The 61,696-nt window shown below is 35.7% G+C and overlaps 1 pseudogene across 1 annotated transcript; it reads right to left on the bottom strand.

Moving 5' to 3' along the window:
- Nucleotides 1-34,567: 34,567 nt before the first annotated feature.
- On the bottom strand, nucleotides 34,568-45,241 carry LOC309855896 (small ribosomal subunit protein eS1 pseudogene; annotated as a pseudogene). Its single transcript has 3 exons — nucleotides 45,237-45,241; nucleotides 41,109-41,785; nucleotides 34,568-34,704 (listed from the first exon to the last, which is right to left on the bottom strand). The product of its transcript is annotated as a small ribosomal subunit protein eS1 pseudogene (transcript).
- Between the last annotated feature and the right edge of the window lie 16,455 nt (nucleotides 45,242-61,696).

Genomic DNA, 61,696 nt, shown 5'->3' on the forward strand with positions numbered 1-61,696 from the left:
ATGTCAAACTGAATATTTAGGACTTAATTATGAAAATAATGAGAATGTTTATAAATGGTGTCATAATTTATAACTACACTAAGAATATATCTCTGGTAATGATATATAAAATATATCCGGGAGATAGACACACAAAGAAGAAGTAATAGTCTAGAGGTGATACAAGATTAAAGCTTAAACTAGTATTGTAGCAGAGGTAATGAACATAGTCATTGTAGATGTAGAATTTGTGGATCTTGACAAGTTATTCCATGTGAGGAATGAGTGAATGAAAGATGACTCTCATTTTGTACTAGAGAAGGTGCAGGAAAGGTGGTGCTATTGTTAAGAATTAAAAAAAAAAAAAGTATGGCCTGTTTTCTTTGCATGGTTCTTATTATACCATCATGCTTGATTAGTTTCTTAATAAATAAAGAAACAATATAGGGTAGTGGTTAATAGCATGGAATCCGTAGTCAGATTGTCTAGGTTTAAATCTTGTTCCACTGTTTCCTAGTTTTGTGGTCATAGAAAAGTTGTGAAAATTCTCCAAGTTTTGGCTTCCTCAGTCTGAAAAATGAGAGTCAATAACAATAGCACCTACCTCAGAATGTTGCTGCAAGGATTAAGTTATAACCTGTAAGACTGCCTATGATATTAACTAACATTTAAATAATTATATTTAATACCACAGATACTTTGGATATACTAAAAATCAGTTCTTGCTCACGTAAGAGAGACTAGCAGACAAAAAATATGAAAAATAAATAATCTTAATAGAAATACAAAAAACAAAAGGGAGCAAGAAATGAATTTAACGAAAATCCATTAATGTTGTCCATGAAACTCTTCTAAAACTCTTTGCCCTGATACAGAATGTTATAAGTACTTACTGGCCATTTTGCATATTAAAAACTCACCAACAAATTATTTCCACCCTACCACTGAACTTCAAAAAATGTGAAGTTCAAGGGTTAAGAAATTTAAACATTTAAAGAGTCATGAAATGGACTATTTCCGCTTTCCATCTGGCTTTTATCAGTTATAAGTTGGGCTTAGAAGGACTGTTACATAATCAAAACACACAATTTCCTAGTCATATAATTCAATTTTACAAATGAATTACTTATGTGCCTATAAGCAAATACATTCCTATGCATGAGGATATTAACTGCTGTCAATGATATAATCAAATCCAGGAGAAAAGTCTATCCTTGTAAACACTTTAAATTAAGAAAGTCTCCACGTTTCTGGAATGTGATAAATTCAATCAGAAACATTTCAGTCCTTCAGAAGGCACAAGTTACAAAAAATATTTTCAGCAGAGCGTCAAAAATCAATAGATCAGATGTCAGAATGGAATCATTTATTTTGTTAGGCAATGCAAGTCAGTTATAAAAATAAAAAGGAAACTGCTATTCTGTACAACTTTGGTGTCTGGAAACATGACAAAAGAAAGTGTTTCCCAGCAGAAGACTATGAGGATTAGGTGGCTATCTCTGAAAGAGAACACAAAATAAAAGAAAGAATTTTTGAGTCTGACAAACTTGGATATTAAATTCTGGCTCTGCTACTCATCAGCTGTGTGACCTTGAGCAGTTTATTCAAGCTTCATGGTCTTTATATACATATATATGCATATGCATGTATATGTGTATATATGCATATATATGCATATGTATATATATACATATACATATATGTTGTAGTGCCTGGCACATAGGCACATGAATGGCACCCAAAGTGTAGTAACTCTTAAATTTTGTTATTCGTATTAACACAAATAATCAAACTTCTTGGCCTTTGTCTGTCCTCTGTGAAAGTGATCAAAATAACAATCTATGGGCTAGAGTAAATATTGATATAAGTATACTGATGCACATGAAGGGAATATTAGTTTGTGTATACTAACACAAAATATTGAAGTTTAAATTTATAAATTAATTTTCATTTTCCCAAGAGCTTTCACAAACATTAAATTATGTATTCTACACAACAAACCTGTGGTGTTTTCAGGGCAGATATTTTTATCCCTATTTGATAAATGAAAAAAGTATTGAATTGATTACTTCCTGTTTGCCCCAATTCATATAACTAGGACAATAATTCAGTTAATCTACTGCTCTGTTATAACAAAGTGAAACATCTTAAATGTGTGATTATTTTTTCTTCTTTTTTTTTTAGTACTCCACACAGCATTTATTTCTGGCTTTGCAAAAATTACTTTTTTTGTCCTTCCAAGTGAAGAAAGTACTTTGAGTTTACCTGGTAAAAGATTTTAAACAAAAACAAAATAGTATTGTGTTTTAAAACCTTATAAAATGTTTTATTCTACATATGAGTGGAATTATGTGATATTTGCTTTTTCAGTCTGATTTATTTCACTCAGCATAATATTGTTGCAAATGAAATAAAAATCCCATCCATATTGCTGAGAATGAAATGAAAACAGATAATAAAAGGCAGAATTTCACCTGTGAATACAGAGAATAAGCTGATGATTGGCAGAGGGAAAGGGGTGGGTGATGTGCAAAATGGGTGAAAGGGAGTGGGAGACACAGGTTTCCACTTACAGAATAACTCACAAAAATAAAAGGCACAGCATAGGGAATATAGTCAATGATATTGTAATAGCATTGTATAGTGACATATGATAGCTGTGGTGAGCATAGAATATCATATGAACTTGTTGAATCACTATGTTGTACACCTGAAACTACTGTAACATTGCATGTCAACTATACTCAGATTTTAAAAAAATGTTAAATTGCTCATTTGTAGAATTTATAGTGATATTGTTATAGTATTGTATCATAACAGATACTAGCTACATTGGTAGTGAGCATAGCATAACATATAAAGTTGAATTACTGTGTTGTACACCTGAAAAGAATGCAACATTTTATGTCAACTATACCAAATAAAAACAAATCAAAATAATTTATATTTTTAATTACAAAATTTCATTATATAAGTCCATGATACAGAGATATATTTAAAAATCGCTATGATAGCCCCAGTAAACACATACGTTACCAATTAATAATGCAGATATTTTAGTTGTTTCTGTACCTATTGTCTTTCTAAACTGAATTTGAAAAATCTTCAGCTATTTCATAGTAACCAATGACAAAATTTTACTGTAATTTTCTAAGGTAAAAGTTTTAAATAACTTTATAGAAATGAGTTATATTGCTTAATGTAAACATTTATGGTATTCTAAGAGTGAATAAGAAACAGACCCATAAATAGAGAACAAACTAATGGTTGTAGGGGAGATGGGGATGGGAAAAATGGGTAAAGAGGAATAGGAGATACAGACTTCCAGTTACATGATTAATAAGTTACAGGGATAAGAAGTACAGTATAGGGGATATAGTTAATAGTATTATAATAGTGTCATATGGTGACAGATGGTAACTACATTTGTGGTGAGAATAGCATAACATCTAGAGTTGTCAAATCACTATGTTTTACACCTAAAACTAATATAACAGTGTATGTCAATTATAATTCAATAAAAAGAGTGATTTTAATTTTCCAGAAGCAAGATTTTATAACTGTGGCTATTATTTTAAATTATCCTAGACTGAGAGTCAGAGGAGACCTAGACTCTTACCTTTGTGTTGCTTCTAACTATTTGCCTGGTTGTAAATAAATAACTCCAAAATAGTCTCAGATACCTATTTCTTCACTGGCAAAATGAGGAAGGTCACTTTCAGTTTCCAAATTATATGAGTCTATGAGACACTAATCAAACTATTTAATAAAATGTATCTATTAAGTCAATATTTTCCACATTAGCTAGACCCTCATAAGTTTGTTAAATTTCAATTCACAAATTTATCTGGAATTTTATAGAAAGATTATGTGAATTTCTGGATAACTGAGTTTTGGAACAAGAGTAGTATCTAAAAACTCTCATTTTAATTATTTTTGTGGAAAATTATCATTTTATATATATCTGAGTTGACCTCTTTTTTAATTCCAAGTATAATTTAGTAACTTTCATTGTAAATATCTACAAAAGGAAGTGTATTTTTAAAAATATTTTATTAATTTATTTATTTGACAGACAGAGATCACAAGTAGGCAGAGAGGCAGGCAGACGGAGAGGGGGAAGCAGGGTTCCCACTAAGCAGAATGCCAGATGCGGGGCTCGATCCCAAGACCTTGGGTTCATGACCTGAGCCTAAGGCGGAGGCTTTAACCCACTGAGCCACTCAGGCACCCCGGAAGTGTCTTTTAAAAGGCATATTCTACGTTATTAAGAGTATTATTGGGCCCTTTCTATGGAAGATACAAGGCAGATAATAGGCATTGTTTTATATTTAATGAATAGTCAAAAAGAGGGATGACTGGTATGTATTGGGGCAACAGTATGCAGGTACAAGCAATTAAATAGCCTTGCTGGCTTGTTTTTGGAGCCTCTTATAGAAAAAAAAAAATGTACTGGGGCTCCTGGGTGGCTCAGATAGTTAAGCATCTGCCTTCAGCTCAGGCCATAATCCTGGAGTCCTGGGATTGAGTCCCACATCAAAGGACTCTCTGCAAAATCAAAAACAAAAACAAAAACAAAAAACAAAAAAAGGACTCCCTGCTCAGTGGAGAGTCTTTTCACTCTGCCCCTCCCCTTTCTTGTGCTTTCTCTCTCTCTCTCACTCTCTTTCTCTCAAATAAATAAAATCTTTAATAAAAAAGAAAGAAAAATTGTACTATTTTAGGAAAGGTTGAAAAACACAACAAAATGGATCTCTTTATCATTCATCTATTTTACCTCATTCCTCATATTTTATATATTTAGAATGAAAATAAAAGTGAAAATAAAAGTGAAGTGTGGGGGAAAGTAGGTAAAAACTATACTTCACCTTAAAAGATCTCAAGATGGTTAAAGGAAAGGCATATGAAACACATTTGGGCTTGAATAAATTAACTTGCAGTTGGGTCTAGAATCTGAACAAGCTGTATTTGAATCTTGGCTTTGTTATTTACTGTCTATGAAACGTTGTACAGATTATCATTCTCAAACTCTGTTCTTTCATCAGTATAATGGTTATATTTATAGTACAAGACTAAATGGGAATTAAATGAGAGAGTGATGCAACATGCTTAACACAGTGCCTGGTATGTTGAACTCATGTAGGACTCAGTAAATATTAGCTATCATGGCAGAGAAATTTGCTCTTTACCAAATATCTATGTACAGTTCCACATTTCCCACTCCCATTGTAGTTAGGTGAAGCTGAAGTTGTGTTGTATTAAATGTTCTGTCCTATGAACTGTGAGTGAATGTAATATGTATAACTTCTGGATAAAAACCTAAAAAGGTAGAGATGAATTTTTCATGCTCTTCTGCTTCTCTGCCCTGTTGATCTATTGATCAGGCCATGTTTTCTAGAAAATATCATTACAATATGGTAGAACTTCCACCAGTTTGGTCAATGAATGAACCAAATAAGAAGCAAAGCTCTCTTAAGATCCATGTTAGATATGTAGCATGAGTGAGAAGTAAATATATTATGAACCACTGGGATTTGGGGGTAGTTGCTGGGCAGCATAACATAGCCTATCCTGACTGGCTTAGTTATCAGCAACAGAATTATCAATGGTCACAGCTGGCTAATAATACAGTGAAAAGTACAAAAGGATGGAAATAAACAAGGCTGGGCTCCAGACTTGTTTCTCTCATTAACTACATGGCTGGAGAAAGGTCATTAAACTTCTCTATGCTTCAATTCATACATCTGACAAATGGAGATAATATTATCAGTCTTTCTTAAAGATTGATTGTTGTGAGCATAACATATAGGTAAAGGTCCTTTGAAAAGTTGAAGTCATATTGAAATACAAAGGATTGTTATTGTTGTCTGACTTGAGAATAGTAATTTCTTATGACAGCCTTTAACAGTAGTTAAAGAGGAAAAGCTCAACAGTATTAGGAATATATATTACATTTTATCCTGTCCTGTATCAAGGTGTAAACTGCTGATCAGCAAGGAAAGCTGTGCTATATTATATTTAAATAATAAAGAAAGAATCATGGCAAATTTGGCTTATTAACTAGTATTAAGAAAATAAATGCAATCTTGTATAAGATTGAATTTACCTACTTATTTTTTAGTATCACATCATGCTATAATCAGAAATCACTTTAGATATGATCTAATTTAGTGCAATAGCTTCAATTTCATAGATAATTAAAATTTGGCCAAATTACAAATGACAAGTTTTTTAATAACTACTAGATAATACTGTTTCTGTCAAAATGTCATTATCATTTAAGTTGATCAATCTTTTTTTTAAATTTGTGATTTTTTTAAAAAGATTTTATTTATTTATTTGATAGACAGAGATGACAAGTAGGCAGAGAGGCAGGCAGAGAGAGAGGAGGAAGCAGACTCTCCACGGAGCAGAGAGCCCGATGCGGGGCTCGATCCCAGGACCCTGGGATCATGACCTGAGCCGAAGGCAGAGGCTTAACCCACTGAGCCACCCAGGCACCCCCCTAAATTTGTGATTTTTTTATATTATCATTTATCTTTTACTTAACATAAGTGGTCTATTTTTTGAAGAGGCTGAAACATACAAGTCATGTTTATGGGAATTAATCCATGATGAACAATATTGAGTATTAAAAAGAGACAAACCCAGTGAGGAGAAGTCTTGATTGATATTATCTTAATGAGTAATATTTAACTTTAATTTTTAATTGACAGATAACCTCAAGTAAAACTAGAATATATGCCTTTATGTCTAGGTAATGCATTTAGCAGCACGCTGGTAAAATAACCTCTCTTAAAATTAATAAAATGCCTCATAAGTTGTGGCCATTTTTGATGAAATTTCACATGGGTGGAGTCTGACTGAGGGTTTGAACAGATACCATGCTTTTAAAATACCAGATATATATCTCCTACAAACTAATGGGACCACTCTCTTTTTGCTGAATAACTTCCATATAATAAAACTTAAAGGCTAACAGAAATAAATTGAACAGTGTGACAAAAATATCTTAGAGCATAATATTACCACTACCTAAAATAGTTATCATGGTCTCTAAAAATGTTTGATTTTCACCAGCTTATTTTAATATTGAGTTGCTTATGTACAAAACCATGGTAAAATAGGTAGAAACAACCCCAGGGCTGTTGCTGCCTTGAGAAACAAAAGTAGTTGACATGGACTTTAACACAATGACCACCCATTGTCATCTTATTGAACAGACTCAAGAGACTGAGCTGTAATTAAGCAATTTATTGTTTTGTTATTTCACTTTGCCAGAAACTATGTTCATACATTTTTTTACCACATATTCTGCAAAACAATAAAGACTCATGTCCTATTCCAGCTTTCTATTGTGATTCAGAATGGCAATATTCATTATCTGTTTCCATTACATCTATGTAGACTTGGCTTAATATAGTATGTGACAATCTTGGGCTTATTTTTTGCCATTCCTGAGTGTCTTCATCAAGAGAAGTCAATCTTATGTAGTTCAAAGAATGCTGAGTCCAGATATTTCCCCTCTTCAGCTATCCCCAGTAGTGACTGTGTAGTCTGACCAAGTCACCAACATCTCTGGACTTTGTTTTCTTTATCTTCTCCATCTCTATACATTTTTTTTTTCTGTTTGGTTAGGTCAATGACTTTTAGAACATATGTAAGCTTAACAGATAAAAGGAATCATGAGATACTATGGACTCTGAAAAACAATCTGAGGGGTTTGAAGTGGCGGGGGGGTGGGAGGTTGGGGTACCAGGTGGTGGGTATTATAGAGGGCACGAATTGCATGGCACTGGATGTGGTGAAAAAATAATGAATACTGTTTTTCTGAAAATAAATAAATTGAAACAATTAAAAAAAAAGTAATCTGCCCCACTTCTGTTGACATTTGAATTTAGCCCATATTCTCCTCTTAGAGTGCAGTTGATCTCGGGCTGCTATTAGAAAGTTGTGACAAAGAAGAGAGAAAGCTCTCATTTTGGCAAGTGCATGAGGGACCTAGATGAAGAGAAAGGGTAGGATGTTATGTGATAGGCAGAATAGAGAATTAGTATTATATACGCTCAGCAGTCAGATTTTCCATGACTTTGATCTAAGAATATTTTTGTCCCTTTAAGTATAGGTATTTGTCTAAAATCTTTAATCTGGCATATGGTCTTCCACAATCTGCTCTTAAATTCTGTTTCTGACCATACTGCTCCTGAATTTCCCACTTAGACTCTCTCCATCCAAACTGGGTCTTCAATACACATTCTCTGCTTAATACATTTGCTTTTGCTATTCTCATAATCAAGGGCATTTTCCTATCTAAATATCACGTGTTCTTTCAACACCTAGTGGCTAAAAAACATTCAAGAGAAAACTATATCTACTTTTACATAGTTGAAATAAGGATGTGGCTCTCAGAAGTTCTAAAGTTGGACTTCTTCCCTAAATTTTTGTTTTCTGTATATAATCTCACTACAGTGAAATATGAAGATCAGAGATGTCTGATTTTCTCATACCTTCTTTGACTTCAGCAATTTTCTCTGCAAAGACAGATAGACCTTTTTTGCTTTTTTTTTGTTGTTGTTGTTCATTTTTTTAAACTCCATAGTTGCCAGAGGAAAGGGGTTGGGGGGGATAAGCAAAAAATGTGAAAGGGAGTGGAAGATGCAGGTTTCCAGTTATTGAATTAATAAGTCATAGAAATAAAAGATAGAGCTTAGGAAATACAGTCAATGATATTGTAATAGAGTTGTATGGTGACAAATGATAGGAACATGATGATGAGCGTAGCATAATACATAGAGATGTTGAATGCCTATGTTGTACACCTAAAACTAATGGAATCTTGTGTGTTCTCAAAAAATATATATAAAGACAGAACTGAATCAGTTGTGTTTTTTTTTCTTGACAAATTAGCATCATTGCATATCATGTGTGAGTAGCAGAAACAATGTCACATAATAGCTGACATATGGAATATAATAGAAAGATAGCTTGACAGTCCAGTAGAAATTGAAGCCTATTGACTGATGAATATGTAATGTAGTGTTCATACCCAGAGATAAATATTTAATACTTAAACCATGTTTTTAAAGGGGAATTAAGAAATCAGTACAAAGCTGTGATCACCAAGACAGCATGGTACTGGCATAAAAACAGACACATAGACCAGTGGAACAGAGTAGAGAACCCAGATATGAACTTTCAACTTTATCGTCAAATAATCTTCAACAAAGCAGGAAAAATATACAGTGGAAAAAAGACAGTCTCTTCGATAAATGGTGCTGGGAAAATTGGACAGCTATATGTAGAAGAATGAAACTCGACCATTCTCTTACACCATACACAAAGATAAACTCAAAATAGATAAAAGACCTCAATGTGAGACAGGAATCCATCAGAATCCTAGAGAAGAACATAGGCAGTAACGTCTTCAATATCAGCCACAGCAACTTCTCTCAAGATATGTCTCCAAAGGCAAAGGAAACAAAAGCAAAAATGAACTTTTCGGATTTCATCAAGATCAAAATCTTCTGCACAGCAATGGAAACAGTCAACCAAACAAAGAGGCAACCCACAGAATGGGAAAAGATACTTGCAAATGACAGGACAGACAAAATGTTGATATCCAGGGTCTATAAAGAACTTCTCAAACTCAACACACACAAAATAGATAATCATGTCAAAAAATGGGCAGAAGACATGAACAGACACTTCTCCAATGAAGACATACAAATGGCTATCAGACACATGAAAAAATGGTGATCATCACTAGCCATCAGGGAGATTCAGGTTAAAGCCACATTGAGATACCACCTTACCCCATTAGAATGACCAAAATTAGCAAGACAGGAAACAACGTGTGTTGGAAAGGATGTGGAGAAAGGGGAACCCTCTTACACTGTTGGTAGGAATGCAAGTTGGTGCAGCCACGTTGGAGAACAGTGTGGAGATTCCTTAAGAAATTAAAAATAAAGCTTCCCTATGACCCTGCAATTGCACTACTGGGTATTTACCCCAAAGATACAGATGTAGTGAAAAGAAGGGCCATCTGTACCCTAATGTTTATAGCAGCAATGGCTACGGTCACCAAACTGTGGAAAGAACCAAGATGCCTTTCCACAGATGAATGGCTAAGGAAGATGTGGTCCAAATACACTATGGAGTATTATGCCTCCATCAACATGGACGGGACTGGAAGAGATTATGCTGAGTGAAATAAGTCAAGCAGAGAAAGTCACTTATCATGTGGTTTCTCTTATTTGTGGAGCATAAGAAATAACATGGAGGACATGGGGAGATGGAGAGAAGGGAGTTGAAGGAAATTGGAGGGGGAGATGAACCGTGAGAGACTATGGACTCTGAAAACAATCTGAGGGTTTTAAAGGGTCGGGGGGTGGGAGGGTGGGGGAGCCTGGTGGTGCGTATTATGGAGGGCATGTATTGCATGGATCACTGGGTGTGGTGCATAAATAATGAATTATGTTACACTGAAAAGAAATTAAATTAAAAAAAAATAAGGCACAAAGTTAATAAAATAGAAATTTCTTGTAAAAAAAAAATCAGTACATCTTCGGGTGTGATCAGTGTCATAAGTGCTTTACAATTAAAGTCGTCTGAGGAAAGTTTAAAGTAACCTGGGATCTATAGACTGACAAATAATGGATTTTTAGGAACAAAATAATTGCAAACATTAAAAAAATATCAGATTAAAGAGGTAAGAGAGTAATTTTGGGTCCAAACATTAGAATCAACTGGGTGGAAGTTATCGGGAAACAAACTTAACTCAGTCCAAGAAGAACCTCAGAATAAAGATGCCATCTAATTAAATGGATTGCTTTAAGGAATGAGCTACTCACTGAGGTAATTTTTAAGTAGAGGTGTATTTAAGAAGTGGAGGGGTGTCTGGGTGGCTCAGTGGGTTAACAGTTAACAATCTGCCTTCAGCTCAGGTCATGATCCAAGGGTCCTGAGATTGAACCTTGCATCAAATCAGGCTCCCTGCTCAGCAAGGAGTTTGCTTCTCCTTCTCCCTCTGTCCCCTAAACTCATCCTCTCTCTTACACACTCTCTCTCAGATAAATAAAATCTTTGCAAAAATATAAGAAAGTGAAATCTACTTATAGTGTCACTTCCAAATCTAATCTATAAATTTAAGGTTTTGTTTTGTTTAGTTTTATCCTGGAGAGGCACAGGCTTTCTGTTACCATATGGTAGAAGAAAAACACCTCTTGAATCTTCTTAAATTTACTTTTCCAAAAGGATAGAGTTTGGTTCAAATACTTAATTGCTTCACTCACTGTACTAGCATTGTGTACACTATTAGTTGCATGTTTCAAAGTAACTTTTGAAATCTTTTCAAAATCTTTCATGACAACTGGCAATGTGAAAATACCCCGAGTCATACTGCCATTTCTTCTCCTGCATTGCCCACCAAAAATGGATTTATACAAGAATACTTCCCACTTATCAAAAAATGGAATCAATAATAACTGATATATTCAAACAGGATTACAGTGTTCATTCTCTGTATACCAAATGCTTACAATATAAATACTTAATATTTATATTTATTAAACTTAATGAGGGTGATGTAGAGCTCCCAGTTTTCAGGAAGAACATGGTAGGAAATAATACAAGTGGTATTGAAGTAGAAAAATTTCCTGTCACTCATGTCAGATGCTGAAATTAAGACTTAAAGCTAATACAGGTTTGAACCACTCCAGAATGATTTAAAATAACTTCAGACATTGAAAATGCTTACATCTTGCATTTACATTGCTCTACAAAGTGAAGACATTTCCCATCAAATTAAATTAACTTAGATCATTCCAGCATTGAGAACTGCAATAGATTAACATTTTTTGTCACATGAAAAGCAAGTTTATAATACAGGATTAAAATAATAAGACATTTGTTGATACATATATTGATTTATATAGTAAAGGTAATAAATAATAAAAAGAGAAATTGCAAGTAATCCAATCTTTGCAGATTCCTCCCTGGTCTTATGTTTGAAATTATTATGTAAAGGAAAAGAACCTACCATATTCCTAATGACAAATACATGATATTTAAGAGAACAATAACATAGTCCTCCAGGTCCTTCTTTTTTTTTTTTTTTTCCCACATGGAAAGTCTTATTGGCAATGACAGCTGACAGGCATTCTTAACAACCATTATAGTTTTGGAAAGTAATTTGCATATTTTGGCACCATATTCTAGATAGAAACTGATGTAAGTTATTGCCAACATTCCACTAAACTGTACCTTTAAAGATCTTTTTTGATGGTCCCACTATTTCAATTTAATATTCTTGGAAAACCCTGGAATAAGTACAGTAATGCATTCCCCAAAGAACAGATTCCTGTAATCAGCCCTTACAAAGTTCAGGAGGTCCTATTTTCATAGGAGAAGTGCTTTAATCAAGATTAATTTTTTCCAGGTTTCAGTAATTGGAGCTCTTCCTGAGTTTTCCTCAACCCTTCTTTAGGATGAAATTATCAAATTTCCATGGCAATTAAATTTAAAAGTTTAAGTGCATGGATCATTCTGTACAATAGTTAATCAAAGTATAAGTGAAATTAAGTAAGGGAAAACAAAGGCAGGATTTAGCATGAAGGCCATGGGCTCATAAAATGCAGGTCTATGGTTGAGCTTCTCTGATGTAAAAGAGTTTTGCTTTGTTGCCAGATGCATTTCTCTGGACCTGTTTTATCTATAGCTCCAACCAGACAAATTTGTCTGATCAAATGTTCTATAATTAAGAAAACAAGTAATGGCATAAAATTATTTTTTTCATCATACAGAAAATACATTTATGCCATATAGAAGCAATTGCTAACTGGAAGAAGTTTTTCTTTGTTTGTTTGTTTTTGTTTTGTAAAATCATTTTATAAGTTGCATATCCTACATGTATTTTTTCAAATATTATTTGAACAAATATGAAGTGACTTTATGTAAGAAGATAGTTGTGTTAATACCTATATGCCTCTTTCAGTATGTTTCTAAGACTAAAAACAACTATAGCTTTTAGGTATCATTTACTGGCATTCATTTTTTTTAATAGTTGAGTACACTTAAGAAAAATGAATGTTCTTGCCATTTAGCAAATTTAATTTCTTCCAGCTTTGGTGGCATATGATAATCACTTAAAAGATATATAGGAATACTCATTAGAAGTATAATCTAGAGAAGACATTGAATCAGAAATTGTCTATTATGTCGACATAATGGAATTCACAGAAATATGTTTACACATGGAAATTACGAAAATATTCCAGACCTTATAGCAATTGAAATTGCATAGGATGTATCTGAAGGAGCTTGTTTGGAAACTAACTAGCCCAAATAATTCCACTTCTCCACTATTTCCACTGATCTATGTGTCCTTTTAGTCCATTTAATTCTGACTGCATGCTGTTCCTCAGCTGGGAAATGTCTGAAGCTTTTTCTCATGATAAACTGAGGTTAGGATTATTTTTGGAGGAAAACCAGAGATAAAGACCCATTTGAATTACATAATTTCAAAGTACATATTATCAATGTAACTTATTACTGGTGATGTTACCTTGACCACATGGCTAAGTTTTCTTTAACATGAATTTACTTCTCTTGCTGCCTCCCACCCATCTATCCTTCTTGTTTTTCTTCTTTCCTTCCCCTTTTTTTCCACACTCTAATCTTTGTTAATAAGTCAGGAAGTGTAGCTCACACTTAAAGGCTTCAGTATTTTGCTCTAATCCCTTGAGAGAAGTATATACATAAATTATTTGGAGTTGTGTATTATTACATTTATTTTTAATATTCTTGCTCAAACGTTTCCAGCGTTGGCTGGCACTTTTTATCATGAGCTTTTCCAGTTGATTCCTTTGTCACTTTAATATACCTTTATAGTTGTGGTATTATTTTTTTAGCTTTTTCTTACTTTCTAGCTCTACAATATACTACAGGATTATATTGTGCAATCCCTACCTCTGTATATATACATGTGTATGAATGCATTCATCTGTATGTATATTAAGTTAAATATAAGTCTATATTCATTTATCTAATGATATCTCCAACTTAAAGATTTTATTTATTTATTTGACAGAGAAATCACAAGTAGATGGAGAGGCAGGCAGAGAGAGAGAGGAAAGCAGGCTCTCTGCTGAGCAGAGAGCCCGATGCGGGACTCGATCCCAGGACTCTGAGATCATGACCTGAGCCGAAGGCAGCGGCTTAACCCACTGAGCCACCCAGGCGCCCCTATCTCCAACTTTAATCCAGTGCTACATGGTTCATTCTAGCTTTTTCTCCTTATGTAGCTATAACCTCCCATTCCAAAAATGAGAAATTTATTTCATACTGCCTTCCATTCTTTTACATATCTGTTCAGTTCCAGTGAAATGTAACCATAGTTTCAGAATTATTAATTTGTATCTCTGTGAGAAATAACTTTATCAACTACTTATATGCAGTTAATTTACTTTTAAGTCTTACAAAATCTAGTCATTTTGCCAGTTATTTAAATCGGGACTTCTTTTGTCTTACCCCTTTCAGAGGTTATGCCTTACATTTGTAATGTACAGTTTTGTTACAGTCTGTATTTTATCCTGGGTACTTCTAGCCTCTGAGTCTATTTGTAAAAAGAAATAAATCACTTATGTTCAATAATTTTGTTATAAATTTCTATGTTTAATAAATGTACAGTGTAACATATCCATAATTAAGTACCATACAAATTTGTTTCACAGCCCTAAAATATTCCTTGAGTTTCACTTAGTCAACTCTCCTCCTTCCCCAATTTCTGATAAACATTAATCTTCCTCCTTCTCTAGTTTTGATGTTTACAAAATGTTTTTTAAATGTATACATATGACATGTAGCTTTAGACTAGATTTTTTCATTTATCAATTTGCATTTAAGTGTCATGAATGTTGTATTTATTAAGAACATTTATTTTTATTGCTGAATAGATGTTTTTTCCTGGTTTATCTTTTCACCTGTTTAAAAAAAAAAAAACAGCCTTTTTGGTGGGAAAGTAGGAGGAGGTGCCCTTTTAACCTGTACACTAAAGTGAGCTGATTACCTACCAAGGAATTCTGATCACCCATGAAATCAGCCTGAGATTAGAATCATACACATCTGGATCTCTACGGGGGCAGAAGACGCCAGTGGGCAGGTAAAACAGAGTGGGAACATCGGACTGATAGTGGAAGATAAACAAAAGGGGGAGGGAGCCACCAGAAGCGACCCATTGGAAAGTAATACCCCAATATGAGAGTGCCCTGTGACTAGGGACCAGCATTAACTTGGAGTCTGGTTGAAAGCACTCAAAAAGAGCAAAGGATTGTGGGGGAAAATTGTGGGAATTGGGGCGGTTAGGGACAGAGACTTAAGTCCCGGACTGAAGACAGCCACTTCTGGAACTGAGCCAGAGAGAATGCAGCGAAGAAACCAGGTCTTCATCCCTGAGCAGAGAGCACGCCTGAGTGTGCCTGGGTGGCAGCTCCCATGAGGGGCAGGGAGCTTTGCCAGCCAGCAGAATCACAGCCTTTTGCACTCTCTGAAGGCACCGTGCTACCAGAGTCTGAGTCGTGCGGGCAGGCACCAGCACGCAGAACCACTGCCTTTTTTTTTGCACTCTCTGAGGGCGGTGTGCTACCAGAGTCTCAATCTCAGCCCACACCCTCCATGATAGAGGTGCTGCCTGCTCCAACTGGCTCTCTCCGACAAAGAGTCTGAGCACTCCCAGCCCGGGCAAGCAGGAAAATCTCAGTGCTTGATCATTGCTTGGGACCTCTCTGATGGTTTGGAGTTGCCCAGAGAGCTAAGGCTATCTTGGTTTTGGATTCAAGCAGGAGTTCCTGTGACCCAGAGACCATGAATGGGAACCTGCTCTGCCATCTGCCAAGGGGGAATTTATGGGCTCTGGAGCACCCAGAGGGGAACAGACTGAGGATTCTCTCTGAGAGGGAGGTCTGGGGACAGTTTGCTTTCCTCTAAACCTCCAAGAACCATCAAAAGCTGTCAAGGCGGGGCGCCTGGGTGGCTCAGTGGGTTGGGTCGCTGCCTTCAGCTCGGGTCATGATCTTGGGGTTCTGGGATCAAGCCCCACGTCCATCTCTCTGCTCAGCGGAGAGCCTGCTTCCTCCTCTCTCTCTGCCTGCTTGTGATCTCTCTCTGTCGGATAAATAAATAAAATCTTAAAAAAAAAAAAAAGCTGTCAAGGGTAGAGAAAACAAATGAACATACAAACAAACAAACAAACAAACAAAAAATTCCAGAGAACAAAAGCCTGAAAAACCAGTTTCCTCAGAGCCCACCCCCTTGAGGGGGGCAGAAGGACTTAACTCAGGAAACACTGCCTGAAAACCCACAGCAGGCCATTCCCCCAGAAAGCCAACCAAAAAAAAAAAAAAAAAAAAAAGACAAGAGAACAACCACCACTACTTCATAGATACAATTTTTATTTTTAATCTGTTCCTGCTATTCTGGTTCATTTTTTTTTATAGATAATTCTTTAACCTATTTACCATCACAGTGAGATGTCCAGTACATCAAATTTCATAATAACCTTTTAACCTAAACTTTTTGATCTATAAACCTGAGTTTCTCTTTTGCTTTTCTATTTTTTTAATTTTTTAAATTTTAGTTTAATTTAGTTTATTCTTTTTTTATTTTTATTATTTAATATTCATATAGAGTTAAACTTCAAGGTAATCCCCTTTCCCCAATCAATGCTACCCATATAGGTAAACCAGTTTTTAATCCCCCTTTATCCTAAGAAAGCTGAGTCCTTTAACAAAGAGATCAAGATACATCCAGGAAGAATCAAAATAACTGTCCTCACCACACTGAGAATTTATAACCGCTGTCCCATCTTTTCCCTCTGCCAGTGTTTCTGTGTATTTGTTTTTGGCCTGGTAGTATATAAGTCTTATACTTAGGGGTTCTTTTAGATGAGGTTTTTTTTTTTAATTTTTGTTTTGTTTTTATATATTTATTTATTTTTCTCTTGTCATCTACTTTTATCAGTCTTTTTGTTTGTCTGTTTTTGTTTGCATACTTCATAAATCTTACCTTGGGGCCCATTTGGGCTGGACCTTCTCTTTTATTTCATCTTTCTTTTTTTTTTTTCCAGTCTCTCTCTCTCTCTCTCTCTCCTTTTTATTTTTTCTTTATTTTGAGTGGAGACTCTTGATTGCTCAGAAACATTCCAGGATGCACCTTGCCAGCCCCAAGGTCAATATATTCACCTACATCCATTCAGCCATCTCTCACCAAAATGACTAGGAGGGGGAATGCCCAACAGAAGTAAAATTCAGAGGCTGGGACCTCTGCAACAGAGCTAATGGGATGGACATAGACAATATGTCAGAAAAGGAATTCAGATGAACAATTATCCAATAGCTGTGTTGAAGAAAGCCATGGAGGACAAAATGTAATTGATTAGGGCAGAAGTGAAAGCCACCAGGGATGATGGTCAAAATGTTCTCAATGAGTTTCAGTCTAATCTAAATTCTCTAGCAGCTAGGGTAACTGGGGCAGAAGTTAGAATTAGTGATCTAGAGAACAAACTGATAGAGAAAAAAGATCAGGAGGAAGCCTGGAACAAACAGCTTAGAAGCCATGAAAACAGAATTAGGGAAATAAATGATGCCATGAAACATTCCAAAGTCAGAATTATTGGAATCCCTGAGTGGAAAGAGAAAGAAAGAAGACTAGAAGATACAGTTGAACAAATTCTCCATGAAAATATTCCCAAATTCTCAAATGGAACCATGACATGAATCAGCGTTTATGTACTACAGGCAGAATGGTCTCCCCCCAAGATTATAGAATCTAGAAAGACCTCAAAACACCTCATAATAAGAATGAGGACTCATAATTGTAGAAAGGACCTCTTGAAAGCAGCTAGGACAAAGAAGTTTCTTACATACAGAGGAAAGCCCATCAAAATAACATCAGACCTTTCCGCAGAAACCTGGCAAGCAAGAAAGGGCTGGCAAGATATATTCAGGGCACCAACTGAGAACATGAAGCCAAGAATATTTTATCCAGCAAGACTGATATTCAAAATGGATGGAGAGATAAAGAGTTTCCAAGACTGGCAAGGCTTAAAAGAGTATGCAATAACCAAGCCAACACTGCAGGAAATATTAAGGGGGGTTCTATAAAAGAGGAAAAATCCTAAGAATAGCATTGAACAGAAATATAGAGACAATCACAGAAAGAAAGACTTCAAAGGTAACACGATGTCAATAAAAACATATCTATCAATATTCAATCTCATTGTGAACGGCCTAAATATGTCCATAAAATGATACAGGGTTGCAGATTGAATAAAATGACAGGACCCATCCATATGTAGTCTACAAAAGACCCATTTCGAACCTAAGGATACACCCAGACTGAAAGTGAAGGGATGGAGAAGCATCCTTTAAGCCAATGGACCTCAAAAGAAGGCCAGGGTAGTGATTCTCATATTAGATAAATTAGATTTTAAACTAAAGACTGTAGTCAGAGATACAGAAGGACACTACATCATTCTTTTTTTTAAAAAAAGATTTTTTTCTTTATTTATCTGACAGAGATCACAAGTAGGCAGAGAGGCAGGCAGAGAGAGAGGAGGAAGCAGGCTACCTGCAGAGCAGAAAGCCCGATGTGGGGCTCGATCCCAGGACCCTGGGATCATGACCTGAGCCAAAGGCAGAGGCTTATCCCACTGAGCCACCCAGGTGCCCGGACACTACATCATTCTTAAAGGGACTATCCATAAAGATGATTTAACAAGTGTAAATATTTATGCCCCCAATATGGGAGCAGCCAATTACATAAGAAAACTATCAATCAAGATAAAGAGTCATATTGATATGAATACATTAATAGTAGGAGATCTTAACACGTCACTCTCAGTAATAGACAGATCATCCAAGCAGAAAATCAATAAAGAATCAAAAGCATTGAATGACACATTGGACCAGATGGACCTCATAGATATATACAGAACATTCCACCCTAAAACAACAGAACACTCATTCTTCTCAAGTGCACATAGACCTCAAGAATAGACCACATACCGGGGCACAAATCAGGGCTCAACCAATACCAAAGATTGAGATTATTCCCTGCATATTCTCATATCACAATGCTTTGAAACTGGAGCTCAATCACAAGGAAAAGTTCAGAAGGAACTCAAACACCTGGAAGCTAAAGACCACCTTGCTTATGAATGCTTGGATCAACCAGGAGATCAAACAAGAACTTAAAAAACTCATGGAAACCAATGAGAATAAAGAAACTTCAGCCCAAAACCTATGGGATACAGCAAAGGCTGACCAAAGGGGGAAATACATAGCCATCCAAGCCTCCCTCAAAAAAAATTGAAAAATCCAGAATACACCAGTTGTCTCTACACCTTAAATAACTAGATAAACAACAACAAATTAAGCCAACTCCACGCAATAGAAGGGAAATAATCCAAATATGAGCGAAGATCAATGAGATAGAAACTAGAGATATAATAGAACGTATCAATGAAACTAGAAGCTGGATTTTTGAAAGAAATAATAAGATCGATAAACCACTGGCCACACTAAACCAAAAGAAAGAGAGAAGGCCCAAATTCATAAAATTATGAATGAAAAGGGAGAGATCAAAACCAACACCAAGGAAAGAGAAACAATCACCCAAAGGTATGATCAACAGTTATATGCCAAAAAGTTAAGCAACCTAGATGAAATGGCTGCATTCCTGGAAAACTATAACTTCCAAAATTGAATCAGGAAGAAATTGACAATCTGAATAGACCAATATCTACTAACGAAATTGAAGCAGTGATCAAAAACCTCTCAAAAAACAAGAGCCTGGGACCTTGTAGATTCCCTGGGGAATTCTACAAAAGTATCAAAGAAGAAATAACACCTGTTCTCCTGAAGCTGTTTCAAAACATTGAAGCAGAGGGAAAACTTCCAGACTCTTTCTATGAAGCCAGCATTACCCTGATCCCCAAACGAGGCAAAGACCTTACCAAAAAGGAGAATTTCAGACCAATATCCCTGATGAATATGGATGCTAAGATTCTCAACAAGATTCTAGCAAATAGGATCCAACAGCAGATTAAAAGGATTATACACCATGACGAAGTGGGATTCATCCCTGGGTTACAAGGATGGTTCAACATTCTCAAATCAACCAATGTGATAGAACAAATCAATAAGAGAAGACAGAAGAACCACGTGGTCATATCAGTTGATGCAGAAAAAGCATTTGACAAAATACAGCATCCGTTCCTGATTAAAATGCTTCAAAGTATAGGGATAGAGGGAACATTCCCGAACTTCATAATATCTATTTATAATAAACACACAGCAAATATCATCCTCAATTGGAAGAAGCTCACAGCTTTCCCATTGAGATGAGGAACACGACAAGGATGCCCACTCTCACCACTCTTTTTCAACATAGTATTAGAAGTCATAGCAACAGCAATCAGACAACAAAGAGAAATAAAAGGTGTCCAAATTAGCAATGAAGAATTCAAACTCTCTCTTTTCACAGATGACATGATACTCTATATGGAAAACCCAAAAGACTCCACCCCCAAACTACTAGAACTCATACAGCAATACAGTAATGTGGCAGGATACAAAGTCAATGTACAGAAATCAGTGGCTTTCTTATACACTAACAAGGAAAACAGAGAAAGAGAAATTAGAGAATCGATTCCATTTACTATAGCACCAAGAACCATAAGATACCTGGGAATAAACCTAACCAAAGAGGTAAAGGATCTGTACTCGAGGAACTACAGAACACTCATGAAAGAAATTGAAGAAGACACAAAAAGATGGAAGACCAGTCCATGCTCTTGGATTGGAAGAATAAACATTGTTAAAATGTCTATACTGCCCAAAGCAATCTATACTTTTAATGCCATTCTGATAAAAAGTCCACCAGTATTTTTCAAAGAGCTGGAGCAAATAATTCTAAAATTTGTATGGAATCAGATGAGACCCCAAATTGCTAAGGAAATATTGAAAAAGAAAAACAAAACTGAGGGCATCATGTTACCTGATTTCAAGCTTTACTACAAAGCTGTGATCACCAAGAGAGCATGGTACTGGCATAAAAACAGACACATAGACCAGTGAAACAGAGTAGAGAATCCAGATATGGACTCTCAACTCTGTGGTCAAATAATCTTTGACAAAGCAGGAAAAATATACAGTGGAAAAAAGTATCTTCAATAAATGGTGCTGGGAAAATTGGACAGCTATACGTAGAAGAATCAAACTCAACCATTCTCTAACACCGTACAAAAAGTTAAACTTGAAATGGATAAAAGACCTCAATCCAAGACAAGAATCCATCAGAATCCTGGAGGAGAACATAGGCAGTAACCTCTTCGATATCAGCCACAGCAACTTCTCTCAAGATATGTCTCCAAAGGCAAAGGAAACAAAAGTTGAAATGAACTTTAGGGACTTCATCAAGATCAAAATCTTCTGCACAGCAAAAGAAACAGTCAACAAAACCAAGAGGCAATCCACGGAATGGGAGAAGATATTGTATATGCCAGTGCAGATGAAAGGTTGATATCCAGGGTCTATAAAGAACTTCTCAAACTCAACACACACAATACAGATAGTAGTGTCAAAAATGGGCAGAAGACATGAACAGATACTTCTCCAATGAAGACATACAAATGGCTATCAGACACATGAAAAAATGGTCATCATCACTAGCCATCAGGGAGATTCAGGTTAAAGCCACATTGAGATACCACCTTACACCGTTAGAATGACCAAAATTAGCAAGACAGGAAACAACGTGTGTTGGAGAGGATGTGGATAAAGGGGAACCTCTTACACTGTTGGTGAGAATGCAAGTTGGTGCAGCTACTTTGGAGAACAGTGTGGAGATTCCTTAAGAAATTAAAAATAGAGCTTCCCTATGACGCTGTAATTGCACTACTGGGTATTTACCCTAAAGATACACATGTGTGAAAAGAAGGGCCATCTGTACCCCAATGTTTATAGCAGCAATGGCCATGGTCGCCAAACTGTGGAAAGAACCATGATGCCCTTCAACGGATGAATGGCTAAGGAAGATGTGGTCCATATACACTATGGAGTATTATGCCTCCATCAGAAAGGATGAATACCCAACTTTTGTGTCAACATGGATGGGACTGGAAGAGATTATGCTGCGTGAAACAAGTCAAGCAGAGAATGTCAATTTTCATATTTCACTTATTTGTGGAGCATAAGAAATAACATGGAGCTCATGGGGAGATGGAGAGGAGAAGGGAGTTGAGGGAAATTGGAAGGGGAGATGAATCATGAGAAACTATGGACTCTGAAAAGCAATCTGAGTGTTTTAAAGGGGCGGGGGGTGGGGGGGTGGGGGAGCCTGGTGGTGGGTATTATGGAGGACACATTTTGCATGGATCACTGGATGTGGTGCATAAAGAATGAATTCTGTTACACCGAAAAGAAATTAAATAAAAAAAAAAAAATCTCTCAACCAGCAAAATTCCAGGCCCAGATTGCCTCCTGCAGGAATTCTACCAGACATTAATTTATTTTTTAATTAAATCAAATTAATTAATTAATTGTCAGAGACGGAGAGAGAAAGAATGAGCATAAACAGGGTAGCAGCAGGGTGAGGCAGCAGCAGGCTCCTGATGGGCAGGGAGTCCATTGTCGGCCTTGATCATGGAATGCTGGGTCATGACCTGAGATGAACGCAGACTGAGCCACCCAGGTGTCCCTCTACCAGATATTTATTTTTTTTTAAGATTTTATTTATTTATTTGACAGAAAGAGATCACAAGTAGGCAGAGAGGCAGGCAGAGAGAGAGGAGGGAGCAGGCTCCCTGCTGAGCAGAGAGCCTGATGTGGGACTCGATCCCAGGACCCTGAGATCATGACCTGAGCCAAAGGCAGTGGCTTAACCCACTGAGCCACCCAGGTGCCCTCTACCAGACATTTAAAGAAAAAATAATACCTATCCTCAAACTATTAAAAAAGAAAAAAAGAAAGAAAGAAAGAAAGAAAGAAAGAAAGAAAGAAAGAAAGAAATGGAAGGAAAGCATACAAACATTCCATTAGGCCACCATTATCTTGATTCCAAAATCAGACAAAGATTCCAGTAAAAAGGAAAATACAGGCCAATATTACTGATGAACATGGATTCAAAAATTCTCAAGAAGATACTAACAAATTGAATCCAACTGTACATTTAGAGAATTATTCCCCACGATCAACTGGAATTTATTCCTGGGCTGCAAGCTTGCTTCAATGTTTGCAAATCATTCAACATGATGGACCAAATTAATAAAAGAAAGTTAAGAGCCATAGGTTTTTCTTCAATTGATGCAGAAAAAGCATTTGGCAAAGTAGAGCACCCATTCTTGATAAAAACCTTTAACACAGTAAATATAGATGGAATATACCTCAACATCATAAATGCCATATATATGAAAGACCCATAGCTAATATCTTCAATGGGGGAAAAACTGAGAAATTTTCCACTATGGTTAGGAACAAGAGAGGGATGTCCACTCTCACCACTCCCATTTAACATAGTACTGGAATTCCTAGCCTCAGCAATCAGGCAATGAGAAGAAATGAAAGGGATCCAAATCAGGAAGGAAGAAGTCAAATTTTCACTATTTGCAGACAACAGGATGGTCTATGTAGACAACTCAAAAACCTCCATAAAACAAAAAGAATAAAGAAAAAAAAGTCACTAGAACTAATACATGAGTTCAGCAAAGTTGCATGATACAAAATCAAGATATGTAAATCTGTGACATTTCTCCCTCAACAATAATATAAGAGCAGAAAACACACCAAGGAATTGATCCCATTTGGAATTTCCCAAAAACCCACAAGACAACTAGGAATAATCCTAAAAAAAAGAGGTAAAATATCTGTATTTTGAAAATATGAAACACTTATGAAATAAACTGAAGAAGACAAAAAGAAATGGAAATAAAAATACAACAACATTCCATGCTCATGAATTGGAAAAACAAACATTGCTAAAATGTCTATGCTACCTGAAGCATTCTACACATTTAATACAACTCCTATGAAATAGCATCAGCATTTTTCACAGAGCTGGAACAAGCAATCCTAAAATTTTTATGGAACAACAACAGACCCTGAATAACCACAGTGATCTCCTTTTCCTTTTCTATTGTGTTATGTTAGTCACCATAAAATACAACATTAGTTTTTGATGCAGTGTTCCAAGATTCATTGTTTATGTACAACACTCAGTGCTCTGTGCAATACGTGCCCCCCTTAATACCTATCACCAAAGTGATCTTGAAAAAGAAAAGCAAAACAGGTGACATTACAATTCTAAACTTCAAGCTATATGAAAAAGCTGTAGTCATCAGGAAAGTATGGTACTGGAACAAAAACACACATAAATCAATGGAACAGAATAAAAAACCCAGAAATGGACCCACAACTGTATGGTCAATTAATCTTCGACAAAAAGAATGGACACCCAGTGGAAAAAAGACAGTGTGTTCAACAAATGGTATTGGGGAAACTGGACAACAATGTGCAGAAGATGAAACTAGACCACTTTCTAACACCATACACAAAAATAAATTAAAAATGGATGAAAGATGCCTTTCAATAGATGAATGGATAAGGAAGATGTGGTCCATATACACTATGGAGTATTATGCCTCCATCAGAAAGGACAAATACCCAACTTTTGTAGCAACATGGGCGGGACTGGAAGAGATTATGCTGAGTGAAATAAGTCAACCAGAGAGAGTCAATTATCATATGGTTTCACTTATTTGTGGAGCATAATAAAAAGCATGGAGGACATGGGGAGTTAGAGAGAAGAGGGTTGGGGTAAATTGGAAGGGGAGGTGAATCATGAAAGACTATGGACTCTGAAAAACAAACTGAGGGGTTTGAAGTGGCGGGGGGGTGGGAGGTCGGGGTACCAGGTGGTGGGTATTATAGAGGGCACGGATTGCATGGAGCACTGGGTGTGGTGAAAAAATAATGATACTGTTATGCTGAAAATAAATAAATGAAAAAAAATGGATAAAAGACCTAATTATGAGACAAGAATACATCAAAATCCCAAGAGAAGAACACAGGCAGCAACCTCTTTGACATAAGCTGTAGCAACTTCTTACTAGAGACATCACCAGAAGCAAGTGAAACACAAGCAAAAATGAACTATTAGGACCTCATCAGGATAATCTTCATCAGGATAAAATCTTCTGCATAGTGAAGGTAATAACAAGAAAACTGAAAGGCAGCCTACAGAATGGGAAAAGATATTTGAAAATCATGTATCTGATAAAGTATTAGTATGCAAAATCTATAATGAACTTACCAAACTCAACACACAAAACCCCCAAAAATCCAGTTAAGAAATGATCAGAAGACATGAATAGGCATTTTTCCAAAGAAGATAGTCAGATGGATAACAGATACATGAAAAGATGCTCAACATCACTCATCATCAGGGAAATACAAATCAAAACCATGATGAAACCTCACACCTTTGCGAATGTCTAAAATAAACAACAGAGGAAACAACAGGTGTTGGGTAGGATGCAGAGAAATGGGAGCTCTCTTACACCATTGGTGGAAATGCAAATGGGTGCAGCCATTCTGGAAAGCAGCATGATGTTTCCTTAAAAAGTTAAAAATAGAAATACCCTTCAACCCAGCAATTGCACTATGTATTTACCTAGAGGATACAAAAATATTCCTTCAAAGGATTACTTGTACCTTGATGTTCATAGCTGCATTATTAGCAATAGCTAAACTATAGAAAGAGCCCAAAGATCCACCAATTGATGAATGGATGAAGAAGAGGTGGTATATATAAATATATAATGGACTGTTACTCTTCTTGTAAAAGAATGACATCTTGCCATTGCAATGATGTGGGTGGACCTAGAGTGTATTATTCAATGCAAAAAATGTCAGTCAGATAAAGACAAATACCATATGACCTCACTCATATGTGGAAATTAAGAAACAAAACCGATGAACATGAGGGAAAAAAGAGAGACAAGCCATAAACCAGATTCTTATCTAGAGAGAACACAGGGTTGCTGGAGGGGATGTTGGGTGGTTACTGGGTTGAGTGGTTATGGGTATTAAGTATAGAACATCTTGTGATGGGCACTGGGTGTTGTATGTAAGTGATGAATCACTAAATCCTATACCTGAAATTAATATTACACTGCCTGTTTATTAACTGGAATTTAAAGAACAACCTGAAAGAAGAAACAAAAACCAACATAAAAACAAAGACAAACAAAAACTACTATATGGCAATACATTTCCGTATAGTATGCCTCTCTCATAATTGGAGAAACTGCATATCAACCTGTTATTACAGGTGTTTTTTTCAATGTAACAGTATTTCCAATAGTGTATTAAGGATATGCTTGTAATTCTATATGCTATAAAAATGTTATAATGATTAATTCACTGGTGTCTAGGCTAGACTATCATGTAGTGATTGTATCAAGTAAGCTATCATAAAGCAACCATAATCCTTTAATTGTATAAGTCATTATAAAATGAAAAATATGAATTTCTTTTTCACACCATCTTTACATTTTTTATGTCTATTGTTAGTACTACATAAAACATTTGCATTTTCTCTATTAAGTTGATATCAATGTAGGTATTGACAGATAATTTATCTTGTGGACAATGTACATTTCCAATTTTGATAAATACTATACAGTACTGTAAATATATTTTATTCCCATTATGATTTTCCTAATAACATTTTCTTATTTCTTCCTTATTTTATTGTAAGATAAAGTTCATATTATATATAACATACAAAATATATGGTATAGCTAAGACTTCTGCTCACCAGTAGGTTATTTGCACTTATGGTTTGGGGAACTTAAAAGTTACAGAAGGATTTTTGGGTTCACCAAAGGTTAGCATCCCTAATCCCCATATTGTTCAAGGGTCTAATATATTTGATAGTATTGTACTGGTAACTTTATTTTTTTTAAGATTTTATTTATTTATTTGTCAGAGAGAGAGCAAGCGAGAGAGCGAGCACAGGCAGACAGAGTGGAAGGCAGAGTCAGAGGAAGAAGCAGGCTCCCTGCGGAGCAAGGAGCCCGATGTGGGACTCGATCCCAGGACGCTGGGATCATGACCTGAGCCGAAGGCAGCTGCTTAACCAATTGAGCCACCCAGGCGTCCCTGGTAACTTTATTTTAATAAACACTCTAGAGCCTAAACAATATACTAAATTACCCTACTGGAGGTATACTCTTTCATCCATTAGGCATATTGTCTTCCATTATGAAGCAACTGGCTTGAAAGAACAGTGAAAAACTTCTAGATTCAGATATAGCACCAGTTAGGTAGCAATACCTTGCAGGGCTGGGATGGGGTTCACTAGAAAGCTATATATGCTCTGAATTAGTGTCCAATATATGGAGCTGTTTCTCCCATAGCCAGGATTCATGAATCCAGAAATCAAGCAGTGGAAATAGAAGTGGCATTACTGATTATTGCCTCCAGTAGCCCATTAGCAAAACTGTTCCTCCTGTTTCCGTAACTTTATGCTCTACTGGCCTACTACTGGTCTTAGTTTCAGAGGGGAGAATTCTTCTATAAGCAGGCAAAACAATTATTTTACTGAACTGCAGTTTAAGACTTTCACCTGGTCACTTTGGGGTCCTCATACCTCTGATATAACAAGGGGAAAAAAAGAATAGTTACTATGCTGGCTTGGATCCTAAATATCAAGGGGAAATTGGACTACTGGAATACTGTACCACCACAGAGGTAAAGAAGAGTAAGTCTGAAATGTGTAAGTTTTCTTAAGGCAGCACCTCTTAATATTACCATGCTCTGTGATAAAAGTTAATGAAAAGCTGTAACATCTCAGTTCTCTCCTTCTCTCTCTCCATGTATGTATGCATGTAGATGTATATACTTAGAAGCATGATTGCTAGATCAAAGGATACTTCTATTTTAATTCTTTTGAGCAACCTTCATACTGTTTGCCACAGAAGCTCCACCAGTTTGCATTCCCACCAACAGTTCAAGAGGCTCCTCTTCCTCTATATCCTCACCAAAACTTGCTCTTTTGTGTGCTTTTGATTTTAGCAATTCTGACAGGTGTGAGATGATATGTCATTGTAGTTTTGATGTGCACTTCCTTGATGGTAGGTAATGAATATCTTTTCATGTGTCTATTTGCCATCAGTATGTCTTCTTTGCAGAAATGTCTGTTCATGTTTTTGCCAATTTTTTTTAACATTGGACTTCCTCAACTTCTTCTTCTTATTATTATTATTATTATTTTAATTAGTTCAATTTATTTATTTTCAGAAAAACAGTATTCATTATTTTTTCACCCTACCCAGTGCTCCATGCAATCGTGCCCTGTATAATACCCACCACCTGGTACCCCAACCTCCCACACCCCTGCCACTTCAATCCCCTCAGATTGTTTTTCAGAGTCCATAGTCTCTCATGATTCACCTCCCCTTCCAATTTACCCCAACTCCCTTCTCCTCTCTAACACCCCTTGTGCTCCATGATATTTGTTATGCTTCACAAATAAGTGAAACCATATGATAATTGACTCTCTCTGCTTGACTTACTTCACCCAGCATAATCTCTTCCAGTCCCGTCCATGTTGCTACAAATTTGGGTATTCATCCTTTCTGATGGAGGCATAATGCTCCATAGTGTATATGGACCACATCTTCCTTATCCATTCATCCATTGAAGGGCATCTTGGTTCTTTCCATAGATTGGCGACCGTGGCCATTGCTGCTATAAACATTGGGGTACAGATGGCCCTTCTTTTCACGACTTCTATATCTTTGGGGTAAATACCCAGGAGTGCAATTTGTATGGAATCAGAAGAGACCCCGAATCACTAAGGAAATGTTGAAAAACAAAAATAAAGCTGAGGGCATCACGTTACCTGATTTCAAGCTTTATTACAAAGCTGTGATCACCAAGACAGCACGGTACTGGCATAAAAACAGACACATAGACCAGTGGAACAGAATAGAGAGCCCAGATATGGACCCTCAACTCTATGGTCAATCAATCTTCGACAAAACAGGAAAAAATATACAATGGAAAAAAGACAGTCTCTTCAATAAATGGTGCTGGGAAAACTGGACAACTATATGTAGAAGAATGAAACTCGACCATTCTCTTACACCATACACAAAGATAAACTCAAAATGGATAAAAGACCTCAACGTGAGACAGGAATCCATCAGAATCCTAGAGGAGAACATAGGCAGTAATCTCTTCGATATCAGACACAGCGACTTCTTTCAAGATATGTCTCCAAAGGCAAAGGAAACAAAAGCAAAAATAAACTTTTGGGACTTCATCAAAATCAAAAGCTTCTGCACAGCAAAGGAAACAGTCAAAAAAAAAAAAAAAAACCAAAGAGGCAACCCACGGAATGGGAGAAGATATTTGCAAATGACAGTACAGACAAAAGGTTGATATCCAGGATCTATAATGAACTCCTCAAACTCAACACACATGAAACAGGCAAACATATCAAAAAATGGGCAGAAGATATGAACAGACACTTCTCCAATCAAGACATACAAATGGCTATCAGACACATGAAAAAATGTTCATCATCATTTGCCAATTTTTAATTGGATTATTTGTTTTGGGGGGTTGAATTATATATGTTCTTGATATAGTTTGGATACTAACACTTTATCACATGTGTCATTTGTAAGTATCTTCTCCCATTCTGTAGGTTGCCTGTTAGTTTTATCATTTCTTTCACTGTGCAAAAGCTTTTTATTTTGATGTAGATCCAATAGCTATTTTTGCTTTTTTCCCCCTTGCCTCAGGAGACATATCCAGGGGGGAGAAAATTGCTACATCCAATGTCAAGAAAGTTGTCCCACATGTTTTTTTTCTAAGATTTTTAGCGTTTCAGGCCTATTATTTAGGTCTTTAATCCATTTTGAATTTATTTTTAGGCATGGTGTAACTAAGTGGTCCAGTTTTATTCTTTTGCATGTTGCTGTCCAGTTTTCCCAACACCATTTATTGAAGACACGTTATTTTTTTTTTATTGGGTATTGGGCATTATTTCCTGCTTTGTTGAACATTAACTGACATTATAATTGTGGGCTTATTTCTGGATTTTCTAGTCTATTCCATTGATCTATGTGTCTGTTTTCCTGCCAGTACTGCATTGGCTTGATGACTACAGCTTAGTCCTATAACTTCAAATCTGGGATTGGGATACCTACAGTTTTGCTTCTCTTCTTAAAAATTGCTTTGTCTATTAGGGATCTTTCATGGTTTAATACAAACTTTAGGATTGTTTGTTGTAGTTCAGTGAAAAATGTTGGTATTCTGATAGGGATTGCATTAAATGTACAGATTACTTTAATGGTATATACATTTCAAAAATATTTGTTCTTCCTATCCATGAGCATGAAATATGTCTTTCCAGTTTTTGGTGTTCTCTTCAATTTATTTTTTTCAGTTTTTAAAATAGTTTTCAGAGGACAATTTTTTCACTCTTTGGTTAAGTTTATTCCTGTGAAACTTACTATTTTTTCATGGAACTGTAATTGTTTCCTTAATTTCTCCTTCAGCTGCTTTATTATTGATGTATAGAGATAGAACAGTTTTATGTACATGGATTTTGCATCCTGCAACTTAACTGTATTTTTTTATCAATTCTAGCGCTTTTTTGTAGAGTCTTTCAGGTTTTCTACCATGTCATCTACAAAGAGTGAAAGTTTTATTTCTTCCTTACTAATTTGTATGGCTTTTGGTTTTATTATTTTCTGTGACTAAGATGTCCAGTACTATGTAATAACATAACTAGTTATCTACATTCAAAGGAATACAATTTAACCCTTAACTTGCATAATACTAAAAAATAATCTCATATTGGATTACAAAAAAAATTCAACCCAGAGTGAATTAAACATTCAAATATAAGACCTGACACCATAAAACTCCTAGAAGAAAACATTGCAAAAAACCTCTTTGACAGTGACCTTAGCATAGCTTTTTGGATATTACATGAAAAATCATGTAAGCAAAAATAAATAATAGAAACATAAACTTAAACTTTTGCTCTACAGCAAAAGAAATAATAAAAAATAAAAGGCAACCTGTAGTAAAGAGATCATATTTCATGGTCAACTAATCTTTGACAAAGCAGGAAAGAATATCAGATGGAAAAAAAGTCTCTTCAAATGGTTTTGGGAAAATTATATAAAATAAAAAATGAGCCATTGGGAATTCATCAGGGTAAAAAAGCTTTTGCACAGCAAAGGGAACAGTCAACAAAACTAAAAAGTTGCTTCCATATCATGGCTATTGTAAATGTTGCTGCACTGTACATAGCAGTATGTATCTCTCAATTAGAGTTCTCATTTACTTTGGGTAAATACCCAATAGGGGAATTATTGGATGATATGGTATTTGTATTTATTTTTATTTTATTTTTTTATTTTTTTTTTATTTATTTATTTTTTAATTTATTTTTTATTTTCAGCATAACAGTATTCATTATTTTTCACCACACCCAGTGCTCCATGCAATTCGTGCCCTTTATAATACCCACCACTTAGTACCCCAACCTCCCACCCCCCACCCCTTCAAAACCCTCAGATTGTTTTTCAGAGTCCATAGTCTCTCATGGTTCACCTCCCCTTCCAATTTCCCCCAACTCCCTTCTCCTCTCTAACTCCCCATGTCCTCCATGCTATTTGTTATGCTCCACAAATAAGTGAAACCATATGATAATTGACTCTCTCTGCTTGACTTATTTCACTCAGCATAATAATCTCTTCCAGTCCCGTCCATGTATTTATTTTTATTTTTGAGTAATTTCCATATGGTTTTCCACAGTAGCTATACAAATTTATATTTGCAACAACAGTCTACAAGGGTTCCTATTTTTTTCACATCTTTGCCAACATCTGCTGTTTATTTATTTTTGATTTTAGTCATTCTGACACATGTAGGGTGATATCATATTGTGGTTTTGAATATTACCCAGCCATATAAAAGGATGAAATTTTGTGATTTGTGACAACATGGATGCACCTACAGGTTATTATGTTACATGAAATAAATCACACTGAGAAAGACGAGGAACATTTGATTTCATTCAAGTGTGAAATCTAAAACAAAAAAAATGGAATAAATGAATAAACACACAAAAAGTAGACTCAGACCTATACATACAGAGGACAAACTGATGGATGCCAGAGGGAAGGATTGGGGGTTGGGCAAAATGAGTGAAAGGGAGTGGGAGATATAGGTTTCCAGTTATGGACTAAATAAGTCATAGGGGAAAAAGGTACAACATAGGGAATCTAATCAATGATATTGTAATAGCTATATATGGTGACAAATGTTAGCTACACTTGTGGTGAACATAGCATAACATTTAGAGAACTTGAATCACTATGTTGTACACCTGAATCTAATGTAACTTTGTGTATGAACTATACTCAGACTTTGAAATCATATATATAAAAATAAAATAAAAAATAAATCAACTGTCAAAGTATAGAAAACAAACAAAATGACTATTCAATCATTCAATACATGCATGTTTGCTTTGGTAATTTGAAATTTTAAAAAAATACTAAACATTACTTCCAACTTGAGCAGAGAACAACTCTGGATTCTGTGTGCTTTTGCCACCTTTTAATATCTGCATTAATGTCAGCAGATACTATCTTATTATGGTTATCATAGCTTAGAGTCAAGAGAGGGCAGTAAATAACAACTCAGGTGGGGTCCCTGTACAATTTCACTGGTGAAGAGGATACTGTATTGGCTGAAAACAGCACAGAACTAATTCAGTCAGGCTATTTAAGAATTAGATGACTACAATTTTGCTATTTTCCAGAAATCCTAGAGTATTAATAATATGTGTTAACTTTGAATATGTGAAAATTGAAGTTATGAGGAAGAAAGTAAAGGCTAAGAATTTTATGATGCTAATTAATTCACTTATGTATATTTTAAAGGCATCACAATGTATTGGTTTTTATAAAGAAAAATAACATTCTTTTAGAAGTAACCTATAGGGACGCCTGGGTGGCTCAGTTGGTTGGACGACTGCTTTCGGCTCAGGTCATGATCCTGGAGTCCCGGGATCAAGTCCCGCATCGTACTCCCAGCTTCACAGGGAGTCTGCTTCTCCCTCTGACCTTCTCCTCACTCATGCTCTCTCTCACCTCCTCTCTCTCAAATAGATAAATAAAATCTTTAAAAAAAAATAGAAGTAACCTATAAAGCAAGTCCTGGAATTTTAGAATATGCCAAACACATAAACACATTTTGTTTTAAAATGTTGAAAGAAATCATTCAAAACAATAATTGAGATCTTGATTTTTTTTAAAGATTTTATTTATTTATTTGACAGAGAGAAATCACAAGTACACTGAGAGGCAGGCAGAGAGAGAGAGAGAGAGAGAAGGAAGCAGGCTCCCTGCTGAGCAGAGAGCCCGATGCGGGACTCGATCCCAGGACCCCGAGATCATGACCTGAGCCGAAGGCAGCGGCTTAACCCACTGAGCCACCCAGGCGCCCAAGATCTTGATTTTTTTGTAAAAAAGTCTTGAATTAGTAAAGAATTTTAGTAGATGTTATAAAAAGCAATAAGACTCCATTTCCACAGGAAGTATCTTTAAAGCAAAGTGTAAAAAAGAAAGTATGTCCATAAAAGAAAAGAGACAATAAGGTTAAAAAAGCATAAGTCTATATTCAAAGACCTACATTAAGTAAATATTTACATAATAATTTAGGTTTTTTTCATATTTAAAAATCTCCAAGTATCTGACTTTAGTATGGAAAACAAGACCCTTGATTCGGTTTGTTTATGAAAACAATGAAAAGTATATAATAAAAAGATGTCATGGTTGTTTGTTTATGAGATAGTATAAAAAAGTAGTACAGAGAAATTTTTTTCTTTAAACTAAGAAGTGTGATAAAACTGGATAATTTTTTTCTTTCTTTCTTTTTTTTTAAAGATTTTATTTATTTATTTGACAGAGAGAGATCACAAGTAGGCAGAGAAGCAGGCAGAGAGAGAGAGGAGGAAGCAGGCTCCCCGCTGAGCAGAGAGCCTGATGCAGGACTCAATCCCAGGACCCTGGGATCATGACCTGAGCCGAAGGCAGAGGCTTAACCCACTGAGCCACCCAGGTGCCCAAGGATGATTTTTTTCTTATTAAAAATGTAACATAGGATACAAAGTAGTAGCAGGATAAAACTTTAATTGTTAATATGCTAATAAAATGTTCTGCACATATACAGAGTCTATCAAAAAAATCTCACATCAGAAGGAGAAGGTCAAATAAAAAAAAAAACAGGAAAACCACAAAAAGAACTGAGAACCAAAGCAGAAACTGAGAAAAGGAATAAGGAACAAAATCAAAACACTGGAAATATCAAATGCAGATGTTAAAAGAAGAGCTGGAAGAAATACTTCAACAAGAAAACAAACAAACTTGGAAGAATTAAGATGGCAGAGGAATAGTTGGACCATAAACTTGCCTCATCTCTCAAACACAGCTAAATAATTATCAAATCATCCGAACATCCAAGACTTCACCCTGAGGACCGAGAGAACAAACCCACAAGTCTACAAGTAGAGAAGTGACCACCTTCTGAAAGGTAGGAGGTGTGGAGAGTTCATTTTGGGGTATAAGAACTGTAGGTGCTGTGAAGGGAAAGGACCTTTATTTATGGAGACTACCGAAAGGTATTATAAGCAGCAAAGTGCAAAACCTGAGGTTTTAGAAGTCTGCCACCACCAAGGTGATACTTGGCTTTGAGTGGCTCAGGTGGGGAAGGGGGTGGAGACCCAGGAGTGGGCAGTGTGATCTTAGGATCTTCCAGGTCACAAGAAGAATGGCTGGCATCAAAGTGCTGCTCTGTTCCCAGACACAGAAGTGGGGATTCTGGCTGCGGGCAGCAAGCCTGGGTGCTAGCTCTCTACTCTACCTTGCCATAAACTCAGAAGCACTGTGTGGTCATGCAACTGCTTTCCTGGAACAGGCCAGCAAATGGCAAAAGCATGGTGAGACCCTCCCTCAGAGGATCAGTATGGATCTGCATTTGAAACCTAATCTCATGACTGAGATAAAACAGCTCAGAAATAGGCAGGGTGAAGAAAGGGATATGACACAAACAGAGAGCACAAGAGGGTGATTGTTTACTCTCCCGAGGGCTTCCTGAAGAGTGGCAGGTGCAAACTCAGGACTCTGGGGCTAAAGAGTGGGGTACAGCTGTTTTTACCCCACCCATCAGCCCTGAAAGTCTTCAGGGAGTAAAACAGTGCCACCTAGTGGAGGCCAGAGCCCCATACACCAAGCCTCGCCCTCTCTGTGCCCTGCAGGCACATCTCTACTAGGGCAAGTCCACCAGAGAATCAGTGCAACAGACCTCCTCCCCCAGAAAACCAGCACAAACACCTTCCATACACCAAATCCGCTGATCAGAAGGAGCTGTAAAGTTTCAGCTCTTGGAGAAATAGGATAGAGCTTTCTTTTATTTATTTTTATTTTTTATTAATTTTTATTTTTCTTATTTTTAATTCTTTTTTATCTTTTTTCATTTTTTACTTTTATAAATATCTTTTATTTTATTTTATTTTATTTTATTTTATTTTATTATTTTATTATTTATATTTTTGGATCCGGTTTCTTTTCACAAGCAGACCAAAGCACACTCAGGATCTCGTGTTTTTTGTTGTTGTCATTGTTGTTTTATTTTTGTTTTTGTTTTTTTGGATAAAATGACAAGAGAGAGGAATTTACTACAAAAATAATAGGAAGTATAACTAACAGTTAAGGATTTAATACAGTTATATGTAAGATGTCTGAATGAGAATTTAAAACAACAATTATAAGGATACTAGCTGGGTTTGATAAAAGCATAGAAAACACTAGAGACCCCCTTAATGCAAAGATAAAAGAACCAAAATCTAATCAAACCAATATTAAAAATTCTATAACTGAAATGCAAACCTGAATGGATGCCATAACATGATGATGGGTGAATCAGAAGAATGAATCAATCATAGAAATACCTTATGATCTATCAATTGCACTACTAGGTATTTACCCAAGGGGTACAAAAATACAAATTTAAAAGGGTACCTTCTCCCCAAAGTTCATTATCAACAATAGTCAAATTATGCAAAGAGCCCAATGTCCATTTACTGATGAATGGATAAAGAAATTATGGTGTAGATACATAATGGACTATTACTCATCTATCAGAAAAAATGAAATCTTGTCATTTGCAATGATGTAGATGAAGCTAGAGTGTATGATTTAAGTGAAATAAGTCAGTCAAAGAAAAATAAATACCATATGATTTCACTTGTAAGTAGAATTTAAGAAACAATACAGATGAACATATGGAAAGGGGAAAAGAAAAAAAAAGAAGAGAAGGAAACAAACCATGAAACTCAAAGATACAGAACAAACTAAGCATTGATGGAGGAAGGTGTGTGTTGGGAAGGATGAAGTAGATGGTTGATGCATATTAAGCAGCCCACTTGCTTTGAGCACCAGGTGTTTTTTTTTTTTTTTAAGATTTTATTTATTTACTTGAGAGAGAGACAGTGAGAGAGAGCATGAACGAGGAGAAGGTCAGAGAGAGAAGCAGACTCCCCATGGAGCTGGGAGTCCGATGCGGGACTCCATCCCGGGACTCCAGGATCATGACCTGGGCCGAAGGCAGTCGTCCAACCAACTGAGCCACCCAGGCGTCCCGAGCACCAGGTGTTTTATGTAAGGGATGAATCACTGAATACTACTCCTGAAACCAATAATGCAGTTTGTTAACTAATTAGACTTAAAAAAAAAAAACTGAAGAAGAAAGAAAAAAGAAAATAAACTTAGAGACCATCAGGCTTATAGAATGTTGTACCTGATGTTACAATGATGTTTTGAGCCCTTTGACTAGGGGTCAAGAACCACAAGCCCAGTCTTAAAACCCAGCCACACAGAGAAACATTGTGAGCCTGGATTGTTTCAGGTGTCTTCAAAGTCTTTTAACTTATCCAAATGCCCCACAATTATACCTCTTATCTAACACTCCTCCCTCATCCAAGGAAATATGTTGAAAATCCTTGCCATTGGGGCACCTAGGTGGCTTAGTTGGTTAAGCAACTGCCTTCAGCTCAGGTCATGATCCTGGAGTCCTGGGATTGAGTCCCACATCAGGGACTCAGCAGGGAGTCTGCTTCTCCTTCTGACCCTCCTTCTCATGTGCTCTCTCTCTCTCTCTCTGTCTCTCTCATTCTCTGTCTCTCTCTCTCTCTCAAATAAATAAATAAAATATTTTAAAAAGAGAAAAAAAATCCTTGCCATAAAGGATGGAAGCAGGCTCCTTTACTCAGAACTGCATAATTTGCCCTTAGTCCTGTAAATCCAGCTTGATACTCAGCAGGAGAAAAGGTCCTGGGTACCCACCTCCTCAAGCTTTGATACATAAATGGAGTTTATACTTCATCTAATAGAGATAATTCAGTCACCAGTTGATATTTGTTGCATGCTAAATAATGAATGATATGGGATGAATATACTTGTCTCAGTTCCAAATTTTTTTTCAGATATTATATGGTACAAGCTGGATAGCTAGTTTGTGCAATCATATCCTGAATGCCCCTGGTATTTTTAAGTGTATATTTTAATTTCCATTAGTTAACATACAGTGTTATATTAGTTTCAGGTATACAATATAGTGATGCAACAATCCCATACGTCACCTAGTGCTAATCAGGGCAAGTGCACTCCTTAATACCCACCTTCTGTTTAACCCATCCCCCCATCTACCTCCCCTCTGGTAACTATCATTTGGTTCTCTATTCTTGTTACTCTCTCTATGTTAATCTGTTTTGTTTCTTAAACTCCACATAAGAATGAAATCATATGGTATTTGTTGTTCTCTGACTCTCTTATTTTACTTAGTGTAATACCCTCTAGCTCAATTCACACCTTTGCAACTTATTTTACTTAGTATAATACCCTCTAGCTCAATCAACATCTGTGCACATGGCAAGATTTCATTCTCTTTTTGGCTGAGTAAAATTCTGTTGTTTATATATATCAAATCTTCTTTATCTATTCATCAGTTGTTGGACATTGGTTCCATAATTCGGCTATTATAAATGCTGCTATAAACATAGGGGTTCATGTGTCCTTTGAATTAGTGCTTTTGTATTCTTTGGGTAAATACCCAGTAGTGTAATAGCTGAATCATGGGGTAGTTCTTTTTTAAATTTTTTGGAGAAAGATCCATACTGTTCTCCACACTTTGCATCCCACAAACAGTGCAGGAAGTTTCCTTTTTCCCCACATCCTGGCAAACTCTAGTTACTTCGTGTGTTTATTTTAGCCATTCTGAGAGGTGTGAAGTGATACATTCTTGTAGGTTTGATTTGAATTTCCCTGATGGTAAGTGAAGAACAACTTTTCATGAGCCCATTGGCCATCTGTATGTCTTCTTTGGGAAAATGTCTGTTCATGTCTTCTGCCCAATTTTTAATTGGATGATTCATTTTTTGGGTGTTGAGTTTGATAAGTTCTTTAAATATTTTAAATAATAACCCTTATTGAATATGTCATTTTCAAATATGTTCTCCCATTCTGTATATTGCATGTTAGTTTTATTCATTTTTTTTCCTTCCATGTGCAGAAGCTTTTTATTTTGAAGTCCCAATAGTTTATGTTTGCATTTGTTTCCCTTGCCCTATGGGACCTATTTAGAAAAAAAGTTGCTATGGCCCATATTAAAGAAGTTACTGCCTGTGTTATCTTCTAGGATTGTTCTAGATTTCAGATCTCACATTTAGGTCTTTTTAATTTTTTTTATGCTGTTTTAGCCACCATGCAGTATATCATTAGTTCTTGATGTAGTATCCATGCTTCATTGTTTGTGTATAACACCCAGAGTTCCATGCAATATGTTCCCCCCCTTAATATAATCCATTCTGAATTTGTTTCTGTGTATCCTGTAAGAAAATAGTCCAGTTTGGGGGTGCCTGGGTAATTCAGTGGGTTAAGCCTTTGCCTTCAGTTCAGGTGATGGTCTCAGGGTCCTGGGATCGAGCCCCACATCAGGCTCTCTGCTCAGCGGGGAGCCTGCTTCCCTCTCTTTCTGCCTGCCTCTCTGCCTACTTGTGATCTCTGTCTGTCAAACAAACAAACAAACAAATAAATAAATCTTATTTAAAAAAAAGAAAATAGTCCAGTTTTATTGTTTTGAATATTGCTCTCCACTTCTAACACCATTTGTTGAAGAGACTGTCTTTTGCCATTGGATATTATTATCTGCTTTGCTGAAGATTAATTGATAATGTAGTTGTTGGTTCATTCCTGGGTTTTCTATTCTGTCACTTTCACTTATGTGTCTCTTTTTGTCCCAGTACCATACCATTTTGATCACTATAGCTTTGTAATATAACTTCAGTTCTGTAACTGTGAAGCCTTCAGCTTTCCTTTTTTTTTTTTTTTCTTTCCCCAAGATTGTTTTACTTGTTAGGGTCATTTGTGGTTCCATACAAATTTCAGAATTATATTTGTAGGTCTGTGAAAAAAATGTTGTTGATAATTTGATAGGGATTGCATTAAATTTGTAGATTGTTTTGATAATATAGACATTTTAACAATATTTGTTCTTCTGACTCATGAACATGAAATTTATTTTCATTTTTTGGGTCATCTTTAATTTCTTTCATCAATGTTTTATAGTTTTCAGAGTACAGATCTTTTACCTCTTTAGATTTATTCCTAGGTATCTCACTTTTTTGGGTGAAATTATAAATGAGACTCTTTTCTTAATTTCTTTTTCAGCTATTTCATTGTTAGTGTATAAAAATGCAACAGATTTCTATACATTGATTTTGTATCCTGTTATTCAACTGAGTTTGTTTATCAGTTTTGGCAGGTTGTTTTGTTGTTGCTTTTTGTTTCTTTTCTTTTTTTAGTGGAGTTGTTCAAGTTTTCTGTATATAGTATCATGTCATCTTTGTATAGTGAATGTCTTATTTCTTCCTTACCAACTTCGATTATATATATATATTAAAATATATATATATATATATATACATATATATAGTCTGCTATCTGTGTCTAGGATTTCCAGTACTATGTTGAATAAAAGTGTTTTGTTCCTGACCTTAAAGAAAAACTCTTCATTTTTCCCCGATTAAGATAATGTGGGGTTTTCATATATGGCCCTTATTATGTTTAGGTGTGTTCCCTCTAAACCTACCTTATTTGAGATTTTTATCATGAATGTATGCTGTACTTTGTCAAATATTTTTTCGCATCTATTGAAATGATTATCTTGTTCTTTTTTTTTTAAGATTTTATTTATTTATCAGAGGGGGGGGAGAGCGAGCACAGGCAGACAGAATGGCAGGCAGAGGCAGAGGGAGAAGCAGGCTCCCCGCTGAGCAAGGAGCCTGATGTGGGACCCGATCCCAGGACGCTGGGATCATGACCTGAGCTGAAGGGAGTTGCCTAACCAACTGAGCCACCCAGGCGTCCCGATTATCTTGTTCTTATCCTTTCTCTCATTGATATGATATATCATGTTGATTGATTTGCAAATTTTGAACCACCCTTGCAAAACAAGGAATAAATCCCACTTGATTATAGTGAAAGAATTTTTTAATGTATCATTAGATGTATCATTGGATTTGGTTTGCTAGTATTTTGTTGAGGTTTTTTTTGCATTTCTGTTCATCACAGACATTGGCCTGTCATTCTCTCTCTCTCTCTCTTTAAACATTACAAATAAGATTTATTTTTATTTGTTACAATTAAGTGTCTGAACTTTAGATAGATCCTTGGATTATTGGTTCATTTTATCAGCTCCTTCAACTTTAGCACTTGTCTTATCCCCAGTAGCTTTTCCAGACTACAGATTTCACCAAGAAACTCCACTTTGTTTGTTGAGAGAGAGAGAAAGTGTGTGAGCAGGGGAAAGGGCTCCCAGGTGGATATTGAGCCCAATGTGGGGCTCAGTCTCATAACCCTGAGATCATAACCTGAGCCAAAATCAAGAGCCAGAGGCTTAACTGATGGAGCCACGTAGGCACCCCACATTTTATTTTTCTAACAAAGTCATCACGGAGTGGATAAATGGGCTGACAACACTTTCTATGTCTTTTCTGATTCTATTTGGAATCAGTTTATTGACTACTTCTTTCAAGTCATTTGTCTGCACCTCTCAGGTCATGATTTCCATCATCTTTTTCCAAATTTGGCAGACCTGTTTGTACTGAGCATAAGAGGTTTTCCAAATCTAATTGTTATACTTTTTCAGTAAAACCTACAGAAACTAGACAAAATAAATAGCCACTGATAGTCTTGACATCAACATAAGCTTCAATCATGATCTGCCTTTTTTTTTTTTTTTTTTTTTTTTAGCATGAAGTACATTTTGTCACAGGTAAGATCCATGGCATGAAAATTAGTCAGGCAGTTTTTTCCCTAGACATCCTCAGTAATTAGCTTGAATTTTCTAAATGTAATTTCATCATTCTGCAGATCAGTAAGGCTCACTTCAAAAAGAATTCCCTTGAGGCCATTAGATGTGATTTTGGTTGCTTGAGTTCTTTTGACTGTTTTTTTTTTTTTCACCCAATATATCTTATATTGAATGTAGGTGGTGCTTTCACATCAAACCAATTTTTCTCAGAAAATGGATCAACCACTTTATTCTTGCCTCCCATTTTGCTGCCTTTCATAAGGTGTTTGTTTTTGTGGACTACCGTGGTACTGCTCAGGGAGCCAAAAGCCTGTAATTGTCTTTTTCTTTTTTCTTTCTTTCTTTCTTTTTCTCTTTCTTTCTTTATTTCTTCTTTCGTGTCTTTATCTTTTTTTGGTATGAGAATAATGCTGACCTCATAGAATGAATTTTGAAGTTTTCCTTCCGCTTCTGTACTTTGGAATAGTTCAAGAAGAATGGTTATTGATTCTTCTTAAATATTTGGTAGAATTAATCTGTGAAGCCATCCAGTCCTAGTCTTTTGTTTGTTGGGAGGTCTTTTGTTTTGTTTTATTTTTTTCATTTTTTTAAAAGATTTTATTTATTTATTTATTTGACAGAGAGAGAGATCACAAGTAGGCAGAGAGGCAGGCAGAGTGAGAGGAAGGGAAGCAGACTCCCTGCTGAGCAGAGAGCCTGATGTGGGACTCGATCCCAGAACCCTGAGATCATGACCTGAGTCAAAGGCAGCGGCTTAACCCACTGAGCCACCCATGTGCCCCATTTTTTGTTTTTTGCCTATTTTTGTTTTTGTTTTTTACTGATTCAATTTCTTTGCTGGTAATCGGTCTACATAAATTTTCTAATTCTTCCTGTTTCCATTTTGGTAGTTTCTATGTTTTTAGGATTTTATCAGTTTCTTCCAGGTTGTCCAGTGTGTTGGCAGATAACTCTCATAATATTCTATTATAATTGTATTTATTTGCTGTTAGTTGTTATTCTCTCTTATTTTTGATTTTATTTGACTCATTTCTCTTTTTTTTGATAAGTCCAATTAGAGGTTTATCAATTTTATTTATTTTTTCAAAGAATCACCTCCTAGTTTCATGGATTTATTCTATTGTATGTTTAGTTTCAATATAATGTATGTCTGTTCTATTCTTTGTTATTTCATTTTCAGTTGTTTCCATGTAATTCTTTATTTATTCTTTTATTTCATGGTTGATCCATTCATTGTTTAGTACTGTGTTATTTAACCTCCATGTATTTTTGGTCTTTATAGATGTTTATCTTGTTGTTGACTGCTAGTTGCATTATGTTGTGGTCAGAAAAGATGCATGGTATGACTATTCATTCATTCATTTATTCATATTTGGTGAAGGCTGTTTTGTGACCTAATATGTGATGTATTCTAGGGAATGTTCCATGTGCACTTGAGAAGCATGTGTATTCTGCTCTTTTAGGATGGAATGTTCTGAAAACATCTTCCAAATCCATCTGGCCCAGTGTATTATACAGAGCCACGCTTTCTTTGTTGCTTTTCTGTTTAGATGATATATCAATGGACATAAGTGAGGTGTTAAAGTCCAATACTATTATGGTATTATTATTTACATTTGTTAGTAATTATTTTATGTATTTTGGTTATTAATTCCTTATTAAGTATATGGTTTGCAATTTTTTTTCAATTCTGTATGTTGTCTTTTCATTTTATTGTTACTTTTGCTATCGAAAAATATTTTAGTTTAATGTAGTACCACCTATTTCTTTTAATTGTGCTTTAAGTGTCAGATCAAAAAAATTCAGTGTTAAAACCCATGTCAAGAATAATTTTCTTATGTTTTATTTTAGGAGATTTATGGTTGTACTGATGGTTTACACTTAAGCCCTTAATCCATTTCAAGTCAATTTTTGTGTGTAGTGTAAGAAATGGATCTAGTTTCATTCTTTTGCACATGAATATCTCATTTTTCCCAGCAATGTTATTAAAGAGACTGTTTTCTCCATTTAGTATTTTGGCTCATTTGTCAAATATTAATTAACAATATTTAGAATTAGTCGACAAATATATGTGGCTTTCTTTTCAAAGTCCTAGTTTTGTTCTATTGATCTGTGTATCTACTTTTATGTCAGTAAAATACTGGTTTTTTTTTAAGATTTTATTTACTTATTTGACAGAGAGAGATCACAAGTAGGCAGAGAGGCAGGCAGAGAGAGAAGGGGAAACAGGCTCCCCACTGAGCAGAAAGCCCAATGTGGGGCTCAATCCCAGGACCCTGAAATCATGACCTGAGCCAAAGGCTCAAGCCATTAAGCCATCCAGGCACCACAGTACCATACTGTTTTGATTACTATAAAGTATAGCTTAAAATCCAGAATTGTGATACGGTATTTTTTTTTCTTCTTTCCCACTTTTACTTTGGTCACTTTGGGTTTTATATGGTCCCATAAAAATTTTAGTTTTGTTTTTTTTTTCATTAAAAACTCACACTGAGGGGTGCCTGGGTGGCTCAGTGGGTTAAAGCCTCTGCCTTCAGCTCAGGTCATAATCCCAGGGTCCTGGGGTCGAGCCCTGCATGGGGCTCTCTGCTCAGCGGGAGGCCTGCTTCCCCCTCTCTCTGCCTGCCTCTCTGCCTACTTGTGATCTCTGTCTGTCAAATAAATAAATAAAATCTTTTAAAAAAAACTCACATTGAGATCTTGAGAAGTTTGTACTGAATGTGCAGATGACTTTGGATGGTACTGATATTTTAACAGCATTGGTTATCCAATTTATGAACACAGGATATCTCTCCATTTATTTGTGTCTTCTTTGATTTATTTGATCAATGACTTGTTTTCAGAGTAGAAATATTTCAACTCCTATGCTAAACTTATTCCTAAATATTTTATTATTTTTAAAGCTATTCTAAATAGGATTGTTTCCTTCATTTATTTTTCAGATAATTTGCTGTTAGTATATAAAAAACACTATAGGTATACCTCAGGGATATTGCAGGTTTAGTTCCAGACCAACACAATAAAGTAAATATCACAATAAAATGAATCAGATGAACTCACAAGTGCAGATATATTTTGCTGGGCTTTTCTTCATTGGGAAACTTTTGATTATTGATTCAATCCCCTTACTACAATTGGCTGTATTCATACTATTTTCCCAATTAGTCTTGCTTGTGTCTGATCTAAGTTTTATTACTTTATTCTACCTACTAACTCTGAACTCAGTTTGTTCTTTATTCCCAGTTCCTTAATCCATAAAGTTAGGTTGTTCATTTGGGATCTTTCTTCTTAACAGAGGTAATTATTGCTAAGAACTTAGCTCTTAGATCTGCCTTTTCTGCATCCCATAAGTACTAGCATGCTGTGTTTCCATTTTAATTTGTCTCAGTATACTTTTAACTTTGACCTTTAACTCATTAAAGGTCATTTATTCATTAAAGGTCATTCCATTAGTTGTTCATGAGAATATTGTTTAATTTCCATGTATATGTAAATTTTCTAGTTTTCCTCATTTTTGATTTCTAGTGTGATCAGAAAAGATACTTGGTTTGACTTCCATCTTCTTGAATTTGCTAAGACTTGTTTTCTGACTGAATATATTGCCTATCCTAGAAAATGTGCACTCAAGAAGAATGTTTATTCTGTTAATGTTGGAAAGAATGTTCTGTATATGTCTATTAGGTCCTTTTTGTCTATCATACTGTTAAATCCACTGTTTTAATTCTCTGTCTCAACAATCACATCATTGTTGCGAGTGGGGCAGGGTTAAAGTCCCAACTATTATTGTATTGCTGTTTATGTCTCTTTTTAGTTCTCTAAGCTGTTTTTTTTTATTATGTTTAGTTAGCCACCATATAGAACATCATTAGTTTTTGATGTAGTGTTCAGTGATTCATCAGTTGCATATAACACCTAGTACTCAACCCAACAGGTGACCTCCCTAATACACATCACCTGACTACACCATCCCACTATCCCCTCCCCTCTGAAACCCTCAGTTTGTTTCCCAAAGTCCAGAGTCTCTGATGGTTTATCTGCTTCTCTGATTTCTTCCTCTTCACTCTTCCTTTCCTTCCCGTATGATCCTTTGTGCTATTCCTTATGTCCCACATATGAATGTAACCATATAATATTTGGCTTTCTCTGCTTGACTAATTTCACTTAACAATCCCCTCCACTTCTTTCCATGTCCATACAAATGGTGGGTATAAATCTTTCTGATGGCTAACTAATAATCTATTGTATATATGTACCACATCTTCTTTATTCATTCATGTGTTTAAGGGCATCTTGGTTCCTTCCATAGTTTGGCTACTGTGAACATTGTTGCTATGAACATTAGGGGGAATGTACTCCTTTTTTCACTACATTTTTATCCTTGGGGTAAATACCTAGGTCCTAGGTTTGCTGGGTCCTAGGGTAGCTCTATTTTTAACTTTTTAAGGAACCTCCACACTGTTTTCCAAAGTGGCTGTACAAACATGCATTTCCACCAAGAGTGTAAGAGGTTTCCCCTTTTTCCACAGCCTCTACAACATTTATTGTTTCTTGCCTTGTTAATTTTAACCATTCTGAACTGGTGTAAGGTGGTATCTCTTTGTGGTTTAGATTTGTATTTCTCTGATGGCTAGTGATGTTGAATAGTTTTTCATGTGTCTGTTAGCCATTTCTTTGTCTTCTTTGGAGAAGTGTCTGTTCATGTATTCTGCCCATTTCTAAGCTGGATTATTTGCTTTTTGAGCGTTGTTTGAGAAGTTCTTTATAGATCTTGGATACCAGAGCTTCATCTGTAATGTCATTTGCAAATATATTTTCCTATTCTGTGGGTTGCCTCTTTGTTTTGTTGACTGTTTCCTTTGCTGTGCAGAAGATTTTTATCTTGATGAAGTCCAAAATGTTCATTTTTGCTTTTGTTTCCCTTGCCTTTGGAGATGTGTCTTGAAAGAAGGTACTGTGGCAGATGTTGAAGAGGTTACTGTCTATGTTCTCCTCTAGGATTTTGATGGAATCTTGTCTCACATTGAAGTCTTTCATCTATTTTGAGTTTATCTTTGTGTGTAGTGGAAGAGAATGGTCGAGTTATATCATTCTACGTGTGGCTGTCCAATTTTCCCAGCACCAGGAAATGTGCTTTAAATGTTGAAAAAGAAAAACAAAACTGGGGACATCATATTACCTGATTTCAAGCTTTATTACAAAGCTGTGATCATTAAGACATCATGATACTGGCAAAAACAAAACAAAACAATTGAACAAACAAATAACCCAGACACATAGGCCAGTGAAACAGAGTAAAGAGCCCAGATATGGACCATGAACTATATGGTCAAGTAATCTTCAACAAAGCAGGAAAAAAATATCCAATGCAAAAAAGACAGTTTCTTCAATAAATGGTGCTGGGAAAATTGGACAGTTATGTATAGAAGAATGAAACTCAACCATTTTCTTACACATTACACATTTCTTATACATTTTCTTACAAAATGTGTAATTTTTTACAAAATTTCTTACAAAATTTATTACACATTTTCTTACAAAAATAAACTCAAAATGGCTGAAAGGATTTCATCAAAATCCTAGAGGAGAACATAGGCAATAACCTCTTTAACCTTGGCCACAGAAAGTTCTTTCAAAACACATCTCCAAAGGCAAGAGAAACAAAAGTGAAAGTGAACTGTGGGGAATTCATCAAGATAAAAATCTTCTTCACAGCAAAAGAAACAATCAGCAAAACAATGGAATAGGAGAAGATATTTGTAAATGACACTACAGACTGAGGACTGATATCCAAGATCTATAAAGAACTTATCAAACTCAACACCAAACAGAACAGACAATTCTCCAATGAAGACATACAAATGGCTAGCAGACACATGAAAATTACGTTCATCATCATTAGCCATCAGGGAAATTCAAGTCAAAACCACACTGAGATTCCACCTTTCACCAGTTAGAATGGCAAAAATTAGCAAGGCAAGAAACAACAAATGTTGGAGAGGATGTGGAGAATGGGGAACACTCTTACACTGTTAATGGGAATGCAAGTTGGTGCAGCCACTTTAGAAAACAGTTTGGATGTCCCTCAAAAGATTAAAAATAGAGCTACCCTATGACCTGACAATTGCACTATTGGGTATTTACCCCAAAGATACAAATGTAGTGAAAAGTAGGGCCATATGTACCCCAATGTTCATAGCAGCAATATCCACAATAACCAATCTAAGGATAGAGCTGAGATGCCCTTCAAAAGACAAATGGACAAGGAAGATGTGGTCCATATATACAATGGAATATTACTCAACCATCATAAAGGATGAATACCCAACTTTTGTGTCAACATGGATGGGACTGGAGGAGATTATGCTGAGTGAAAAAAGTCAAGCAAAGAAAGTTAATTATCATATGGTTTCACTTACTTGTGGAACATAAGGAATAACATGAAGGACATTAGGAAAAGGTAAGGGAAAGTAAAGGGGGGCAAGCCGGATGGGGAGAGGACCCATGAGAGACTGTAGACTCCAAGAAACAAACTGAGGGTTTTAGAGGAGAGGGGATGGGTGAGCCTGATGATGGGAATTAAGAAGGACACATTGCATGGAGCACTGCATGTTATAGATAAACAATGAATCTTGGAACACTACATCAAAAACTAATGATGTATTATATGGTGACTAACATAACACAATACAAAATAATAATTTAAAAATAAAATAAAATCTAATTTTTCTGATATAAGAATTGCTACCCCAGCTTTCTTTTGAGGTCTGCTGGCATGATAATGGTTTTCCATTGCCTCGCTTTCAATCTGGGGGTATCTTTATGTTCAAAATCAGTCTCTGATAGACAGTATAAGGATGGGTCCTGTCTTTTATCCTGTCTGCAACCCTATGCCATTTTATGGGAACATTTAGGCCTTTTGCATTCAGAGTAACTACTGAAAGATATTAATTTAGTTCCATCATATTGCCTGTAATGTCCCTGTTCTCTGTAAATTATTGGTGTATATTACTCTTGAGGTGTTTCTTCTTTTATAGAATCCCCCTTAATATTTCATAGAGGTCTGGCTTGGTGATCACATATTCTTTCAGTTTCTGCTGATCCTGGAAGCCCCGTGACTCTCTGCCCATTCTGAATGACAGTGTTCCTGGGAAAAAACATTCTTGGCTGCATGTTCTTCTCATTTAGTACCCTGAACATATCTTGCAAGCCCTTTCTGCTTTACCAGGTCTCCGTGGACAGGGCTGATGTTATTCTGGGAATAGAATGGGTATAGCCATTGGGTAAGAAATATCTTCCTCTAGGTGCATGGGTAAGAAATATCTTCCCCTAGGTGCTCTCAGGCTAGCTTCCTTGGCTCTAAGATTAACAAGTTTTATTATTATATGCAAGGATTTTGGTCTATTTTTATTGATCTTGGGAGAGTTCCTCTCTGCCTCTGGGACACGAATGCTTGTCTTCTTCCCCAGATTAAGGAAGTTCTAAGCTATGACTTGCTCAAATATATCTTCTAGTCCTTTCTTTCTTGCTTCACCCCCTCAGGTATCCCAATAATAATGAAACTGGAACATTTCTTCATGTCATTTATCTCTCTAAGACTGATGTCATGGACTTCTAATTACTTATCCCTATCCTCCTCAACTACCTTCCTTTCTATCAGCTTATCTTCTAGATCACTAATACTTTCTTTCTGTGCCATTTACCTTAGCTGTCAGAGTATCCAGTTTAGACAGCATGTCATTCCATTTATAGTATTTTAATATTTCTTTTTTTTTAAGATTTTATTTGTGTATGTGACAGAGAGATACACTGACAGAACAGAAGCAGGGGGAGTGGGAGAAGGAGAAGTAGGCTCCCTGTTGATCATGAAGCCTGATTTGGGGCTCAATCCCAGGATCATGACCTGAGCCAAAGGCAGACACTTAATGACTGAGCCACCCAGGTACCCCTGAATATGGCTTCTATTCATTATGTTACATAATTCCTATAGTCTTTCTTCACTCTTTTGCATTCTCTTTTTAAGTTTCTATTTGAATTCCAGTTCATTAATAAACAGTGTAATATTAGTGGCAAGTGTACAATTTAGTGATTCAACAGTTCCATGTAGCACCTTGTGTTCATCACTAATGCACTCATTAATCGCCAGTAACCTATTTAACTCATCCCCCATCCCCTCCCTTCTGATATTCCACACTTTGTTCCCTATAGTTAAGAGTCTGTTTCTTTGTTTGTCCCTCTCTCTTTTTTTCCATTTGCTTGTTTGTTTTGTTTCTTAAATTCCACATGAGTGAAATCATATGGTATTTGTCTTTCTCTGGATGACTTAATGCACTTAGCATAATACTCTAGCTCTGTCCATATCATTGCAAATGACAAGATTTCACTTTTTATGGCTGGATAATATTCCTTTCCATATACATACCACTTCTTTATCCATTCATTAGTCATTGAACACTTGGGTTCTTTCCATAGTTTGGCTATTATAGATAATGCTGCTATAAATATCTGGATTCCTGTATCCCTTTGAGTCTGTATTTCTTAATTTTTTTGTGTAAATACTTAGTAGTGCAATTGCTGGATCATAGGATAGTTCTATTTTTAAGGTTTTGAAGAAACTCCATCCTGTTTTCCAGAGTGCTATACCAGTTTGCATTCCCACCAACAGTGCAGGAGGGTTCCCCCTTTTTCCTCATTCTCACCAACACCTGTTCTTTCTTGTGTTGTTGATTTGAACTATTATAACAGGTGTGAGATAATATTTCATTGTAGCTTTTTAAAGATTTACTTATTTATTTTAGAGAGAGAGAATGAGAAAGAGAGAGAGCAATCAGCAGGGGAGAGGGAAGAGGAAGAAGCAGAGAGAGAGAGAATCCTCAAGCAAACTCCCTGCTAAGCACAGACCCTAATGCAGGGCTTGATCCCAGGACCCTGAGATCATGACCCAAGCTGAAATCAAGAGTCAACCTCTTAACAGACTGAGCCATCCAGGCATCTCTCTCATTAGTGTTTTGATTTGTACTTACTTGATGATAAGTGATGTAGTATATTTTCATGTGTCTGTTGGCCATCTGTATGTCTTTTTTTTAAAGATTTTATTTGTTTATTTGACAGAGAGAAATCACAAGTGGGCAGAGAGGCAGAGAGAGAGAGAGAGAGGAGGAAGCAGGCTCCCTGCTGAGCAGAGAGAGCCCGATGCGGGACTCGATCCCAGGACCCCGAGATCATGACCTGAGCCGAAGGCAGCGGCTTAACCCACTGAGCCACCCAGGCGCCCCCATCTGTATGTCTTTATTGGAAAAATATCTATCCATGTCTTCAGCCTATTTTTAAATTGGATTATTTGGGTTTTGGGTGCTGACATTTTCATTTTCTCTCTGGATAATTTCAAATACCCCATCTTCTAGATCACTGATTCTTTATTCTACATTATCAAGTCTGCTTTTGAAGCTATTGAATTTTTCAGTTCAATCAATGTATTTTCAGCTCTAGAATTTTGGGGAGATAGTTTCTATGTCTTTGTTGAGCTTTTCACTTTGCTGCTGCATTGTTTCCTTAATTTCAATTAGTTGTCCCTGTCTTTGTGTTCTTCTAGTTCACTAAACTTCTTTAAGAGAATTATTTGTCTGATAGTTGACAAATTTTCCTTTGTTTATGGTGTTATTGAAGCTTTTTTAGTTTCATTTGGTGCTTTCATGTTTACTGGATTTTTCCTTATTTTTTAAAGGTTTTATTTATTTATTTGACACAGAGAGAGAGAGTGATCACAAGTAGGCAGAGATGCAGGCAGAGAGAGAGGGGGAAGCAGGCTCCCTGCTTAGCAGAGATCCCAATGTAGGGCTCAATCCCAGGACCCTGAGATCATGACCTGAGCTGAAGGCAGAGGCTTAACCCACTGAGCCACCCAGGTGCCCCTTTTCCTGATTTTTTGATTCCCTATGTTGGTATCTTTGCATCTGAGTGAACTGTATCCTCTATCAGACTTCATGGGCTCACCTTGGCAGAGACAGATTTTCACCTGTCAGCTCAAGTTTGGCCTCTGGATATGTCTTCTGCTAACATCCTTCAGCAGGTGCGGCTTGCTGTAAGAGTTTATTTTGGGCCAAGACCACTGACTGAGCTCTGAGGTAGGAGAGGGTGCTACTGGGTGGAAACAGTTTGATACACCTATTGACCTGGTTCCCTGCCTAAGCGAGGCTGTAGGATGGGCTCCACATGTTTCCTGGGTTCCCTGGTAAGAGTTAACAAATGGATGCAACTGAATACTACATTCAGTAGCAAATGGAGCTATGAATTAATTTCTCTGTACTGGCATGGCACAGGACAGACCCCAGGGTCTCCAAAGATCATTGTTTGGAACCCCAATTTGGTGAGAATGTATATTAAATCACCTACAAGATGGGGTCACCAGTTTTGTTCCACAGATAGGCAAAAGCCATAGACTGTGCTCTCTGTTAAAGTGTCAAGGCTGTTGGATGGGCTGCACAACTTCCCATGTACTCTCATTATGCTGCCTAGTTGGGAGGGCTAATGTATGGGGCTGTGAATTAGTTTCCTTACCAGGGCACAGTAAGATAACGTCGCTATGGCTAAAAAGGTTATTTGTGGTTTTACTTCAAGCCAACCCATCTTCCAAGTTTCCTGGCCAAACAAGGCCACTCTGCTCCACAACTATTCCTGCTAAACTCCCTGCTTGAGTTTCACTGGGCTTTTCAGCTTTCCATATGTTCTGATAAGCATTGTAGTTTCAGCAGGGATAACTTCACTCAACAGTAGGTGTGTCTAAGATTCAGTTCCCTCATCTGGGTGGGATGAGAGGCTCAAAACTAAGCAGCATCCCAGGTTTTCCCAATCAGGCAAAGCATGGATTTTCATAAAAATAACTTATTGGAAATGTCATGGAGTTTGGGAATCAGAACTGATATTCATTTTGAAACATAAGTGTATTATTTTTCACTAGCTGCGTAAACAGGGACAATTTTCTTTCTTTTATTTTTGTAACTCTCATATCACACTATTTTTGGCTTACATTTGCATGTATTGTCAATTTGGGTAATTTATATACACTATGGTATGTAAACTTTTCAGTTATTATGACAAGTGTTTTTTAAAAAAATTTTGTAATATTTGTTTTTCTTTTTTCTTAAGGTTTCATTTAAATTCCAGTTAGTTAATTCAGGTGTTAATTCATCATTCCAGTTAGTTAATTCAGTGTAATATTAGTTTCAGGTGTGTAATTCAGTGATTCATTACTTACATACAACACCCAGTTCTTATCAAAGTTTCACAATTATTACAAGTATCCATATTTTTAAATTATAAGTAACATTGAAATAGATTTTTTTCTATTGGTTAAATAATCAAAGATAATTCCCAAGACTGAGATACTTTAGGCTAAATATATGGACATTTTTTCATAGTTCTTTGCACATTTTAACTTGTTTCTCTTTTAATATTCTGTAAATTAGGGTTCCACAAGGTTGGTCCAAGGATAAAGAGGGATAACACATGGAAAGCACCTTGCATAACAGTAAACAACAAATGTTTGCTCCTTTCTTTTCTGAGTATGTACAATGATTTGAACATCTAATAAGCTCTTGCATAGGAAAATTAATGGAGATGTTTATAGCACTGTGTAAATACTATCTTGTTAATTACTGATTTAATCATAGTTATGTGAGTAACTGCAGCCTGTATAAATATATCTCATTTCCCAGAGATCCTTCTGCTTGTTGCTCTCTTCAGTTTTATATTCACATGTCTTGGATTACATTAAGACAAAGCTGCCAGGTGACAGTAGTATCATAAGGAAAATGAATACCTATGTTAATTTCCATTTCTATTCTCAGACTTTAATGTTCTGTGTATCACAAGAGTATGGAAGCCTGAAAACTTTTAAACATATACTTGCTCACAACTGATTTCTAGTTAGTTTGCCAGTTGGCAGCATTGACAGGGAAGTTTCAGGCAAGAAACAACAACAAAAAAAGTGTGTATTTTACTTGATTTTGATAGTACCTCCAGCAATGGCAGCATTAGAAGTTATTGACTGAGAGCCCTAGAAATTATATAATTTATAATTATATAAGGTCATTGAGCTTTTAGAAGTAGCAATGATGGTTTCTAGAAGTAGCATCACCTGCACAGTGTAATTTCATCAGCAGTGCAATTCCATTAGAAGCAATGGCATGTGAGTACTTCTAATACATCAATGGCAAGTTTGGGTTCTTGAGTTTCAGCCGATGCATTGTAATTGATTATTAATTTCTTGGTATAATCTTCTGTTTCTGACTTATCCAACACATTTATTTTGCTTGTCTATAGTTTTAAATTATTTTGTAATCAATTACCTGCATTGAAGTACTCCTTATTTGAAATATCTAGTGCATTTTTACTTTCCTAACTGAATGCTAATACACTATACTTAACATAAAAACATGTTTATAAGAAAAATATGATTTTGCTTACATTATATATTTATAGGTGTTCTATAGTTTTCAAAACACAGATCTTTTACCTCTTTGGTTAGGTTTACTCCCAGGTTATGGGTTTTGGTGTAATTATAACTGGGATCCATTCCTTGGTTTCTTTTTCTGCTACTTCATTACTAGTGTATAGAAATACAACAGATTTATTTACCTTGATTTTGTATCCTGCAAATTTATTGAATTTGTATATCAATTCTAACAATTTTTTGGTGGAGTCTTTTAGGTTTTCTACATAGAGTATCATGTCATCTGCAAATAGTGAAAGTTTGACTTCTTTGCCAATTTGGATTTTTTTTTTTCATTATGTTTTCTCATTGCTGAGGCTAGGACTTCCAGTACTATGTTAAATAATGATGGTGAAAGAGGATATCCCAGTCTTGTTCCTGACCATAAAGGAAAAACTCAGTTTTTTTTCACATTAAGGATTATATTAGCTATGGCTCTTTCATAAATCATCTTTATGATGTTGAGATATGATCCTTCTATCCTTATGTTATTGAGGGATTTTATAAAAAATGGATGCTATACTTCATCATATGCTTTTTCTGCATCTTTCGGAACACATGGTTCTTATTCTTTCATTTATTGGTGTGGTGCATCATGTTGAATGATTTGCAAATATTGAATCAACCTTGCAGCCCAGGAATAAATCTCACTTGTCCATGAGAGACAATTATTTTAATATGCTGTTGGATTCAACATGCTAATATCTAGTTGATAATTTTTACATCCATGTTCATCAGAGTTATTGGCCTGTACTTCTAGTTTTTAGTAGGATCTTTTTCTGGTTTTAGAATCAAGGTAACGTTGGCCTCATAGAATGAGTTTGGAAGCTCTCCTTCCATTCCTATTTTGTTGGAACAATTAGAGAGTAATAGGTCAACTCATTTGTTTGTTTATTTATTTATTTATTTTAGTGGTTAGAATTCCCCTAGAAAGACATCTGCCCCTGAGCTTTTGTTTGTTGGGAGATTGTTTATTGCTAATTTTATTTCTATTTTTATTTCTTCACTGGTTATCAGTCTATTCAAGTTTTCTATTTTTTCCTGTTTCAGTATTGATAGTTTATGTGTTTCTAGGAATTTATCCATTTATTCTGGATTGTTCAATTTGATGGCAGATTTTTTTTGTAATATTCTCTTATAATTGTTTGCATTTTGTGATGTTGGTCTTTCCTCTCTCATTTGTGATTTTATTTGCATCCTTTCTAGTTTCTTTTTTGATAAGTCTGGCTTGTGGCTTATTAATTTTATCAGTTATTTCAAAAACCAGGTCCTGGTTTCATTTATCTATTCAATTTTTTTGTTCATTTGTTTATCATTTATATCTGGTCTAATCTTTATTATTTCCTTTCTTATGCCGGTTTTAGGCTTCACTTTTTGTTCTTTTTCTAGCTCGTTCAAGTATACGGTTAGTTTTTTGTTGTTGTTGTTTGTTTGTTTGCTTGCTTGAAGTTTGTGTTGCTTCTTGAGGTAGGGCTGTATTGCTAAATACTTCCCTCTTATAATTGCTTTTGCTCCATTCCAAAGGTTTTGGACTGTTGAGTTTTTATTATCCTTTGCCTCTATGTACTTTTTAATTTCTTTTTAAATTTCCTGGTTTACCCATTCATTCTTCAGTAGGATGTTCTCTAACTTCAGTGTGTTTATGTCTTTTCTAATTATTTTCTTGTGGTTGACTTCAACTTTCATAGCACTCTAGTTGGAAAATATGCTTCATATGATCTCAATCTTTTTGTACTAGTTGAGGGTTGACTTGTGGCCCAGTTAGTATGTGAACTATTCTGGAGAATGTTCCATGTACACTCAAAAAGAATGTGTATTCTGCTGCTTTAGGATGAAATGTTCTGAATATATCTGTTAAGTCCATCTGGTTTAGTGTATCATTCAAAGCCATTATTTCCTTATTGATTTTCTGCTTAGATGATCTGTCCATTGTTTAAAGTAGGGTGCTATGTTAGTCACCATATGGTACATCATTGGTTTTTGATGTAGTGTTCCAAGATTCATTGTTTACTAACATAACATAATAAAAAAACAATACTATGTTTACCATAATTTAGTATTTATCAATTATATCTCAATAAAACTGGAAAAAAATAAACTGGGTGTTAAAGGCCCCTACTATTATTGCATTATCTATGAGCTTTTTTTATGTTTGTTATTGTTTTATATATTTAGGTGCTTCAAAATCAGAGGCATGAGTATTTAGAATTGTTAGATCTTCTTATTGATAGACACCTTATTATGATAGAGTGCCCTTCTTCATCTCTTGTTACAGTTTTTGGTTTAAAATCTAGTTTGATATAAGTATGGCTGTTACAGCTTTCTGTTCACATCCATTAGCATGAGCAATAGTTCCCCATCCCTTCATTTTCAATCTGCTAGTGTCCTTAGGTCTAAAATTAGTGTCTCATGGGCAACATAAAGATAATTTTTTATCCATCTTGATGCCCTGTGTCCTTTGATTAGAGCATTTAGTTAATTAACATTCAGAGTGATTATTGATAGATATGAATTTAGTGCCTTTGTAATACCTGTTAAGTCGTTGTTTCTGGAGATTTTCTCTGTTCCTTTCTAGCATTTGTCACTTTTTGGTATTTCTCTCCCACTCAAAGAGTCCCCTTTAATAATTTTTGCAGGGCTGGTTTAGTGATCACAAATTCCTTTATTTGTTGCTGTTTTGGTCTGGGAAACTCTGTATCTCTTCCTTATTCTGTGCGACAACTTTATTTGATAGAATATATTTTGCTGTATGTTTTTCCCATTCAGCACGTTGAATATATCATTACACTCTCTTCTGGCCTGCCAGAAGAGAGATCAGCTGCTAATCTTATTTATTTTAATCTTATTTATTTAATCTTATTTCTTTTCTCTTCTTGCTCTTAGGATTTTTTTTCCTTATGTCTATATTTTCCAAATTTAATTATATGTCTTGGTGCTGGCCTGATTTTGTTGATTTTGATGGGAGTTCTCTCTACCTTCTGGATTTGATGTCTGTTTCCTTCCCCAGATTAGGGAAGTTTTCAACTATAATTTGCTCACATAAACCTTCTGGATTTTTTCCCCTCTCTTCTTCTAGGACTCCTATGATATAAATTTTATTATGCTTTATAGAATCACTGAGTTCCCTAAGACCATGTTCATGATCCAATATTCTCCTTTCCCTCTCTTTTCAGCTTCATTTTTTTCTCCATAATTTTATCTTCTATGTCACTGATTTGCTCCTCTGCTTCTTCTATCCCTGTGGTCATTACATCCAGTCAGTTTTGCATCTTGGTTATAACAGTTTTTATTTCCACCTGACTAGGTCTTATGTCTTTTATCTCTGCAGTAAGGGACTCCCTGATGTCTTCAGTATTTTCCTCAAGCCCAGGTAGTATCCTTATTATTGTTTAAACTTTGGATCAAGCATATTACTTATATCTGTTTTAATCAGATCCTTGGCTCTGACTTTTTCTTCTATTTTTGGGGGGGAGGGAAGAAATCCTCTGTCTTGGCATTTTGTCTGGGTCTCCGTCTTCTTCTTTGTGTTAGGAAATCCTATTATGTTTCCTGCTTCTGAATATGCTGGCTTTATAAAGAAGAGGGCATATACTCTCCAATGTCTGGCACTTTAGGAAGTGTCTCTGTTGTGTACTCTCTATACTCTGCTACTGTGTTTTGATTGCACTTGTCCTTAGGTCAGTCCTCTGCCCAGTTTTTCCTTGCTTACAGTGGGGAGGGTTTGGACCTTGGCAGGAGTGTGGCAAGTCTCAACTAGGTGTATTCTGGTCTGCTTGTTAAAAGACCTGATCCTATTTCTACTAGAGCTGAAGGTTTGCAGAACTCTATGGTCCATAGATGGGGTGCATTTGGGGAATTTGTGATGGTATCCTGGAGAAGGGATTTTGTGCTGATTTTCAGACATAATTGCCTGAGAAAAGCAGCACCTGCAGAGCACAGGGGGGTGGGTCTTGTTTTGAGTCACCACTGTGGGAGCTGTGCTGCTTTTTGAAGGTAGTTTATGCTAAAGGGTGGGAGTGATACATGGTGCCCACTGGCTTCTTTGTCCCCAGAGAGACAATGACACTTCTCTCAGATGAGCTCTGAGGAGTTGGAATCGTGTCTCCCAGTGCATTACAGGGGATAGTCAGATCACACTGTCTGCCCCCTGGGCTATCTGCCCTCCTTCTCCGCAGGTGCACTGCAGCACCTGCTGGGCTCCACATTTGCCATGCCAAGGACTTCTGAAGTCCTCCTCCATGGCAAGCCTAGGGTCCTCCTACATATTGGCCATCTTAGTTCTTCCTCTTAAGTTACATATTTACTGATTTTTTTCAAGGCTAGGCTAGGGAAATGAGATTGAGATATAATATAGCTCAATAAGTGAGCCAATAAAATTTATAAATAATTGTAATAAATATGGAATATGATAAATCTATAAGAAAGAAGTAAATCAAAGTCTTTTGAATTTCAGGAGGTCACATATATGCCTTTGGAACTAGGGAAGACTCCATATATGTACTTTTATAATGCAGATAAAATATTAGAGCTAATAACCAGGCCAGTGGGTTAGGGAAATAACCATTAACTTGGGAATTATACAACCTGACCCTTTGTAATGGGAGACTAGTAATTTTCAATATTTTCTCCACCATTTTCCTTTCAACACACACCTTTTACCAGTCGTTAACACCAGGATGTTTGCATGTGATGGGGAGAAGGGTGGTGTCACATCTTTTGCAGTGGATAACATGTACAATTTGAAAACACCTCCTAGGGGATTATAATCTTTTTTATTCTCCATTTCCTTTTTTAATCTTGTTTTAAAGGTTTTATTTATTTGTGTGTGTGTATGTGTGAAAGAGAGAGAGAGAGAGAGAGAGAGAACAGCAGGTAGAGGGAGAAACAGGTTCCCTGCTGCGCAAGGACCCCAGTGTGGGACTCTATCCCAGGACCCTGGGATTATAACCTGAGCCAAAGGCAGATGTTTAACTGACTGAGCCACCCAGGCATCCCATCATTCTCCATTTCCTTACTATAATTTAAGAGTTAGTTAATCCAGTCTCTGAAGTAATTCCAGGCTTGATATTTTAAAACTATAGGAAAAATATTAACAATAATGAGAAAAAAATGTGTGACATACATATCTTTGGTACAGAATCATTCTGTAGCATAAAATTAAAAAAAATCTTATTATAAAATACTGCCAATGAAAACATGGAGATAGATAAAATTACCTATAATATCCTTACTCTTGTTCCCAAAATGTGTTGAGAAATGTAATATTTGCTAAACATTCCTAGACTGTTTAAGAAATATTTATATTATATTGATATTAAATAAGATTTTACAGGTAGAAGACAAATGATGCATATATTCTACTGAGAGATTACTCTGTGTAGTTAATTTTATTTAGTTATGATTATTAGTGCTAAAGTTCACAGTATATTCAAGGTTTTATTTGTATATGCATTAATCTCATACTTAAACTAGATTATAAATCTTTGAGGACAGAAACTGCAATAAACATTTGTTTATAAGCACTATGTGCTATTATAATATGCCAAATCATAGAAAAATACTGATATATTATATAGATATAGATATGTAGATATATTTATACCTAAATATATATTTATATTTGTGTGTATATGTATACATATATGATATACATTTTATATATACAGATATATAGATATACAGATACAGATTATATCTATTTATCTATCTACTCTATAAATAGAATCTCCTGCAGATATTTCATTGCAGTATTAATAGAAAGTCAGATTCTCTTAAAACTAATGTTGAAGGATTCTAAAATGGTAAGGTTAGAAAAAAAATTCTATACAGCATCTGAGACAAGAACTTTACTGTGTTACCTAATTTAATCCTCATTATAGCCCTGTAAATTAGGTGAACTATGTGTTATGATCTTTAATTTACAACTAAGGAATCAAAGATTCAGAGAAATAATTTTCCTTGGTTACTCAGGCAATAAGAATAATTACTAATACCTCCAGATAGTGTGGTCATTCATACCAAAATAGGGTATCAATGAGTTTTCCAGATAGTGTGGTCATTCATACCAAAATAGGGTATCAACGAGTTTTGGTTTGCTCCCTCAATATTCCTTGAACATATTATCCAGTAACTTTGTAAGAATTTAATTATTTTAAAATTCTTAAATAGAAGATAAAACTTTCAACATACTTTTAAAGAAGTTTTAAATTTGGTGTAATAAAAGTTCTAGAAATAAAATAATCTTTCCTCAGTAATTTTAAGGAGACACTCCATTGGCTTCTAAATTTGGAAATTTCTATTAAAAATCTGATACCTTTAGGTTCATCCTTTTAGGTTAATTATTTACAATTTCTAATATCATAAATAACTTGTTTATTCCTTTTTAAAATCAGGTTTGTAAGAAGTTTATTTTAAAGAAGGAAACTTAGAGTTCAAGACCTTTTTTTAGATTGATTTATTTATTTTAGAGAGAGAGAGAGTAATGGGAGAGGGAGACAGAGAATTTCAAGCAGACTCCTTCCTGAGCATGAGGACTGACACTGGGCTCAATCTCACAAACCTGAAATTGTGACCTGAGCCAAAATCAAGTGTCAGATGCTTAACTTACTAAACCATTCAGATACTCTCATTCAAGACCATTTTTAACTTTTTTTAAATGAATAATCCAATTAAAAGTGAGAAGAAAACATTAACAGACATTGTTCCAAAGAAGAGATACAAATGGTTGACTAATACATGAAAAGATACTAAACAGCACTCATCATCAGAAAAATACAGTTGAATATACCTCACTCATACCTCACTTCAGAATGGATAAAATGAACAACTCAAGAAACAACAGGTGTTGGTAAGGATGTGGAGAAAAGGGAACCCTCCTGCACTGTTGGTGGAAATGAAAACTGGTGCAGCTGCTCTGGAAAACAATGTGGACATTCCTCAAAAAGCTGAAAATGGAAGTATCTTAGAATCCAGCAATCACACTGCTAGGTATTTACCCAAAGAATACAAAACTACTAATTCAAAAGGACATGTGTACCTGAATGTTAATAGCAGCATTACCTACAATACCTAAATTATGGAAACCCCCAAGTGTCCATCAACTGATGACTGGATAAATAAAAGGTGACACATATATGGAATATATGCATATATAAGTAATGGAATATTACTCAGCTATAAAAGAAATGAAATTTTACCAAGTGCTGTGACATGGATGGAGCTAGAGAGTATTATGATAAGCAAAGTCTATCAAAGAAAGACAAATACTGTATGATTTCACTCATATGCAGAATTGAAGAAACAAAACAAATGAGCAGGTGGAAAAAAAAGAGAGAGAAAAACAAACTAAGAAACAGACTCTTAACTAAAGAGAAAAAATCTGATGGTTACCAGGGGGAAGTACAATGGGTTAAATAGATGATGAAGATTAAGGAGTGAAATTGTGATGAGCGCAGGGTATTGTATGGAATGTGGAATCAGTAAATTATACACCTGAAACTAATATTACACTGTATCCAAACTTACTGGAATTTAAACAAAAGCTTTAAATAAAAGTGCTCTTGTGATGAGCACTGGGTGTTGTATGGAAGTGTTAAATGCCTATACTGCACACCTGAAGTCAATACTAAACTATGTTATCTAACTAAAATTTAAATTAAAACTTTAAAAGAATCATCCAGAAATCTAATAATTGAAGGAATAGGAAAATTATACC

The sequence above is a fragment of the Mustela nivalis genome, assembly GCF_964662115.1.
Source record: "Mustela nivalis genome assembly, chromosome: X".
Classification (NCBI taxonomy): domain Eukaryota; kingdom Metazoa; phylum Chordata; class Mammalia; order Carnivora; family Mustelidae; genus Mustela; species Mustela nivalis.